The following is a 68,165-nucleotide window of genomic DNA, read 5'->3' on the forward strand; positions in this document are numbered from 1 at the left end:
GCTTGCTCAGGTCCGTCTTTCGGTCCATTGCTGCTGCTGCTGCTCCAAGATCCCAGAGGTAGTAGTGCCTACTACATCGATCGCAATTCGCAAACAATAGGTCGATGCATCGCTCTCTCAGTCTCTCTATCCATTTATCCATGACCGGCCGTTGGATCTTGGAACTAAAACTTTCTCGTCATATCGGATGCTTAGACACTTGTTAGAAGTATTAATTATTAAATATAGACTAGTTATAAAACTAATTGCATAAATAGAGGCCAATTCATGAGACTAATTAATTCATCGTTAGCATGTATTTAGTTATTTGTCAGAGCACAACATGGCCAATTCATGAAATAATTAGGTTTAATGAAGTAGTCTCGTGAATTAGCCTCCATTTATACAATTAGTTCTGTAATTAGTTTATATTTAATTCTTCTAATTGGTATTCAAATATTCAATGACGGGCTAAAGTTTTGATCATAGGGATTCAAACGGCCCCTAAAAAAACAGCTAAACCAAATGCCAAGTGTTGTGCTATCACACCGCACATGTTCATTTTTTTTTGTACGTCTCCCAACTACACATGCGTGTTCAACGGCAGCGGAGCAGGGGTTGAGAACGACGGTCGGTTCAGTGATAGATGCCAGCCACGTTCTGTTCCTTTCTATCTGTTTTTTTTCTTTGAAAAAGCCCTTTCTATCTGTCCGTTGTTTGCATCCCCAGCATCAGACAGCAGTACATGAGGTTTATCAATTGTACCACTAGTCTGCTACCGTCGCAGTAACTACCAACTAGTACACGCTACAGTTGTAACGAGCAGTTTTCAGGCTAGAGCCCAGCTGCCACGAGCCAGCCCACGAGCATTCAAGCAGCCAGCCAGCCACCGGCGTCCTTCTATTGGGCCCGCGTTCCAGAGACACCGAGTATCGTCGCAGCCACTGCCCAGTGGGCCCGGGGCACCCCTGCGCGCTCACGCTGCCCGGTGGGGCCAGGGGCAGATCCGTCACTTGCTTTTGTGCTCCCTCCAGGAGGACGAAGGAACCCGTCGCACCGGCACAAACAGACCGCTTCCCTTAAACGCACCACGCGGGCTTGCAGACGGGCGCGCGCACCCCGCACACGGCGCGCACTCCTCCCGCGGCTTCAGCATCACTGGCTGCCTGCGTCCGCTCGCAACTGCAACGAGAGAGGGAGAGGGCGGGCGGGGAGAAAGGGCCGCGACCCAGCTGCTGCCTCGCTCGCCGGCCGCGAGGGTGAGGCGGCGGAGGAGGAGGAGGACGGCGGCGGCGTCCGGTGGTCCGCCGCGGTGGAATGCCGGCAGTTCCCGCCGCGGATCGGGCTGTCTCCCTGGAGCTGTTCCTGGCGGCGGCTGGCCCTTGGGCGGTGACCGCAAGGCCCCGGTCCTGAGGCAGGGCGGCGACCCCGAGACGGCGCTTGGTTTTTCCGTTCTCGGTCGCTCTCTCTCCGTGACGCCGCGAAGGTCGGAATTCTCTCTCCCCCGGCGCCACCTGGGTCTTGGGTCCTGGGTCGCCGGCTCGCCGCCCCCGGGGAGGTGCGCGAACATGGAGCTCGGCCTCCGGCCGGGCTCCGGGGTTCCGACCCCGGGACGGGACGGCTTCTTGCGGCTTGCGACTTGCGAGGTACGGCGTAATAATTCAGAGTTCTTTCAGTACAGTTGTACCGCGTACTGCGCGAAAACGATGTGTAGGTGTAACGTAGTATTCCGTTCTTTGCACTCGGCTCACCAAGGCGACTGTTGCACGAAAGCAAATCGCGTCCCGCTCTTTTCTTGAAGCACATTTGTTTGGTCGATGCGTGCGTGCTTTTGGCTTTGTCTTTAGAAAAGGGGAAAGAGAATGCACTGGAATTGCGCTTTTGTTAGCAGCTTATACGGGAGTTGAGCACTTCGAGTCTCTACAGCCTTGCGTTTATTGGTGTGGTAGTGAAGCGATATTTATTTATTTTTAGACAAAAACAAAGTGGTACTGAACGAATGATTTATTTATTTATTTGCGTAAGAAACCTGCAACTGCTGAATAAACAAACAACAGCTTGAAAATCATGCAATGGAGCAGGTCAGGTATGCATTGCTGGACTGCAACTTGCAGCAACAGTAACATGGGGAATTCCCTACTCCCGAACTTGATGCACCAGGGGGGGAGTGGGTAGGAAAACATGGAAATGTGAAATCTCAATGACCTTTATTTAGGAGTTAACTCTTAGTAATCTTACTGGTACATCTACTGTTTCAGTTGTCCTATGGCGTGTTGAGATAGTGGGATAGTGATGCCTCTTGCCTTGCATTTGTCCTATGGTGTGGAGCCTGACATCAGATCCCTCGGCGCTGGCGCGCCGTGCTGCCCATGGTCACCCCCATCAATGAGCAGAGCCCCACGCTGCCTATCAAGCCCTCTTCCCTTTGGTTTCTTGCATCTGAGACTACCTGCTTTACATGCTGGACTTTTGGTTTCGTGCTCACGCCTTTTTTCCAAAGCATTCGGTCCATGAGAAAACAACGGCATTAGGTGTAGTAATTGGGTCTAGGTTAGGTGCTCTATAATGCTGCTTTTGTGCAAGTTACACATGTGCAAGGGAGTCCACCAACGTGCTGTGCCTCCTCTTTAGAAGTCCTACACAGGGGTAGTGTTTTGTCACCACCCTTTTGTCCGTTCTGGTTATGACCGGGCGCCATTGTTTAGGCGCGATGGCTATTTTGTTAACACAGTGGAGTTATCCTTTGCAGAAAAGGCTAAAGAGTAATGGCTACTTGCTAAAAGATATATTGGTTTCCTTTTATGTGGCACATGATCCTAGCTGTCCTTTCACAAGGCTTGAGATAAAACCAGAAGATTTGTTTAGGTCGGGCCTTTCGGTTGCTAAAGATAAGACAAGATGCGTCATTCTGTTTTCATTTCGTTTTGCTATTTTAGAGGGAGGGTTGCTGTGTGGAAGCTGAGGAATCTTATGGTCCCCTTGAAATATCAATGTGGACAGCACTCTGTCATTATCTCAGCAGAGAGCTCATACCAGCTTTCTGTGTCAGTGATGCAAATTAGCTATGGTGCAAAATATAGGTTCTTCATTATGATGTAAGACAGTGAGTGAGGGCAGTGGTAATTCCAAGAATGGTGATTTTTTATATCTTAGATTATGTAACCTGCTCATCCCGTGCCAACTGGAACACAAACACCATAAAATTGTAGGTCTAAAACCTATTAGTCCCACTAATCATGGTAGACGACATTCTGTTTATCATATTTACTATTATCCTTTAGCAGAACCAGAATCTGATATTTAATGATGGAAAAACATACCTGGTTTTGGCATTTAAAAACTAAAGCAGTGGGAATGCTTCTTGTAAGCTATTAACTGGTGAAAGGATATTTCTTGGATTATATTTGTTGGTTTATGTGCTTGCGTCATATATTGATCATTGATGAAAAGAGTTGCTCCTCCTTTTTTCTTCAAGATCTCTCAAAGCATATATTTTCAGTAGCTGCTCGCTTGGTTAAGACCATGCAAACGTCCCTATAAAAAAGGCATATAAGTGTCCTTTGGGAAAAATGCAATGTATTATTTTTTCTATACAGATTCCCTTGCCTTTCTACCTTTTTTTCTACTTGTAAACTGAATTTTTGTACTGTTCTCTTGATTCTAAAAATACGAATCGCTATTCATGTATTGTTGACTCTTGTCATCCTTTCATGTGGCAGGAGTGATGCACTGATGGAGACTCTTGGATTATAACTGCAGTTTCCCCTTATTTTTTTCAGCCATTCCTAGCAATGTGGCATCTGAGGCTTATAGCTATTCTTTCTGCTGTTCTTTTCTTTACGCACGTTCCTTGTGCCAGAGGTGCTGACCTGAACTCCGATAAGCAGGCCCTTCTTGCGTTTGCTGCATCACTGCCTCATGGCCGAAAGCTCAACTGGACCTCCACAACCCAATTATGCACATCCTGGGTTGGAATTACATGCACACCCAATGGTAAGCGTGTACGTGAAGTGCGGCTACCTGCAATAGGGCTATTTGGTCCTATCCCTGGGGGCACACTTGGCAAGCTTGATGCATTAGAGGTGTTGAGCCTTAGGTCAAATCGTCTCACTATTAATCTTCCTCCTGACGTCGCATCCATTCCTTCTCTGCACTCCCTTTATCTTCAGCACAATAACTTGTCCGGAATTATACCAAGCACACTGTCTTCCAGCCTAACATTCTTAGACCTGTCATATAATTCCTTCAATGGAGAAATCCCGTTGAAAGTGCAAGATATCACTGGACTGACTGCATTGCTTCTCCAAAACAACTCTCTTTCTGGACCCATCCCTGACCTTCACCTCCCCACATTGAGACATTTGGATTTGAGTAACAATAACCTCAGTGGACCTATACCACCTTCCCTGCAGAAGTTCCCAGCTAGTTCTTTCTTCGGAAATGTCTTTCTATGTGGATTTCCATTGGAACCATGTCCAGGAACCACACCTCCTCCAATATCACCATCACCCCAAAATGGCCAAAGAAGCATATGGAAAAGGCTCAGCCGTGGTGTCATTATTGCAATAGCTGCTGGAGTAGGGGCCATAGTACTGCTTTTGATTATCATCGTCTTGGTATGCATCTTTAAAAGAAAGAAAGACACAGAACCTGGTGCGGCATCATCTTCATCCAAAGGAAAGGCTAGTGCTGGCGGAAGGGCAGAAAAATCCAAGGCAGAATACAGCAGCGGTATTCAAGAAGCAGAGAGGAATAAATTGTTTTTCTTTGAAGGATGTTCATATAATTTTGACTTGGAGGATTTGTTGAGGGCCTCGGCTGAAGTCCTTGGGAAAGGAAGTTATGGGACTACCTATAAAGCTGTTCTTGAGGATGGCACGACAGTAGTGGTCAAGAGACTGAAGGAAGTGGTGGCAGGAAAGAAGGAGTTCGAACAGCAGATGGAGCTAATTGGCAAGGTTTGCCAGCATCAGAACACCATTCCATTGCGTGCTTACTATTACTCCAAGGATGAGAAGATCTTGGTGTATGACTACGTCCCATTGGGTAGCCTCTGTGCTGCTTTGCATGGTATGTCCTTCACTTTGAATATCTATTTGAACCATTTCACATTTTACTACCTGTCAGAATGATATTTTGAACCTTTTTTGTACTAATAAAAACTAAAGATATTAGCTTACTTCAACTTGAAAATGTTGATAGCTGAAACGGATGCTTGGTCAGGTCCGATGCTTGAGCAAAATATATTCTAGTTCATTCTGGTACTTTGATACTCGATAGTTTTATTGCAAGTGATGCGATACAAAACAAGAGGGTTGTAGCATAACCTTTTCTTTTATGCCGTTATCAGTAGAAGCTTAATTAGAACTACACTAGTCTATCAACCCGTGCTCCCGCACGGGCTAGTTAAAGATATCTAATAATGATCTATCTCACACTCTTTTTAACCCATTAAATATTTTAATACAGTGTAAAGATACATATTTATCATTATATAACTGTAAAAAACATGATAGGCTTAGTTACTAAATTTTTTTTCTCACTTTGTATCACACATCAGTATATGTTTGATATGTATTTAATTGAACATTTTGTTTGAGTTACGTGAACAACATGAAAATTTGTATTCTTATCTTTTGTCTTATACATGAATATATGATTATACACACATTATGGTTAGTATTTTTATATAAATAATAACATAAATAATATATTAATAATGATAGAAGTTAGAATTTTATATTGACGCGCTTTAAAATTTTATTATAATCATATAATTTTGATTCAGGTTTTGGATTTATTTTAAATTTTTATTGTGTTATCATTGGATAATATATATATAAATTTAGGGAGTTATTTGATACTATTTTATAATGGCATAAGTGGGTAATTTACATGAAGATTAGGGGGTTACTTTATATTATTTTTTATAATGGCAGAGGTGGGTAATTTAGATTCATGTTTAGGGGGTTACTTTAGTCTATTTTCATAATGGCAAAGGTGGGTAATTTATAAGAAAAATATAACAGATCCAATGGCTATTATGATTAAAGTTGCCGAATTGATGGCCGGATGTTTCTGAATTTTGTGAGAATTTATTGGATTTCTCTATTTTTTAGACTGTCCACCTAGGATTCTAGGTGGCTTCGTCTGGAGGCTTCAAAAGGAGCCTCCAATTAGTAATAGTAAGAAGGTAGAAACCTACATTTGAAGGCTCAAGTGGTGATTGCATTGTAGCATTGCGTGGTGCTTTATGTTAATTCTGTAGAACTCCGTAGATACTTAAATAGTGGAATCTCTGTAATTTGTAGCTTATGATAAGCTACTAAACTCAAAATGGTTGTTTTTCTGAATAAGATATAGATATTGACTCCCAATGTAATACTGCCTTTCGGCCCTTGGTTTTTTATCTTTCTGAAGATAAAACATATTGAAGTATTACAAATCAAGTCAAGTCAACATATACCTTCCTTACTAATTTGTTCATTGTTCTGGGGATTCCAACAATTGTTCTGGAAAGATCTACTCTTATAGCTAGAAATTTTAGGCTTTTGAGCTACACTACCTTTTTCTGGCCATTGCAATATGTGCAAAAGAATACTGGTGGTTACATAGTGCCTTGATTTTCCATTACCTGCTTTGAGGTATCACACCAGTACTGTCTGCCAGCACTTTCAGGGTAGCCTTTATTACACGGACTGGGTTTGCAAGTAGCTCTAGTAGTGAATCGCGATGACCTGCAAACTGTGTAGATTGAACATGACGGCTGTAGCATGGTTCAAACAGTAGCATTTCCACGGCTCTTTTTCATTTCAACCATTTTGCTAATTTATTGTCTGAAAGGCTGACTAACTTGCTCATTATTCACATTTGTATTGAGGCGAAATTATATGACAGCAGACTCACAGCTGATGACAATTACCCAGGGAATAAAGCTGCTGGAAGAAATCCACTGGACTGGAAGACGAGAGTGAAAATAGCTTTGGGCACTGCACGCGGGATGGCTTATCTTCACGAGGAGGGCGGCGGGAGGTTCGTCCACGGGAACATCAAGTCAAGCAACATCCTCATCACCCAGGAACTCAGCGCGTGCGTCACCGAGTTCGGCCTCGCCCAGCTCATGGCCCCGCCCCACGTCCACCCGCGGCTCGTCGGGTACCGCTCGCCTGAGGTCCTCGAGACCAAGAAGCCGACGCAGAAATCCGACGTCTACAGCTTCGGCGTCCTGCTCCTCGAGATGCTCACCGGCAAAGCCCCTCTGCGATCCCCCGGCCGCGAGGACTCCGTCGAGCACCTCCCCCGGTGGGTGCAGTCCGTGGTGCGAGAGGAGTGGACGTCGGAGGTCTTTGACGTCGACTTGCTGAGGCACCCGAACGTCGAGGACGAGATGGTCCAGATGCTCCAGGTCGCCATGGCATGCGTTGCTGTTGCCCCCGAGGAGCGGCCTCGGATGGAGGAGGTGGTCGGGAGGATTGAGGAGATCCGGAACTCATACTCGGAGACGAAGACCTCCCCGGAGGACAACCCGAGGGAGGGAGCCTTCTGAATCATTCATCCATAGCACAGCAATAACAGCATCTTAGAGGGGAAAATAGGTTTGACAGCTCTGCATCTAGTGTGTGTGTGTGTGTGTGTGTCCAGTGAAGCTTTGCAGTTGGTTCCTGATCATTCTTTGGTGACATTGTTTCCTGTTCTTTGGTTCCATGATGTTAGCGCTGGTGATTGTTTTATTTCTCTAGCTCTGCGCGCTGGTGATCATCGTAGGGTGTTAATTTGTCAACTGTGCTCCGACTCAGTTTGAGACAACTCTTTAAAATTTGTGTTTCTTTTTTTATGAAACTTTAAAATTTGTGTTGTCGAATGAGCATTCTTTCTGTTTTCCCCACATCAGTTGACTATTGAATCATGATCGTGCTAATCACTTTCTGGACACCCTTAATCTCTTGCAGATTGGTGCATGTATGATACCCATTTTATGTAAGCGACCCTGCCCCGGACGAATTGACTACTAACGGTGAAAAACAAATCCATATTGCCGCTTTTCAAGAGAAGGACATACCAAAGACAATTCAGTGATCAGAACGTTCGCGCCAGCCGCCCAGCCTTATCGGGCTTCTGGGAAGAACGGATCCTAATACGTACGGTCCACAATGTCGACATTTCAACCACATTATGAGGCCCACAACGCTTTAGGTACTTTGTCAGCAATGCCCAGCTCCATCCATAGTGCCTCTGAACCGTGAGGATAATGGTAATCCAGTTTTGCGTTTCCTTCGCAAGACCTGCGCTGGATCAGCGATGAGATTATTCCATTTTTCTTTGTGAGGCAAGCTTTGTACTTGTACCTTTCTCTTGACCACCCAAAAAAAAAGAAGAAAAGAAACGGTAAGAACTTGCCAAGTCAAATCAAAATGCGTATTGGCTAAACGGACTACGAGACGGTACCGTTCTTCTGATCTGATCCAAGGATGCCAACCTTTTACGACCGTATTTCAACACCCACGCTGCAATTTGCCATCTAATCTCGGAAATTGAAACATCAATAAAGGAATGAAGTTCAAACCTCTTGACTGCCGGATCATAATAGTTGGAGTGTTTAGATGCAAAGCTACTAAACGAGTAACAAATGCAGCGCACTGCAGAAGTGTAATAGCTCATGAAGTGTGCAGTTAAACATCCAAAAACTTCGGTTATCTTTCTCAAAAAAATCCAGCAAATCTTTCATGGTTTTTAGTATCGACCGCTTCCCGCAAATGCGATTCTAGCTGACAGATGTTTGCACCTCTTTGACGGTTTGACCAATAAATTAGATTAGGGCCCATTATCACACAGCAGTGGAAGGTGCAGGTTCTCTCTGGTTGTTGGAAAGGAATCTAAGGACTCATTTGGTTCTTTAAATTGCTGTCACAAATCGAATATTTGGATGTCAATTCGAATATTCATATGCCAATTTATGTAAAATTATTTGCATAAGTTGCAATTAGAACTTTAGACGAATCTATTAGTATAATTAATACACGATTAGTGGATGATACTATAGCAATTAGTGATCAAATTATGGACTAATTAGACTTAATAGATTCGTCTTGTGATTAAATCATGACTTATAAAATTAGTTTTGTAATAAATGTATATGTAGTACTTCTAATTGGTGTGTAAACAGCGATGTGACGAGACTTATGATTTAAATTGAAAAAAATTAAATGAGACCTAACTCTACTGGGTAAATGGAAACCTAAACCGAGTTGTTTACCTGATCTCATCACTGGATAGAGAGAATAATAAAGAAGACCCGGCGACGTACGACGAACGTTCCACTTCCACCCTTCTCTGCCCACCCCGCAGGCCAGGTGGGCAGACTATAAATGCCGGCCCGGACCCGCTTGGAAACCCGTCTCGCACGCACACCACAAGCGAGGGACCCGGGGCGGGGCAGGAGGAAAAAACAAGAGAGAGAAGGCGTCTCTCTCTCTCTCTCTCTCCCTCCTCCCTCGCCGTCCCCAGCCTCTCGTCTTCGCTGCCTGCGAAAGGTGGGAGCCTTTGCTTCTCCGCGTGAAATTTTTCGGTCGAATTTTTTTTCCGGCCTCCGCTCTGGTCAGATCGGCGCGGGTGAGCTCCGGCCCCTCCCGATCCGGATCCGTCCCGTCGACGCGCGTGTTTTTTCTTCTCGAGTTTTCTGCGTGGTTTTTTGCCCCCTCCTCTTCGCTTTGGTTGCTGCGGCTGGCTCGGGTAGATCTGCGGTTTGGTACGGTTTGGAGCGCGCCGAGGCGGTGTGGCGTGTGGTAGGCTTGTGGTTTCGTGGTGGGCGGCGTCGATCCGTGACGGATTCGGTTGCGGGGCTGCTTGAGACTTTGGGCGATCGGTGTTAGGATATGGGTGGGTTGTTCGATCTTACGCGCTCGTGGTCTGGATTTCACGGCTGCTGCGCGAGATTGGGGGGCCTTTTGGTTGTTTTGGATGGATGAAGCTGGCCGTCTGTTTGCTGTGTGGCGGCTTTCTGTAAGAATTTTAGGTGGGATCCTGCGCTCGTGCAGGCTGTGACCTGTGATGTGTTCCTCTGATGGTTCAGGCTGATCTCTGAGATGCCTGAAGCACTGTGCTGGTTTCACCTCGGTACCAGTTTTGCAGTGGTTTCACCTCGGTGCCGACTTTGAAGTTGGCTCAGCTTGTTTTGTTTTTACCGGTAGCTTAGATAGCTTAGCTTGACCCTGTGGGCGTTTAGACCGTGCATTTCTGAATATGTTCCAGACTCTAGTGTGGTTAGTTATGATGGTAAGCTTGACTTACAGGGTAGAATGCTTGTAGCTGATAATTTTGGAATTAGTAAGCTCATCATCATGGAATGTGGGTTGTATTATTCATCGTTACTAAACTGTCAGCTTTAGTCGTTCTGTTGGCTGTTTTAACTGACCTGGAGTCCTGGAGAGTTTACTTTGATATGCATGTTAGTGTTTAGAAGTGCTTACCATATTTGTTTTATCTTAAGGGTAAGACTATTTGCAAGGGTCTTGCAAGACTGACAACTCGTATATTGGTCTGTAGACTGTAGACCTTATAGAAAACTAATCCAGACTTCTGAAGCATTGTGGTATTCTTTTAAGAAAAAATAGTTTAACTGCTGGTTAAACTTGCTAGTATTTGCATGTTATCGAGTTGCTAAGTGGACTAAGAGTGATAATTGAGCCAAACCAACTTAATCATGGATTGCTGCCTAATGTTGATTGGACTTAATGTTGGACAATTTTGGCTTCCAAATGATATAATCTAGAAATCTAGCATGTAGAAAACCTAATGTTCCTGCTTAGGGGTCTAGCTGGGCAACCATCCAAGTATATGGGGTTAAGGTGACTTCTTTTGTATGTCTAGAATAGTTTGCATTTTTTCCGAAACAGAAAACTGAAGTTTGAATCAGCTGTATGGGGTTCACAATTGTTCAATATCAGGACTTTCATGTCACACTTTACTGAGTTTCCGGTTCGATATTTGTTGAGTTCTCTGCAACATTTTACTAACATAATTTAAACTCTGTTATATATCATTTGCATCTCTGCCTTTTTCAAGTACACAAATAGATATGATTGATTGCAATCTTTGTACTATGTGTTCATAACTTACCTTTTGCATAATGTATGAAAAAACAGGAGTTCGTCATGGCATCGAAGCGTATCCTGAAGGAGCTGAAGGACCTGCAGAAAGATCCCCCCACATCATGCAGTGCAGGTACGATTACAAGTAATTATTGGGACTGTGGAAGCGGATGACAAATCTTTCCAGACATTTACCGATTTACATAACCCATTGGGCACAGGCCATGCCATCTTGTCTATATCATATTGTCAGTCTTTGCATGCTCAGTTTCTTTTTCCTAATGCCTTTCCATTTCTCATGAACTACAAATTTCACTTGTACAATGTTCAGGCCCTGCTGGTGAGGACATGTTTCATTGGCAAGCAACAATTATGGGACCGCCTGACAGTCCCTATGCTGGTGGTGTGTTCTTAGTGAACATTCATTTCCCTCCAGACTACCCCTTCAAACCACCAAAGGTTAGAACTAGGGTTTATCTTATCTACAAATTCTTTTTTCTTATTAACTTCAGTTATAGTGTATTATGCTCTCTAGTAAGCTTTGCAGTCTTGGATAGACTGAATGTGGTTACCTTTAATAAGTATATGTTTCTTCTGGGTAAAAATTTGTGAACAAGAAAGCTCTCTGTTGTTCCTTTTTCTCCTGCTAATGTCATAATTCTGGGGGAGAGGCCACTCAACATTATCCCTATTGCTTTACCTTTCTGTTAGTACTTTTATTGATGGTCAACTAATAATAATATGTTTATAGTTATACTGACTACTGGCATACATCATTTCTTAGTTTTTGGTGGTAGTGCATCAACCTTGTTTTGAATGAAGTATCCCTGCCAATATCCTTTCAGAGTTATAGTTTAGAACTGCGTTAGTGATTTAGTACACCTGAGGAAGTCACAAATTCCTTTCAGCTTCTCTCAAACTAAACATTTCCGTGCTAAGAATTTCAAGAGAGATGGGCAAGTGGTGGTCCAGAAGGATATTTTTCGGTATTTAGAATCGGTGCTACAAAAGGATGGCGACATTGATGAAGATGTTATGCATATAATTTCAGCTGGCTGGTTGAAATGGCGGCAAGCTTCTGGCATCCTTTGTGACAAGAGGGTGCCACACAAGCTAAATGGCAAATTCTATAGGACAACAATTCGTCCGGCGATGTTATACGGTGCTGAATGTTGGCCTACAAAAAGGCGACATGTCCAGCAACTGAGTGTAGCAGAGATGCAGATGTTGCGGTGGTTTTGCGGGCACACAAGGAGGGATAGAGTCCGGAACGAAGTTATTCGGGATAGGGTCGGGGTGGCACCAATTGAGGAGAAACTTACCCAGCATCGGCTGAGATGGTTTGGACATGTCCAACGAAGGCCTCCTGAGGCGCCGGTGCGTAATGGGGTTCTTGAGCGGGTCGATAATGTAAAGAGGGGTAGAGGTAGACCTAAACTGACGTGGGATGAGTCGGTTAAGAGAGACCTTAAGGATTGGAATATCTCTAAAGAGATAGCTTTGGATAGGAGCGCTTGGAGACTAGCTATCAATGTGCCTGAACCTTGAACTTATTTCTTTCGGGTTTCATCTCTAGACTACCCCAACTTGCTTGGGAAAAAAAGCTATGTTGTTGTTGTTGTTGTTGTTGTTGTATGGTATCTTAATAGCATCATGGATTATTGTGGGTTTGACAATTGATATGCCTGTCAACATGCCTACAAACCATCTTTATTGGCAACCTCCTTTGATGGCTGAACTTCTTCATGAGCCATCCCAATCTGAAGGTTGCTTTATTTAGATTTTATTGTTTTAACTTTATACACGTTTATTAATCTTTGTTGACCTGTTCATTTTAGGTGTCTTTCAAGACAAAGGTCTTCCATCCAAATATCAACAGCAATGGGAGTATATGCCTTGACATTCTTAAAGAGCAGTGGAGCCCTGCTTTGACAATTTCTAAGGTCATCCTGAACACTGATCTCTTCTTCTATATGTGCATATACTTTTTTCTCATTTCTTTCTCTATGAATATAAAATGAGTAATCTAAATTTCTGATGATACAAGATTGTTCTATATGTGCCTATTCCTCTTGAAACCTGGAACATTCACTTCCTTGTCCTTGCTGTTCCTGTGCTAGTGTGCTGGTTTTGTCATCATCTGCATTGTCGAGGTTGCTATTGTGGATTTACTGTCGATGCAATGCCTCTATAGCAGATTCAATCGGAAATCTGATGTTGTTTTGCCTTTTTATTTGATTTACTTGATAAATATTTTGCTATTTCTTATATTGCATTGCACATGCTTTAACCAGGTATCTGTGAAATATAAGGGCCTTTGTCATTTGAGTGTATGCTTTTATGAATTATCTCCGCTTGGATAACTTCAGAATCTCGTTTGCTATTTTACTAACATATTTTCATTGCTTGGATCTTCTTGCATTGCATGATTCGCGTTGTTTGAATGGAGACTCGCAGTTCGTTTGTCAACCATACTTGTAGTATGGCACCTCTAGTAGTGAGCTATTGGGCTGGATATGATCATAGGAACTTCTTACCCCCTTTTTAATTTGTTCCATTCATTTAGCACCTTCCTGTTGTGCTGGCTGCTGGCTGTATGCCAACTGTTGACGCAAAAGTCGGATGATGATTTTTCACTTAATATTAATCTTTTCTGGATAATCCCATTCAGTTGCACAATTAGGTTATGTTGGTAATTAAGATGCTTTATTGTTGCTTTGTGCTCATTGTACCCCTGAAACAAAATTAAAATGCTATGACGATCTGGTCTGTTGCTTATTAGAGTGTTGCTATGTTCCAGGTCTTGCTCTCCATCTGCTCCCTGCTGACTGACCCCAACCCGGATGACCCTCTTGTCCCCGAGATTGCCCACATGTACAAGACGGACCGGTCGAAGTATGAGTCGACAGCCCGCAGCTGGACACAGAAGTACGCAATGGGCTGACAAAGCACCTCTGCAGCTCAATCGGCGACGGCTCTCGTGCCGTCTCAAGAAATTGTCCGTGGGCCATTATTTCCTTCGGTTTGTTGCTGGTTGTGTGTATCCCCGATCCATCTAGGATCGTATTGTAGTCGATGTCCACCTACCACCCTTGCCATCCATAGTGAGATGGTCGGACATGCTTTGGCTATGCACCTATGCTTGCTGGGAAACCTTCCTTCGGGTCGGTGCTATTCGGTAAATGTTAATCGAAGACATTTATTTCATTGCCTCTGGCTCTGTCAGGCATGTCCATTTTAACCATTTTGAATGTTGGCTGTTCCATGTCATGTTCTTATTGATATGCTCTCTCAGGCTTCTCGTTTCAAGCGCCTGTCCTCAGAAGTAGGTAGTGTATGCGGAAGGTTCAAGTCTGCTTGAAACTATGGGTAGTGTATTGAGCGCATGAACTGTGGAGCTTGAAATCATACGGTCTTAGATGCTGGGGCCATGCGAATTTCTGAGGCCTACCGTGTACTTTACCTTCGACCATGTTGCTCCACACGGTCGCTAGGCCCCAGCTACTGCCGTGCTACGTCAAGCGGGCCCTCCACAACTCGACACACCGTGCCAGCCGGCTGCTTGGAAGGAAGCCAGCGGCGGCCGGCCGATGCCTGGCTGCGCCGAAAGAGCGCGCCCGTCCTTTGGCTACCGCTATTTTGAGGCACTGGCACGGCACAGCCAATCCGATCCGACAAAGCTAATTTTGGCCGTACATGAGCAGGACGGTAGGGTCGGCGTTTTCTCGCACTGGCCTGGCCCCCCCTCAGTTGCTCAAGAAACCCGGTTCTGGGCCCCGACTATTTGAAGCGTCCTGGTGATCGCGCCGCCCCGCGCGCCCCTACTTCGACGGCTACTCCTAGACAACGTGCCGCCGCGGTTATCAGGGAGCTGCCCCCGGCAATGGCGGTGGCTCGTCCGCTCCCCTAGGCCCCGGCGCCCACCACCCGCCCCTCCCTCCTGGCCCCCGCCGGGGTGCCGTCCTCCGCTGCACCACCGCACGCCGCGCGAGCTCGCTTGCCGCGCTTGGGAAGAACGGGAATCGGCGCCCGCGTTCCTCGTTCCCTTGGCCTTTGGCAGAGGTAGGTGCCGGTTCCTCTCCCAACAATGCGTTGGTTGATGGTTTCTTCTTCTTCTTCTTCTCTCTCTTTTTCTGAAAAATACAATGCGTTGGTTTCACGCTATTCCACCATGTCACCAGAATCCATGCTTTTGTCTTGTTGAAAGCATCAAATGAGTTTCGACCTGGATTCATCATGGTCTTGTTTTATTTACGAATTCTCTGATTTTAAAAGTTTTCCTTTTCCGATTGGTACTGGAATTATATTCTCTGCATCCTACTTTGCTTTGGGATAATCAATTTGTGACCTTTTGTCTGGTGCTATCTGATCAGCCTATTTCCTTTGATGTACTTTGCTTTCCGATTTTAAATGTACTTGTTTGTCTCGTGCTATCTGATCAGCCTATTTCTTTTTTTTCTTGGGACATTGACACCATTTCTAATCTTCTATTTCCATCCAGGGGTCCGGATCAATATCCTGACGAATTGCCTCCAACCGATGGGGTGCTGTGGAAGTGTAAATTATCTCCTCCTACTCCATTACAGTTTTAGTTTGCTGGCGCATCATGCATTGCGGTTCCGCCTCGTTTGATATGCTTTGCAAATGCGTACATGACAGTACATGGTTTTGCTAAAAAAAACAATCATACGGAAGACCAACCATTTGCAGCCTTTTAGTAGGTTTCTGATTCAAGAAATTTGTATCATGGTTCTCTTTGCAGAGTGCTGTTGATGCTGAGGAACATCTGGACTACAGCGCCGGGAAAGTGACTATCATACCAGATCTGAAGTGTTGGGAACGGAAATTGGACGAAGCGAATGAACTTGGGCAAACGGTAAAGCACCCAAGATGAATAGTACTAGATACTCCTTCCTGCTTGTGACATCAGGGCACAATGAGTATGCCCTGATGGCACAATACGGGGTATTACGCTTGCAGGTAAACCATGTATGTTTGACATGTTCACGTGTGCACAGGTTGTGGTAAAATTCAGCGCGACTTGGTGCGGACCGTGCAGGAATGCTGCTCCATTATTCGCCGAGCTCTCTTTGAAGCATTCTGATCTTGTTTTCGTGTCCATTGATGTAGACGAACTGCCGGTACACAAAAATATTCGGAATTTCGCCCATTGATTTCTTTCTTCATTCTTTTTTTTAAATAATGCCACCTTAAAATTGTTCTCCAGGAACTGGTCACCCAATTTGACATACGCGCAACTCCAACGTTCATCTTCATGAGAGACAAGAAGGAGATCGACAAGCTGGTCGGGGGCAACCAGGAAGATCTCCAGAGGAAGTTCGATCCATACTGCCAGGAGAAATGACCGATGACCATTACGTCTGTCAGAATAGCATCAGAACGAGCATGGCCAGACACCCGATCGGCTGAAGCGGGAACAGCTCAGAAATTTGGCAACCAGTCGATGAGCTCTCTGGGATCTTCATAGTTTCGAGGAACTAACCAGCGGAAGTAGGATTTCTGACTAGTATAATGTAAAGTTAGCTAGTGTCTGAAACTCTGCACCACATTGTTCAAGCAATTCCATACAGAACAAAAAATTGTAACGCGACCAGATGCCTCTCCCTCTTGATTCCTCCCATGAGTGGTCATGCAGCAAAAAATGCCAATACAATGGCTGGTGGTCACTGTATGCCATCGCCAAGGACTCGACGACGCGCTGTGTCCAGCGATGAACCAACCAGAGGATTCCAATTACCCAATCTGTATAAAGCGAGCCTGCCCTGTACGTTCCCAGCCATGAGCCACGGATGGATGCTACTTGCTGAGCGAGAGCTTGGACAGCACGGCCGCGGCCTGATCTCCGCCCAGGAGAAAATATGGGTGCCTCAGCGCCGCGGCGGCGGAGAGCCTGCCCCCGCCGTTGGCGCCCCTCTGCGAGATGAGCTTGGTGGCGAGGTCCCAGCCTCGCCCGGCGTCCTGGTCCAGGATCCGCAGGTCGGGCCTCCGGCGCGTGCTCTGCCGCCACTTGTTGAGGTCGTAGCCGGCGGACCTGAGCTCGCTGTTGAAGTTCTTGAGCCCCGACTGTGTCCGCAGCGTCGGTATGGCCATCTGCATCAGCACTATCCCCGCTGAGTACATGTCGAACAGGTCCGGGCTGTTGAGCTGCAAGACACGCGGTGTATGTATCAATGTCTGATCAGAGCGAGGGGGAGAGGCGTCGGTGGCGGCGCCGGCGATCCACCCACCTGCCAGAGGATGGGGGAGAGGATGGCGGCGATGGGCTCCGGCGGGGGTTGGGGCGTCTCCTCGGGGAGGACGTAGAGCTCGGGCGGGCAGTAGTCCGGGTCGAGCAGGGCGCGGTCGGGGACGTAGTTCTTGCCGATGCGGAGGTCGGTGGCGGCGCCGAAGTCGATGAGCTTCACCTGCCCGCGCCGGGTGACGACGAGGTTGGAGGGCTTGATGTCGCGGTGCACGATGCCCGTGCCGTGGATGCGCTTCAGCGACGTCACCAGCTGCCGCATCACCTGCTTCACCACCAGGGCGTCGCGCTCCAGCGTGCCCAGCCCACGCAGCGCGCGCCCGAACATGAGCTGCTCCAGGTTGGACGGGAAACCCCGGTCGTTCAGGTAGTTGCCCAACGTCCGGTCCCCCTGGGCGTAATTAAAACAATAATAATGATTCTGTCAGTTAGTTAAGCAAAATGGCCTATTAGCTCAGTTGGTTAGAGCGTCGTGCTAATAACGCGAAGGTCGCAGGTTCGAGACCTGCATGGGCCAATGTCTTTTTTCTTTTCGCGTTTTGTTGTTCTCGGTTTCAAATTCTTTTGCGATCAGAAGTTCTGAACTCGCAGCAGGAAAATCTGAGAACTTTGAGAGAGAAAAACAATGGAGTTAATACTTAATAGCAACACCAATGGCTCAATTGCACACCTCAAACTTCCAGACGAGCCACTTGCCGCCCTTGACGAACTCCGACTTGGTCTTGTCGGCGACGAAGCTCCCGAGGAAGTCGGCGCACGTCTCCGGCGCCGCCCTGGCCACGCGGTAGTTGAACCACTCCTCGTAGTCGCCGCACTCCTTGGCGCCCACCGTGCCCACCTTGATCTGAACACGATCAGACATTCAGCCACACATCAGCTGACCAGCCAGCGTCGCCATTTCACCACAGCGATCGCAGCCGTGCCTGTCGCGCGCTGCTCTGCTTGGCTTACCTTCTTGAGGATGACCTTCTCCTTGTACCTGTCGTCGTTCTGGAGGCTTGTCCTGGCCCTGCCCGACCGCTCCTCCACGGCGGCGCCGTTCCTCGGCACGACGGCGCCGAAGAACACCACCCCGAAGGAGCCCTCCCCGATGCGCTCGCCGACCACGAAGTCGCTCATCTTGAGGCTCCGCCGGCCCAGCGCGCTGTCCAGCGCCAGCTGCAGCGGCGCCAGCACGTAGGCGTCCACCGCGCCGCTCAGCACCCCCGGCCGCGCCGTCAGGTACAGCCACGTCGCGCCCAGGAACCCCAGCAGCGCCCACCGCTGCGCGTCCGACAGCCCCGCCGTGAGCGCCTCCAGGCGGGACAGCGCGCCGCCCGCCGCGCGCGCCGCCGGGCTGGACGCGTCCAGGTGCAGCGCGCTCAGGAGCCCGTCCGGGATGGCGCCCGTGGCCGCGCCCGCGTTGCTGCTGGCTGCCGCGCCGGACGCGTCCGCGCCCAGGAGCTCGCTCGCCGCGCCGACGGCGGCATTGGTCGTGTCCCCGATGGTTGGGCCGGCGGCGGAGGGGTCCAGTGGCAGCGCGGTAACGAGGTCGTCCGGCGTGGCGGCGCCCGCGCCGGCGTCGCTGGCCACCGTGTCGGGCGGGCCCACCTGCAGCGAGCTCTTGAGCTCGTCCAGAAAGGACGCCCAGCTATCGTCCGCGCCGTCGGTGGTCGCGGCGCACCTGAAGATCAGCCTCTGGGCGTGGGGCTTGGCGCCGGACGGGTGGAGGAGGGTGGGGTACTTCTTGGCAAGGGTGGGCGGGGGCAGGAGGGAGGCGGCCATGGCGAGGAGGGAGCTCTCATCCCATGGGTTGCCGAAGGCAGCCGAGGACGCGGGGGAGAGAGCGGGCGGCGTGTGGAGTAGGGAGCACTGGAGGCTGGAGCAGAGGCTGCGAGGTGTGCTACGTGGCAGGCAGCGGCTTGTAACGTTTGTTATCCAGATGGGAGGAGATGGGCCGGCGAAAATAAAGATGGCGAACCCAGAGAACATAATGGGCCTGGACTGGAACAGCCAAGAAGACGGAACAAGCCAAGGGCGAAAGAAAAAGAGAGGACCTCTTGAGTGACTCAGAGAGAGAGAGGCTTCTTCTCTCCTCCGATCCGCCCGCCGCCACCGCTGCTGCTTCTGCTTCGATCTCACTCCAGGGCCCAGGCTGCGGGGAGGCGAGGTGAGCTGGTCACCGGCAAGCGGCCGAGCGCCGAGGTTTTCAAATCCTCATCCTATTATCTCCACCCTTTCCGTCGTTATCTGACCATATGGTTTGTCGTCCCGCCGCACAGACGCCCGCCGCCTGTTCGGCGGAATGCCTCCGGGGAGAAGAGGGAAAAGGGGCAAGAAAGCGCCGATGGAGAGCGCAGGAAGCAGCATAGACGCCTTGCCGGACGGCGTCCTCCAGCACATCCTGGGGTTTCTGCCGGCGTGGGACGCCGTGCGGACGTCCGTGCTCGCCCGGCGCTGGCGCGACCTCTGGATGTTCGCGACAGGCCTGCGCATCATCGGTAACGACGACGACGATCGAGAGGCGCTCCGGGAGTCTGTGGACCATCTTCTTCTCACCCGCGGAATCGCGCCTCTAGAAACATGCGAGCTCAGGTTCGACAGTATCGCCAATGAATTCTCTGGCGGCGACGTTATCCGTGTGAACCTCTGGTTCCGGCATGCTATTCGGTGCCAGGTTCGGGTGCTCCGGTTGGTTTTCACACAGCCAGGCCAACACTTTGATCTACAAGTCCTGCATCTCATCTCACGACACTTAATGGAGCTAGAGCTTGTTAGTGTTGAGGTGAAGGAAAGTTTCCTTAACTTATTAGGCTGTCCAGCACTGGAACAACTAGCGGCTGAAGATTGTGACTTGTCTCTTGTCAAGAGGATCTTATCTGTGTCTCTGAAACGCCTGAGCATCACCTCTTGTATATTCAGTGAAAGCTTTCGCACTCGTATTCACACCCCCTCTCTGGTTTCGCTGCTGTTAGATGACAATTGGTGTAACTCTCCAGTGCTTGAGAGCATGCAATCATTCGTGGATGCTTCTATCAGAGTTGTTAACGAGAGTGTGGACAGCTGTGAGCATTGTGACTCTGGAAATTGTAACAGCTGCAATGGCATCATACATGGTAACAGCAACTGCATTCTTCTGGAAGGTTTATCAAAAGCCAAGAACTTGGCATTGATAGCTGATTCCAAAACGGTATTGGATACTTTTGCCTTCAGCTTGTTCATAAGTCATAGACAGGTTTTCTTATGCTTCAGTACCGTTTGGAATTCTTAAATTAAACATTTGCGTTCTCATTAATAATTTTCAGATGATTTGCAGTGATAATTAGTTGTTGCTTGTATTTCATTCAGTTTATTTTCAGAATGGATTTGAAACGGTGTCCTACCTTTAGCAAATTGAAGACGTTGTTACTCAGTGATTATTGGTGTGTGGCTCTTGATTTGGATGCAATAACATGCATTCTCAAGAACTCACCATTTCTAGAGAAGCTTACTCTTGAACTTTGTTTCAAGGTATATATTTTAAAGGGCGTACCCAGTGCCGTAGGCTTCCCGCACTGTGCGGGGTCTGGGGAAGGGTTGTTTTTAAGCCCCAAGCCTTACCCACACAAATGTGCAGAGGCCGGGGCTCGAACCCGGGACCTTCCGGTTACAGACGGTAGGCTCTACCGCTGCACCAGGCCCGCCCTTCTTCAAGGTATATATTTTATGGATGGAAAATTGTTGCTTTGTTAAATTATTATAAATCATTCATCATTGATTGATTCTTGTTAACTGATTGTTTACTACAGGGATCTGATCATAAAATGGAAATGAAAGGAAGCTACATTCCAGAACAGGAAACAACTGCGATATCTGAACACCTTAAGATAATAGTGGTGAAATGTGACGTGGTTGATGAGAAAGTTTACAAAGTTTTAAAGCTCCTGTCTACATTCAACATTCGTAAGCTAACTAGCAACACTATCAAGTTTTTCAATATTTCTAAAGTTTCTCTCCACTTTCATAAGCATCTCGGGACAAGTTGACCGCTGATGTATTTTCCTCTTGAATTAAATTGCATGAAAAGTATGATTGGATGTTGACTTGTTTTGAATATTCTCTTTGTCTATTTGTTATAAGAGGTAGCGCACAAATGATTCAATAGACTAGTTACGAACAATAGTTCGCTCTTGCTGATTAGTTCTGTACAGCATCACATAGTTCTGTATTTAGCAATGGTACAGTATGGTTACATATTGTTGTGCTCTTGCCTCACCTTGTCTTTTGAAGGCTTTAGTGTGCGTGCCCAATTACCTGCTCTTATTGGCTGAGCTACGAATCGCTCAGTCTTCTTCATATAAGGTAATTGCATGTATTTGAATTGGCAGTGTGTTGACAGCCAATTCTGGCAGTTCAGAGGCCGACCGGTCTGACCGGTTGGGCCGATCGATCAGACCGGTCTGTCCAGTTGTAATCCGAGTAGGCTTTATTTTATTTTGGAAATTCTTGTATAAACCGACTTGAAGAGGGGTACGACTTCCCCGGCCTATAAATATAAAGGCTAAGGTCGATTGAGGTATTCCCAATCGAATCAATCAAAATATCGCATTACTTTTTATCTCTCAAACTCTAGTCTTTTCCAACCATAGATTGCTTTCTTCTTTCATCTCGACGACGTTTGAAGACGTTCTGAGTGGTCTGTCGACCTCAGAGCAACCCTAGCCGCGCAAGCTCCGACGAGGTCCCTCTCGAGCTCGCATTTCTAGGTCTTCGCGGTTCTCTGCTCCACACCGGTCAGACCGGTTTGCGGAACCGGTCAGACCGGTCCGTCAGGGCATCGCTGGTTCAGATCGTTTTGACGATCTCCTGCGTGTTCTAGCGCATTCGAGTGTGTTGGCGCGATTCTGTGTCAACACACTTTTTGGTGACTCCGTTGGAAAAAGATTAATCTGGTTTTAAAACCGATCTAATCTACTCCTTGAAGAAGATGGCCTCTTCAGAGATCGACAAGGAAAACATCATCACGGCTACAATGGAGGAGCTCATCGAAGAGGAGTGCAAGGCCTACCTTCTTGTGGAGGAGCACGTCAAGGCACAATTTTTGAAAGGCTTCAAGAAGGATCGTGGTGGCCTCGTCAAGAGGGTGGATGAGTTCGTACTGCCGTCTCTCAAGCTTAGCAAGGATAAGATTGAAGCGATCCCCAATGTAAGCCTCTCTCCCTTTGATATGTTTGATAGAATGTCATCCATAATGGATCAAAAGATTGTTGTTGCACAAGCTGCTGCGAGTGACATTTTGATTAAATTGAGTAGCGATGTTGATGCGCTTAAGGGTAAACAACCCATGTCAGATCCTAACTTGCTGGGGTCCGACTCCATCTCACCGGGCCAACGGTCCCGGACCCACTTCCCGCTCGGGGACGGGTCCGGTGTCACCACGTGTCCCAGAGGTAGAAATGCTCAGCACCTGTGGCCGCGGACCCGGACCCCTGCAGGTGGGTCCGGGACCTCCACGTGCCATTCGGACTCCCGCAGATGGGTCCGGGACCTCCACGTGCCTATCTGGACCCCCGTGAGCTCTCGGCTCAGCTAGCTGCTCGGGAGGGGTCCGGAGCCGCCACGTGTCACACAGACGCGGGTGCGGCCGCAAGCCTTCCGCTGGAAGCTCTCTCACCTACCCGCATTAAGTGCGAGTGGTTGAGGCGGGCTCTGCTGCCTCTGGGCACGGGGCAGCTTTTGTCAGTCCACACTGTGGATCGCCAGTTACCGAGGCGGCTTGTTAGTTACCAAGGCAAGCATTAAAGACTCAGCGCCGCGCGCATGGGCGACGAGTCATGATGACCAGCTATTGACTGGAGCAACAGTGCACGCTACTACAGTGGACTGAGTCAGTAGTTCGGCGCTTCATCATGACCTCGACGCGCGGCTGCAGAGGCTAGACTCTACTCCGACAGGACAGCTCAAGACCATCCCTGGTCAGAAGCTACGCACGAAAGCCGACGACAAGATCTCCAGATCTGAGGCATTGAAGGCCAAAATGTAGTTTATAATACATCGCCGGGCCCACCTGTTGGGCCCCCGCTCAGTGTACGTGCTCCCCTTGGACATATAAAAGGGAGAGCACGCCAGCTAGAACACAAGCTCATACACAGGCCAAGACTCATGCTGGACTCAGTACTAGACATCCCTGTTCTCAACTTCTTGAGAGCACAAGCAATACAACACACAATGGACGTAAGGTATTACACTCCGGCGGCCCGAACCACTTTAAACCCTCTGTGTTCATCGTGTTCTTCCACCGAGATTGGGCTAATCCTAGCTAACCCCCGAGTACTCACCCTCTGGGCTTAGGCGGGTGCATTCCGCCACCCGGCTGTGGTTTGCCACACCATGACATAACTCATTAGATCCGAGTTCGGCTACCCCTGAGTTCACATCTGAACCACTATATGGTATGCCGCCGAACTCGTTCCCAAGGCAAACCCCATCACCGTCGACCGTGCGCACTGCGCCTGCCGAACCGGTCCCACAGACCGGTCAGATCGGTTACTCAGTACTGTCGCCAACGCCTCTCGAGACAATTTCAGGTTCGGTTGCCCCTAGCCGAACTAATGAATTGTCACTGTATACACCACCTCGCACTACTACTGTAGCGGGAGGGCCACGAGGATCTGGACCTAACCAAGGACCGATCCCGACTTCTTTACAGACGATGGCGCATGGAAATTCTAATGCACATTATTTTTCTGAGTTTTATACCAGCCAACACTATCAGGCCGATCTCCTTAAGTTCAAAGAGGATCTGGCAAATGCGATTAAAAGTAAGCTTGGGGTGGATATGTGTACTACATGTTTATATCAAAAACCTTATCCCGCTGAGTTTGATTTTACTCCTTTTCCTGCTGGTTGGCGTATTCCTGAGTTTACTAAATTTAATAGTTATAATTCTCGTACGACTTGGGAGCACGTTAGTCAATATGTCTTGCAGTTGGGAGAAGCCGGTTTCAATGACGCTTTGCGTGTGCGTTTATTTTCTTTTATCTTTGACTGGAACGGCTTTCTCTTGGTTTTCCTCGCTTGCTCCTAATTCTATTCGTAATTGGGCTCAGTTGGAGCATAAGTTTCATGATCACTTCTTTAGCGGGGAGACCGAAGCGAAATTGTTAGACTTAACATCGATTAAGCAAGGACGTGATGAATCTTCTTCAGATTATTTCAAAATATTTAAAGAAATTAAAAATTGGTGTTTTAGTTTGACGATTTCTGAAAAAGATTTGGCGGATTTGGCGTTTAAGGGCTTTGAATATCATACTATGAATTTCTTGCAAGTCAAAGTCATGGGTTTAGAGTTTAAACTTAAAAATGCCAACACACATATTCTTGATCATGATTCGGATAGTTCAGACGATGATAGCAAGGAGGTATACGCTGCTGAATTTGTTTGGCCATCAAAGGCCAAACCCGGTTCAGTTCCGTCTCTCAAGCCGATTCAAAAGAATCGGCTAGTGGAGCTGAAATTTACTTTTGATGTTTCTAAATGTGATCGGATTTTTGATGAATTACTTAAAAACAGTAACATCCGATTGTCACATGCTATTCCATCTCCCGATGAGCTCAAACGACATGCATATTGTAAGTGGCATAACTCTACATCTCATGCTACTAATGATTGTAATGTTTTCCGTCGACAGTTACAATCGGCCATTAATGAAGGATGATTGGTACTTTCTGAGATGCAAATTGACAAAGCTCCTTTCCCTGTTCATACGCTGGAATTGAACAATCCAAAGGTGCTCATTCGGCTGAAACAAGCCGAAGGAGCTAAGGGGAAACATGTTGTTATCGGTGATCCAAGACCGATGAATATAAGTGACAAGATCCTTGCCCGGGAAGTTATCAAAGAGAAGACTGATGATGGCAAGGATACTCTGAAGATCATTGTCAGAAATCCCAGACTCGGGGGGCAAGAAAGCTCTCCACCAGAAAATCGGTCTGCTGATCAGGCACGACCGGTCAGACCGGTGCCTCCGACCGATCAGACCGGTTCCTCCAACCGGTCAGACCGCTCTGGTGACCATCCCCGGACTTTCAAGCCAAAGCGTCCGGAAGTTGGTACTTGGAAGACCAACGAGGTGAAGGTGCAGGGAAGAACTGCTGATCAGAAGGCCACCTTCAACCAGTTGTTGAACAAGTACACAAAGGCTGTTCAAAACGATCGGCCGCTAAAAAAAAGACCGCGATCACCACCGCGTCGAGACCATCCAATGTCCCCAAGGAGGGAATCTAGTAGGCGCAAAGGTGATGTTGTCACATTGTATCCTCCCTAGAAGATGTATGCTACCATGCCATGGGTGCCACCGACGTCAAGTGCAACAAATCCGGCATGGCAGCATGAAGGGATATGGATGCAGTGTTTTCCAATGCCTTATCCTCCACATTATCAAGGGGAAAGCTCCAGGGTGCCCGTGCACGGCCGATTGGGATCACGCCAATCTGGTTCAGTGCAGCGGGCTGCACCGGTCAGACCAGTCACCTCTGACCGGTCCGACCGGTCTCACCAGAGGCCGGGCCAGGTTCCTGCTCCAAGATTCGAGTATCGCATCAAGGAAAAGAAAAAGGAGCAGAAGCCTGTTGCTGATCCAGAGAAACCTAAAGCCGATGTTATTCAAATTGGTAAAATCAAAGTGCCCATAAAAGACACGGGCAAAAAGCCGATAGATATTGAAGAATCGGCTGATGTTCCTTCACAAAAGCCGGTCATAGCCAATGATCATGAGGCTGGTAGCAGCAAGAGCGCAGCGGACAAGTACTATCAGCCTAGGTGGTGCCCTTCAGGTGTAACTCATACACAGAAGAGGAAATTGCAGCGCCTTCGTAACAAAGAAAAGAAGGAGCAGGAGAAAGAGAAGATGAGGGATGAAGACTTCAACAGATACAGGCCCATGTTCCCTCAGAAGGTTTGGAAGGTCAAGACAGCCAGACCGGTTGGACCGCCGCAGCCGACCGGTCAGACCGGTCAGATAGACCAGTCAGACCGCTCTAATCAACCGGTCAGACCGGTAGAGCCTACTGCAGAACCAGCAGCCGAATCGGCACCGCCCGTTTCGGTTACTTCTGTAGACGAAGCCCCGGCAGTTCCTCTGACAGCAGAAGATGAGGAATTGATGGATTATGAAGCGTCTCCGGAGCGCACCAATTTGGAGATTAATGTGGTGCACTTGTCTTCGGATTACTTCGTGGTTCCGGAAGAGGATTTGGCTCATGTTCAGTTTGGGCCCCGTGAAGCTGTGTTCCAGAATCCAAGCGAGAAGGACAACCATCTGAAGGCTCTTTACCTGAGGGGACACATTAACGGGAAGCCGGTGACTCGCATGCTAGTAGATGGTGGGGCCATTGTAAATCTTATGCCCTACTCGCTGTACAAGAAGTTCTGTAGCCAAGACGAGGACTTGATCAAGACAAACATGACGGTCAGTGTTGTTGGAGGGAGCAAGCCCCTTAGTGAAAGCATCTAGGCCCCTAATTCGAGTTTTGGTAATTAATGACAACGATTTGTGGATTAACAATTTCATTTGAGATAATGAGTATAGGTTGATCCACGGATGAAAGAGATTTGGTTGTGAACGTATGGAGTTTTGGAAATGATGAGCAAAGCTCGGGCTCAAGGCAAAGGTAAAATAGGGCTTTTGCATTTTACCGGTCACAAGGCGTTTAGTGGATGAAAAATGACCGGATTTGTTGGATAGATAGCCGTACTATCAAGAGGGGTTGTGTACTCATGCTTGACGGGTCTTTAGTGCCATTTTGCTCAAAATGTCTAGTTGCATGCATAAGGGCTAACAGTGTTTTGAAAAGATTTGAAAAAGACTAAGTTTGAGCGCTGACTGAGTAACGGCGGACAGTCCGCACCAAAGTGGCGGACAGTCCGCACCCGTTCCAGAGAGCTTGCAGAGGCTCTGGTGGGCTGGCGGACAGTCCGGCCCAGGTGGGCGGACAGTCCGCCACTGTATTTCAATTTAGTACCAGAAAGGGTGTCTCTCTGGTGTGGGCTTCAAAGTTGAACGGCGGACAGTCCGGCCATGGGGCGCGGACGGTCCGCCGGCTAATCTCAGTTTTGTACCAGAGAGGTTGTTTCTTTTGATTCAAGCCGGCTCAAGATCAAGAGGTTCTTGATAGAGGAGCGGTTGATTCTTGGAATCCACCTCAACGTGGATTAGGGGTGACCGGCAAGTCATCGACACCACGGGATAATTTCTTGTGTCAAGCTTGGTTACTTCTCTTGCTCACTTTAATACTTGCTTTTACTTTGAGCATTTTACTTTACTGGAGCTTGATTTGTATCTTGTCACCCTAGGTTGCAAACCCATCTAGAGATAGTAATAGCTTGACATAGGGCTTTCCTTTGTTACTAATTAAATTTCTCTAGTGTTGTTGACTTTAGATTTTAAACCGCCTATTCACCCCCCTCTAGTCGGTGTTCTTGATCTTACACTTAGCGCCAAGGGAGTTGCTTCCATGGAGCTCACCATTGGGAGCAAGACGCTTGCTACAGCTTTCTTCGTCTCGGAAGTGCAAGGTAACTACAATTTGATTCTTGGGAGGCATTGGATTCATGCAAATCAGTGCGTTCCTTCTATCTTGCATCAGTTTATTGTTCAGTGGATCGGTGATGAGGTTGAGATTGTCCATGGGGACACTTCATCCTTTGTTGCTTTAGCCGATTCGGATTCTATTAGTGCACACGACAACGTCAAGTGTTTATCGGGCGTGGATCTGTCCGATTATAATTTGATTAGTTGCACTAAGGATGGTTTTGTTTCTGCTGTACTAAAGCCGATGGATAATCGGCTAAATCATTTAATGTAAATAAGATGAATACAACAGAAGCTCCAGAAGCGACCGGTCAGACCGGTCCAGTCCCATTCGACGCACAGAGCCGACCGGTCAGACCGGACACCCCGACCGGTCAGACCGGTCCAACACAGAGTGGTTACAGCAGAGGCTAGATCAGTATCGGGCGCATACGAACGATTCAATAGAATGATGAGCAATAAGAACTTTGGCAAGATAGGTCAATCATCAAGAAAGAATCCTTTTGTGGATAAGACTTGCTTCAATTGTGGTGTAGTAGGTCATATCATTGTCAATTGTCCAAACAAGAAAAAGGATAAGAAAAATGATGAAAAGAAGAAGAAGTTCATCAAGAAGAAGAAAAATGGCCTAGTTTATTTTTTGAATGGGATTCTGATGCAAACTCCGATGATGATGATGATGACAAGCCATCCAAGGGAGTTGCCGGAATCGCCATCAAGGAGGCTCCATCACTCTTCTCTACACCACATTGTCTTATGGCAAAGGGTGGTGCAAAGGTACAACAAGATGGTGAACTTGATGAACTTTCATATGATGATCTTGTTGAAATGCTTAATGATGTCGATGAATTCATGACAAAGGAAAATGCTAAGTTGAAGGACTTGAAGTTGAAGTTTACTTCTCTTCAAAATTCCTATGAGGAGCTAAAGACTTCTCATGAGAATCTCAAAGAAACTCATGAGAAGCTTGAGGAAGCTCACAATACCTTGCTTAATCATGAAAGAAAAGCAACATTGAGCATTGGTGTTAGTTGTGATTTAATTGATGATAAATCTTGTGGCTCTAGCTCTACTAGTACTTATTGCACCAAAATTGATAACTCATCTTGCAATGAATCTCTCATTATGAAAAATGATTTGTTAAAAAAAGAGATTACTTGCTTGACTAATGATTTGAGAAAGTGCTATGATAGTAGAGCCAAGTTTAATCATTGTTGGGCAAGTCAAAAGGTCACCTTGAACAAGTAAGGGTTTGGATACATTCCTAAGAAAGGGAAGAAGATTTTTGTGCAAACCAAAACTACTTTTGTGAAGAGTAGTGGTAAGCCATATTGTGAAAAATGCAAGAAAGTTGGTCATGTTGAGAAGAATTGCACCAACAAGAAAGTCGTATCCTTTGATTCAAGTTACATTCTTATGAAAAATTCAAATGGCAATGTTAGTGCAAAATTTGTTGGGATACCTATTAATGGTGCTAAAAAGAATGCCGTTTGGGTGCCAAAAGTCTTGGTTACTAATGTGGTCACTAACTTTCAAGGACCCAAGAAAGTTTGGGTATCTAAAAGAGTTACTTCCTCTTTGTAGGTGAATTACAAGTCCGGAGGAAGACATTGGGTGCTTGATAGTGGATGCACTCAACACATGACCGGAGATCCAATGATGTTCTCATCTCTAGATGAGAAGATGGTAACGCAGGTTACAATCAAATATTCATGGTCGAAGAAGATATATCTAAAACGGCATTTAGATGTCCAGGATTTGTCGGCTTGTTTGAGTGGGTTGTTATGACTTTTGGTTTGAAAAATGCGGGTGCTACTTATCAAAGAGCTATGAATTTAATCTTCCATGATTTGTTTGGTGTCATCTTGGAGGTGTACATTGATGATATTGTCATTAAATCGGCCGGTTTGGATCATCATTTAGCCGATTTGAGACTTGCTCTTGAGAGGATGCGCCGGTATGGTTTGAAGATGAATCCACTTAAATGTGCTTTTGGTGTATCGGCTGGAAAGTTTCTTGGCTTCATTATTCATGAGAAGGGAATAGAGGTTGATGCTAAAAGAATTGAAGCCATGAGGAAGGTTGAAGCCCCTACATGCAAGAAGGATTTACAGAAGTTCTTGGGTAAGGTAAATTTCTTGATAAGGTTTATATCTAACTTGTCCGGGAAGATCGATACTTTTACTCCTATTCTTCGGTTAAAAGATGAAACCGAATTTACTTGGGGGGCAAAACAGCAAGAAGCATTTGAGAAGATCAAGATTTATTTGTCTTCGCCACCCGTACTCAAAGCACCTAGGAGAGGAGTACCTTTCAGACTTTATGTGGCTGCTGAAGACAAGGTTATTGGGGCTGTTTTGACCCAAGAAACCGAAGGGAAGGAGTATATCATTACATATTTAAGTCGACGACTTATTGATGCGGAGACGAGGTATACATTTATTGAGAAGTTGTGTTTGTCTCTTTATTATGCTTGTACCAAATTAAGGCATTATCTACTATCTAGTACTTGTATAGTAGTATGTCAAACCGATGTGATTAAACATATGTTACAAAAACCGATTTTGAGTGGTAGAATCGGCAAGTGGGCTTATGCTTTGGTTGAATATGATTTGGCTTGTGAACCTTTAAAACCTATGAGAGACCAAATTGTAGCGGATTTTATTGTTGAGCATCGGATTAATGACAAGCATGATCTAGAAGTCGGCTATATTACTTGCACACCATAGAAGTTTTACTTTGATAGATCGGTTTGTGATGATGGTCAAGGGATTGGTGCTGTTCTTATTTCTCCGAATGGTGCTGTTTTTAAATTTTCAAACCGATTGGAAGAAGAGTGCACAAATAACCAAGTTGAATATGAGGCTCTTCTATTTGGCTTGGAATTCTTGCAATCCATGGGTGTGAAGCATGTTAAAGCCTTTGGAGATTCTCTTCTGGTGGTGCAGCAAGTATCTAAGGTATGCCAGTGCTATAATGGTTCTCTAAATGCATATCTTGATAAATGCCTCGATATTATTTCTTCCTTCGATGAATTTATTATCAAACATATTCCGACGGAGGAGAATAGAAAGGCAAATACTCTGGCTCAGCAAGCATCTGGCTATAATGTTACGAAAAAATATTTCAACATTCGCAAGCCGATGCAAACGAAAGCCGAGTGTCTGGTTCTGGACGCACCGGTCCGACCGGTCTGACCGCCCAGACTGGTCTGACTGGTATAGAGACCGGTCTGACTGCCTAGACCGGTCTGACCGGTCCAGAGACCGGTCTGACCGGTGATGCAACTGCTGGTTCTGATTCGGCCAAAAAAGATGATGCAATTGTCTCGGCCGAAACCCAGGATTGGAGGGTTCCTCTTATATTGTATTGGAGAGATCCTGGTCGTAGTGCAGACAGAAATATTCGGCGTTTGGCTTTCAAGTACGTTTTAATTGACGACAAACTTTATCGTCGAACTGCCGAAGATTTGCTTCTCAAGTGTTTAGACTCGGATCCGGCCCGGGTTGCTATGGGTGAGGTTCATGAAGGCATTTGTGGTACTCATCAATCGGCTCCCAAGATGAAGTGGTTACTTAGAAGAGCCGGTTTCTATTGGCCCACCATGCTATCCGATTGTTTCAAGTACTATAAGGGATGTGAGGAATGTCAGCGATTTGGTGATTTACAATTAGTGCCTGCTGCGTTGATGCATCCTATTATTAAACCATGGCCGTTCCGAGGTTGGGGGTTGGATTTCATTGGACAAATTAATCATCCATCTTCAAAGGGGGCATCGCTTCGTGTTGGTTGCTACGGATTATTTCACTAAATTGACCGAAGCGGTTCCTTTGAAGAATATGACGCATAAGGAGGTAATTGAGTTTATTACTGAGCATATTATTCATAGATTCGGCATTCCACAAACTTTGACAACGGATCAATATTCTTTATTTATATCAAAAGAGGTGTGTGTCTTTGCCGAATCTTACAAGATGAAGTTGCTCAATTCATCTCCATATTATGCTCAGGCCAATGGGCTGGCCGAATCTAGTAATAAGATTTTGATCAAACTTATCAAGAAGAAGATAGAAGAAAATCCTAAGAGGTGGCATGAAGCGTTATCCGAAGCATTGTGGGCTTATCGTATATCTAGACACGGTGCTACTAAGGTTACTCCTTTTGAGCTTGTGTATGGTCAAGAGGTCGTTTTACCCGTTGAGGTAAATTTGGATGCATATAGATTGGCAAAGCAAAATGACCTCTCTGCTGTTGATTATCATGATTTGATGATGGATAATGTTGATGAGGTGACCGACAAGCGTTTGAAGGCTTTGAAGGAGATTGAGAAAGATAAGTTTCGGGTGGCCAGAGCTTACAACAAAAAGGTAAAACTTAAATCTTTTCAGGTTGGGGATCTGGTTTGAAAGACAATTTTGCCTCTTGGGATGAAAAGCAACAAGTTTGGCAAATGGTCGCCAAGTTAGGAAGGTCCATACAAGATTATCAAAGTTATCTCCGGTAATTCATATATGGTGGAGACGGTGCAAGGTGAGCGTCTACCAAGGGCTATCAATGGGAGGTACATGAAGAAGTTCTATCCTAGCGTATGGCAAAGTGCATGAGAACGAAGATGGCCGGTATTAGGTATCGCCCTTAGTTTTATTTTTTAGACTTGTATACTCTGTGTAAAATATGTACATCAGGATAGTTTTTGCTTTTTGGCTTGTGAAACTTACCAAAAAGCAGGGGGTATATGTTGACAGCCAATTCTGGCAGTTCAGAGGCCGACCGGTCTGACCGGTCGGGCCGACCGGTCAGACCGGTCTGTCCAGTTGTAATCTGAGTAGGCTTCGTTTTATTTTGGAAATTCTTGTATAAACCGACTTGGAGAGGGGTACGACTTTCCCGGCCTATAAATATAAAGGCTAAGGCCGATTGAGGTATTCCCAATCGAATCAATCAAAATATCGCATTACTTTTTATCTCTCAAACCCTAGTCTTTTTCAACCCTAGATTGCTTTCTTCTTTCGTCTCGACGACGTTTGAAGACGTTCTGAGTGGCCTGCCGACCTCAGAGCAACCCTAGCCGCGCAAGCTCCGACGGGGTCCCTCCCGAGGTCGCGTTTCTAGGTCTTCGCGGTTCTCTGCTCCACACCGGTCAGATCGGTCTGCGGAACTGGTCAGACCGGTCCGTCAGGGCATAGTTGGTTCAGATCGTTTTGACGATTTCTTGCGCGTTCTAGCGCATTCGAGTGTGTTGGCGCGATTCTATGTCAACACAGTGAAGCAATGCTTCTCTATATATATTTGTTCACTATCAGGACTATGCCACTCTCAAGTAGTGAATCCATGAATGCCACTCTTATCTCTATGATATATGGGCCCTGACACATGAGTGTCACCTCTTGGATTGCCGACCTTTACGTGTGTCGTTTGTGCATTTAGTTACTCCCTTCAATTATATATCTAGTTATTTGAAGTTATAAACGTTAGCATGGTATCTTTACAAACCTTCCGTGCCAATCATAATTTATTATCATTTTGTACTATGAATTTTTCGTTACCTATTGTTGTCACAGCTTCAAAGGTTTAGAAACATGTACTCTGACAAGCTAAATAGTTTGACTTCCTTTGTCAAGAAAATTAAAACTTTTTTTTTAAAAAAAATCTGCACTCAACTTATTGCCCCTGTCCAATTTTCACAGGTTTCAGTTTCGAGTAGGGCGGGAAAGCAACTGGTGCTGCTTGATCTACTATCTGTAGATTGCTCGGAAAACGTATGGCTCCAAGTATGGTTTTGTCTACTTTTTTGAGTACCTTTTATTGAGTTCCAGCCAAAGGTACTGTGTAGAATTGGCAATATCACTTTTTTTTAGAACTTGAGATCGTCTAGTCGGGCATGGAGCTTCAGATCACACCGTCGGACCTGGTTTATCATGCCGCGGGATTTCTGCTGCGATTTTGGTTCCCGCTGATCTACGCACTCAGCAGTCTGGACTGACTAACGTGCTCCCTAGCGTAGTGCGCTTGCCGCAGAGAGCTGCTACTGTGTCTCGGTTTGTTGTAATTAGAACTCTCACCCACTGGCTACTGCCTACTACTAGTAGTAAGTTTGACTACTGCACTGACCGCTTGATGCCCTCCTGATCGTGATGGGTGAATGGAATGGAACGTGATCTTGATCGAGCGAGTACGTTCACACAGACGTAGCTAGCGTTGCGCGTACAGCGAGATCAAGCACGCAGCCACTCTAGGAAATGCTGGTATCAAGAGCTAGTAGCCAGGTTTGTACCTGCACTACACGTCGTCTGAACTCACCCCTGCTGCTGCGCTTCGAGCGCCGGTGCACAGCAGGATACCGTGCTGGAGAACGCCGTGTCCGTAGCGGAAAGCGGCCAGGGCGGCGGGGGCGCGTCGTGGCGTCAAGGAGCAGAGCTGCAGCAGAACCATGACTGGTGACTTCATGAGGGCGACGTCCGCGCCACAATTCATCGACCCATCACCTAAAAGGATTCATTCGTACCGAACCGGTGTGACCCAATAAAATTTTCTTAATCCACGAGAGCGCGCACCACCATGCATACAGTCGGAAAAAGAAGTGGGCGTACATGAGCAACAACATAAGATGGCCTGATGGGCACCAACATGCATGGTGTGTTTATTTTTTTTGGGACACACATGCACAACAACAATTGATGGTGTGAGTATTGTTTGTTTTTTGGACGCACATGCACCCAAACACATGATGGCCTCTATATGCATGCACTATCCCAAACTGGAATTGCCTTGGCGGCTAAATACCGCCAAGAAAAATACCAAAACCGCTAAGGAAATGATGCTTGGCGGCCGGCCGGCTGGCCGCCAAGCAAAATCCGCCAAGAGTAGAGCGCCAAGAAAATTCCATTAACTTGGCGGCCAGCCGCCAAGAAAAGTAGAGCACCACTAAAATTGCCAAAGCGTCAAGAAAATATACCACCCGTCAAGAATATAACTTTACTTGGCGGTTGATGCCCGCCAAGAAAATGTATTAACTTGGCAGCCTTCAACCGCCAAGAAAAAGCATTAACTTGGCAGTTGATGGCCGCCAAGGAAGGGTCGGTGGGAAGAGGAGGCGCAGCCGCAGGGTGGGTGGGGGAGGGAGCAGATGGATGCTGTGGACTGTGGTGCGGAGTGACGGGTTAGGGTTTCTTGGGGATTTTTATTCCAGACAGGGTGCATCTCCACCGTGCGTTCCGATCTAACGGTGTAGGATAATGCGGGAGCTTGTTTGGGCTGAGATGGGCCGAATAACAAGGTGGGCATTTGTAGGCTAAATATTAGAAGATGGGAAAATACATACATTTCTGTTTATTTATCACAACAAAATATTTTTCACCAAATTATGACATGGAAACAATATGAACTAAATAAAAATGACATATATGTGCAAGTGCACTTTTTTTTTGCGACTATATGTTCAAGTGCACTTAAGAAGTACGTCATATATGTTTTACATGAACTTGACAACACCTAGTTTGGTCCTGCAAAATTTCAATATTCCTTTATTGAAAACATAGATTCTAAAGTATCAAAATATTTGAGTGTCATATATATATATATATATATATATATATATATATATATATATATATATATAAGCGAACTTCATAAGAATGTCGTACTTTTAAGTATCACATGTGTCTATGTGAGACTAAGTTCAAGTGCCATGTATATTTAAGTGAACTTTATCGAATTCATCTGTTATATATGTTTTGGTGAACAAGTTTAAATGACACATAGGTTTAAATGAACTTAATAAATTCAAGCATATGTCTAAGTGAACCTTACAAGATACAAAAAGGGAAACACATGTATGCCATTTATGTTTAAGTGAAAATAAGTATGTCATATGTGTTTAACTGTGGCACATGTCAAGTGACGTGACAAGTGTAAGTGGCATGTGTTAGTTAACTCACCAATAATCACTTTGCTTGAACAAGATAAAAAATTTATATATATATATATATAATTGTTATATATATATATATATGTTATAGAACTTTACGGGAATCAAATCATGTCATATTATATACATAACATGCATTTTCTTGGCAGTTTTGCAATTTTCTTGGCTGTCAACTGCCAAGAAAATGTGCTATTTTCTTGGTGGTTTAGCAAAACAGCCAAGGAAAAAACTCATTTCCTTGGCGATCCATTGAAACCGCCAAGCAAATACGCAATTTACTTGGCGGTTATAATATCTAGCCAAGAAATAACATTTTTTGGATGTTTATTTGCACCGCCAAGTAAAATATAGTTTCCTTGGCGGTTGTATTTTGGCCACCAAGGAAACATCTGGCCGCCAAGGTAATTCCAGTTTCTGGTAGTGATGGTATGTTGTTTATTTTTTATTTTATTTTCGTTGTTTATTTTCCTTGCTGAGGCCGCAAATGAGAAAGGATTTTTCTGCTTTGTATTTATTTTTATCCTTTTCAGTTCTTATCATCTTTCTATTTTTTTCTTCCAACTTTTTATTTTCCTTTTTCCTATTCTTATCCTTTTCTATTTTTTCTTCCAACATTTTCTTATAATCCTTTGGTGTATATTATTTATTTGTGTTTCTATTTCTTTTCTTTCTCATTCTAAATCTCATGTGAATACTAATTTGTTCGCATTCTAAGCTGATTAGCTAGTGTGTGAAATAACTTATTTACTTTATATAAATTATACTAACTTATTCATCACGTGTGCATATTCTGATTCTTTTAAAAAAATAGTTTGCTTGCAATGTGGATGTGTTTGTTCTTTGTGTAAACTTAATTGTCTGCGCTTAACTAATTTGTTTGTAATTTCAAATTACTTTTTCATATTTATAGACTAATTTGTTCGATGATGGTGACTCATTTGTTTGTGATATTCAATTTTTATTGTTTATCTTGTACAATCACATGTTTGTGGTGTTTATTTTGTTTGTTTGTGATACACAATTATTTGTGCTCTAATTTTAATTGTTTTTTCATGAAAAATTATTATTTGTTCACCACATTCAAGTATTTGTCCTAGTAGGTGAAATTATTTATTCTATATTTAAAAATATGTTTACGAAAATTCACGCAAACAAATGCAAGTGTGGTCTTATTTTGAAGATTCAGTTTAAGAAACACAACAATCCATTCCAAATTTATTTCAGATACATAGTTTAAGAATTATAAGGTTTTTTAGTTGAGAACTTCATTTTATGATGTCATCAATTTGTCTCCATTTGCACGCATGCATTTCGTAACTACTTTAGCTAGTTAAGTCTGTATGGCTGGTTAATTAAATAGACTGAGCTTCTAGTTTGTTACATTGTGGCCTATTTAATCGTGTACGAAAAAATACTCTTCAAATGACGGTTGTTGGTTTTGTCGCCACTAGTGATATATAACTGCACCCGTCGGTGTCGCCATCTCAGTTGCCCAAAATGGCAAAGGCCATGCCTTCACCACACCCATTTCGAGCTCCCATCAGCATCATCCCCGTGTAGCGTGGGGGCCGTGGCGAAGTTAGAGAAGATTAGAGGGGTTTGTATCTTTATTGTGGATGTATGAGGTTAAGTTGTCGAGAGTGCATATATTGCGAAAAATAATTTACATCACTGAATTTTTATTTTCTTGTGGGTGCATATGCCCCCCTTGGTAGCTCTTATCAGTATCATCCCTGTGTAGCGTAGGGCCGTGGCAGAGTTAGAGCAAATTAGACGGAGTTACATATTTATTGTGGGCAATTCTATGACCGTTTCTTGTATTTGTGCAGGACTATCCTGGTGACCTTCGGTGTGAAGTGCTGAGCTACTTATTATTTCATAAGTGCAATAGTGTGAAGCTGCCGCCTTGCCCCGTAGAAAGTGTCCTTCAACTCTTATGATGATCACGTAACCTTGTAGAAAATGTCCTTGAACTCTTTTGTTGTTCCAATGATGGCATTCGTGTGTATTAAAGTAGTATGCAAAGCTTTTGCATGACATATTTTGCTTGGCGTCCGGTTATATTATCTTGAATTATTATATATGACTTTGTACTCTGCGTGTAAACCGCCACCGCATACCAATTTATAAGACGTGGTGACAAAGGTTAGTGACAAAGATCTGTGTGACAAAGGTCCGCCACCACATACCAATTTGGATGTGGTGACAAAGGTTATAGGACGTATGAGTTCATATATATATATATATATATATATATATATATATATATATATATATATATATATATATATATATATATATATATATATATATATATATATATATATATATATATATATGACGAGTTTTTTCTACACTTGCGTGTAGCTACTCTCATTATCAGTATACCATCATGTGTATGTCCGCATACTCATTTATCACTTTGAGTATGTTCATATACTTATTCTAAGATACTTCAAAGGTATATACATGAAAATTTTTAAAAGCAACTCTATTTTTTAAATATACTATGATTATAACTTAATATTAGTATATAAAATAAGTATGTCCATATACTATATGTATGGTCACATACCCAACATATATATCATCATATATATTCTAGTATGAACACATACTTCACATACATACTCTTCATTGGATCAGATACGTCCTATATCATGAGATACACATGTGGGAGTAGCTACAAGTAAGTGTAGAAAGGAATTTTCCTACACACACACCATGCGGTAACAACACAAAACGTATAAGGTCATATAAACTACAACGATAATCAAGGGGCATAGAACGAGCGTTTCTCTTCATACGGTCATATAAACTCCAACGATAATCAAGGGGCATAGAAGGAGTGTTTCGCTTAGTAGAAACCTTGGTTCACGATTTTTTTATTGCAAAGCAACCACTTTCATGTTGCACGAAAATCTAATTTACTAGTGGAGTGCCCGGGCGGCAAAATATTTTTAAAATATTGTTTGTTATTACATAATACCGATCAATATACATCAACACATCATCTTATAACGCCTCAACCATCAAACTCCATAAACAGTAATGGTACGTTTTGAGTCACTGAAGGTAACATACATTAAGTTTTACATAACCCATCAATGCAAGATCAAACAAAAGTACAACAAAATATATAAACCACAAATTATATTGTGCGAAGTGCTGTGTATCGTATTTATTTTCTGCTTTGTATTTATTTTTATCCTTTTCGATTCTTACCATCTCTATTTTTCTTCCAACTTTTTATTTTCCTTTTTCCTATTCTTATCCTTTTCTATTTTTTCTTCCAACATTTTCTTGTAATCCTTTGGTGTATATTATTTATTTATGTTTCCATTTCTTTTCTTTCTCATTCTAAATCTCATGTGAATGCTAATTTGTTCTCATTCTAAGCTGATTAGTTAGTGTGTAAAATAACTTATTTACTTTATATAAATTATACTAACTTATTCATCACGTGTGTATATTCTGTTTCTTTAAAATAAATAGTTTGCTTGCCATGTGGATGTGTTTGTTCTTTGTGTAAACTTAATTGTCTGTGCTTAACTAATTTGTTTGTAATTTCAAATTACTTGTTCATATTTAATTGTCTACGCTTAACTAGTTAGTGTGAGAGGGCGAAGTCCGGGGCGCCGTAGTGTACGCCGACGAACGCGCCTCCTTGGCCGACGAGGACGGCTCCCCGCTCCGGTTGGGCGCCGGCGACACGCGCTCGTACTCAGAGAGCTTGGAGCATAGGCTCGCCGATCTGGCCAAGGCCTTGCCCAGCCCAAGCGGCGACCTCTGTGTGAGTGTCCTCGACGTGCCGGCCTCTTCTTCCGCAAAGATTGGACGAATTTCTAGTTGCGGCACTATCTTTTTCGCTTGAATGTCTCAAATGATCTGCCATAGGAGGGGGGGGGGGGGGGGGGGGTTCGTTGTTGAACCCCTGGTAAGCTTGATTCCTAGGTAGGACGCCCTAAATAAAAAGAAAGCTAACAGCTTCGACTCTGCACATCAGCCAAGCACAGCTCCGTGTCACCGCGTGTCCATTTCCTTCCACCTTGGCATGTGGTTGGCTGATGTTTTGTGCTGCGTGCCCACACATTGCACTCTCACAGACGAAAATTTGAGGTCAAGTTTCTCACAGACCTTTTTTTAAGCATATACTAGGCTTTTTTTTTAAGCATGAAGCTGTTATCCATTTCCAACTTCCTAATCATGGCCTCTTCTTCTCACGCCCCCTACTATAATATTTGGTGATTTCGTCCAGATTGCTGTGTCTTTGCTGGCTCAAAAACGTGGAGACTGCTTCGTTCCTCCTCCGAGATCTTCCTTTGGCTTAAAGGTTCAGAAACTTTCTCATAGCAAACCAACTTCTTGCTCTAGGCAATTCGTGTCGTCGCTGCCAAGTTGACAGTTAGGTGAAAAATTTGGAGGTCTCTTGAAGGTTCTGACAGCCAGGTGCGTACGCGTTGGTTTGTTCATTCTTCTTGTCGTCTGATTTGTGCATCGGCCATTTTCTTTTGTTTTTTTGGGGGCGAGGATACGAATTTCCGTCGTGCCACTTCTGCAGTCTCTGTTGTAGCCAGAATCATGGCGCATGTCATAATTTTGATCGATCAAGCGGCAGTTGTGGAAAATGCCTAAGAACTCTGATGAACCACCCTGCATTCTGAAAGCATCTGATGTCTGAAGCCAAGGACAAGCAACCCCTGCCCCTTGACCAAACTCTGTGCCTTTGGTAGGAAAACCAGGGCGATCATGGAGTCGAGTGAGATCAGGAAGCGGTTCGGCCGGTGCCCTTACTGCCGCGCCATGATCTACCCGGACCCCGAGGCGGTCATCTACTACTGCAGCAGATGCCGCACGCCCATCAGAGGTGCTGCTGCTGCTTTGTGTTTGGTTGAGGCGGTAAAAAATTTCGCTAAAACTTTTTTTGGACTTTGATCACTAATTTAGAGTATTAAACGAAGTCTAATTATAAAATCACCTTCACAACCCTCCGTGTAAATCGTGAGATGAATTTAATGAGGCCTTTGACCGCGTGATTAGAGGATGGTTACTGTAGCATCAATGTAGCAAATCATCAATTAATTACCGTTATTAGATTCATCTCAAAAAATTACATCCGTCCCTGAAAAGGTTTTGCAAATAGACTACATTTAGTACTCCATGCGGAAGTTCGTCTGTTTGTGAAATCTTGATTTGACCCTTTACCAAACACGGCCAAAGGTTTTGCACTGCTCATGCGCCTGATGCGTGTGTTTCTTTTCTGCATCTGCACGGCACGGCAGGCAAGAATCCGGAGCCGACGGAACAAACCGGCGACGCGCTGAGCAGGCTGGAGATCCTCTCGGCCGACACCGCGTCGGTGTTCACCGACGAGCTCGACGCCTGTCGGGCTCAGGCTCCGGTTCTCGACGTCCACGGCGACCAGGACCAGCCTCCGTTGTTCAGCCGCGGCGATGCCCGTGTCTGCTACTCGAACGGGCAGGACGAGCGCCGGGCGTCTTTGTCTCGGCGGACGAGGCGCACGGCGTGCTCTGACTCGTTCGTTCTCCGTTACGGCGTGTTCATGTCAGCGCAGTCGGAGACGGAGGAGGGGTTCCCTTCGCCAAGAAACGCGTGCGGCCGGCAGCGCCGGCGATCTCTCGTGGGCTTACAGGAGCTCGAGACTTCTATCAGCTGGTCCAGACAGCAGGTGCCGCCGTCGCGTGTGGCGCCGTCGCCGCTGGCGGACCTGGCGTTCCAAAGGGATCTGCTCGGCACGCTCGACAGCCTCCGCGGCCTGATCGCCGCCATCGAGCCGGCGTCGTCGACCGGCGCGAGAGCGGCGGCGGCGCGCCGCGGCGCCCGCTTCTTCCGCCGGCTGGAGTCGCGTCTCGCGCGGGCGATGCCTGCCCCGGAGCACGCCCCGCGCCGGAACGCGGGCTGCAGCACCGGCTTGTCGCGGTCGTCGCCGGCATCGGCATCGTCCGCCGGCGCGCGCAGCTGGCGGCGGAAGCAGCACCACTGCCGCCCGGTCATGGGCGGCGCGCCGTTCCTTGTCTGCGGCAGCTGCTCCGAGCTGCTGCAGGTGCCGGCGACGACGATGCTGCTGCTGCTGCCGCCACGGAGCAGGGCCGTCCCGACACAAACCGGGGCCCTGTACGAAAATATAAGTAGGGCCTACGTACTGGACTAGCAAATCCATATACTATTTATTAGGCCCTGTTTAGTTGGTGAAAAATTGTTAGTTTTGGTATTGTAGCATATTTTGTTGTTACTTGATAAATAATGTTTAATTATAGACTAATTAGACTTAAAAAATTCATCACATGCTAATCAGTTAGACTGTGTAATTAATTATTTTTTTAATTGCATTTAATGCTTCATGTATGTGTCCGAACATTCGATGTGATGGATACTGTAATTTTTTTTTGCCTTAGCATCAATATCAGATTTTTCGATCTCTCATAAGAACTGCCTTGATCAATTGATGCATGCATATAAAAATAATCAATTCATCATCGATTAAATGAATAAAATACGACTGTCGCAGATGGCACATCGACGCCTTGTGCCTCTGTCCTATTAAGTCGCGTGATCGTGCCAGTCGAGAAGACCACACATCGTTGCTGCCGCGGAAAAAAGGCGACGGAATAACCAGCTCTCGTAATGCAATAGGCAACTAGTTGGAGCCAATGACACAGACCAAAATATTAATAGACCTAATAGGCTGCTGATCTTGTATTTTTGTATTTGGGGCCCTCCAAATTGGGGGCCCTGTTCCGCTGAACCGGTTGCACGCCCATCGGGACGGGCCTGCCACGGAGAAAGGTCGCCAGGCTCAGGCTGCGGTGCGGCGGCTGCGAGGAGGTTCTTGAGCTGGCGGCGGCCGCGGGAGTTGCTGGGTCGGCACCGCACAGGAGGACTCCGATGTCGTCCGCGCTGCCAGAGTCCGGTAGCGTGTGGGCTGGTGGTGCGCAGCCGCTGCACCGCGCGTTGGGGTACAGTTCGCCGAGCCCGCTTCTGCAGAGCCGGCGCTATTGAGCGGTGTGCACGGTTCTTCCCTTTCCCAACATCGATGGCTGGGTACTCCAAAAAAAAACATCGATGGCTGGGCTGAAAGTTTCTTCACAACCCAAACTGGACGTTCTACTGTTCTCCTGAAAAAAAAAACTCCGACATTTTTGCGTTCTTGATCGGAGAATTTAGGACCCTGATGAACTCAGTTTGCTGGATTTTTCTAAGAGGTACTGCATTTCTGTATTGTTTTAACTTAAAAAAAAAGAGTATGCTACTATCTAGCATATCTGTAGAAGCCCAGTGGACTAATAGGGAAAGTTGGGCTGGCCCAGTCCATCTTGTCCTTTTCAGCGTGGCCCAGGAACTATGACTATACTTGCCCTAGCTAGCCCAGCTCTATATAAGGACCGATGTGCTCGTCTCCTACAATCTAGCCACCAGCATCTCTCCGCCGCCGCCAGCTGCTCGCAGGAAGGGCGAGGAGCGCTGCAGCTGAGCACTGATCTCCTCCTAGCTTCCTCGTCTAAGCATCGCTATCCTTACTGTTTCCGTTCTTGATTCGTGATGCGTGTCCACTCTGCTCTCTCAAATCGCCGCGCCCTGCCTCTGCAATTTTTTTTTGTTTCTATATTCTTTTTTTTTCTTCTCGAATTGGTTATGGATTTGGAAAGCCAGGTGTGCCGTGTGATACTTGTCTGACGTTGTGATCGCACGGCGCGACACCGCTGCTGTTTTGCTCTTTCCTACAGTGAAGAAAGCGCAGGATTTAATGCTGGCTGGCTGTTGCTAATGGCCCTCCAGTTTGGCTTTTCTGTGACATTCTTTTTTTTTTAAAAAACAAGTGTTAATTTTCGAACGAGCTGTGAAGAATCTTCAACTCCCAATCTCTTGACGAATTGTTATAACAAAAAAAAAATCTCTCGACGAAAGCAACTAAGCCAGCACTGTGCGAATCTACGAGCTGCTTAATTAACACGAACTAATAAATATTAAATAATTCGCTTTATTGCCTGAGTCCGGACTGAACCTCTCGGCTCTCGCCACCGCCCACCGGACTACCGGAGCCACTGCCGATTTGACACTCAAACCGTTGAGATTGCCTGGACACGCCTTGATGGATGATGAGGCCCGACACTAGATCTTGCCACAGAGAAATGCGTGTGAAGTTGACAATGGGTATCCACTACCTTTATCTAAATCCATACCGGTATGGGTTATCCATCTCTTATCTAAATCCATACCGGTATTGGTTATCCATCTCAACTTTAATATGAATATGATATATATGAATAATATCTGTTTTACTCACGTGCTCATTGGTTCTTTTCTATTTTCTTATGTTCCTTACCGAATCATCTTCAACAAATTTTAGTCAATTTTGATAAAATTTTATAGTGTGAGCGCGAGTTTTAATTTTCAGGATCCGGTTTTTGAAGTGGGACCCATGTGTAGGTCTAGCAACACTGCTCTGCACAAAATAGCTGTCGGTTGTCGGGTGCCACAATTAGGGACACCCTAATTGGGGTACTAAGACCGCTTTTTAAAACACAAACACCTGATAAGACGGCTAAGCCCACGAAGGCCCACGGCCTGCTTCTCATTCAGAGGAAAGGGAAGGACTCGAAGAAGCCCAGCATGCGGCCCATTCGCATCCCCCTCGAACCCGCGGAACGATCTCCGCCTCGCTCGAGGGCACCTCTCAGGCCCGCTGGGCAATCTCCGCCTCGCTCGAGGGTAGCGGATCTGCTCTCGAGCAGGTGACTCATCTCCGCCTCGCTCCAGGCCACCCCTCGGCACAAGGGACAAACAGTCCCGCCGCCCAAACCGCTCGCCGTACGAAGGCATTAAAAGCCAGCCACTCCACCACGGCTCAAAGGACGGGCGGCGTCAGGCCGCCACTCCCACAGTAGATGTGACCGGGGTCCCATCCGCTGACTCTGGTCACCACTCCGCCATCCCGGACGCGGTAGTAGAGCCTTGGGACCTGCGACGCGGGACAAGACAGGCTCGATACTGCTCCCGCCGACCTTTCGGACCCGCCTCCCACTGAGGAAGGGGTCCGGCGACGTCACGTGTCCCCCGGACCTTCTAGTGTGCACACCCGCACTCCGATCAGGGGATCCGGGGCCGACTCGCACCATTACTACTGCCGGGGCACTGTAGGACGACCGGCGCCATCCCCGCGGGACCAAGGACGAAATCCAGGACAACAGCGACGCGCGTCGCCTTCCCACAGTTTACTTCCTACAGTGTCCGACCACCGTACCCCCGCGATTTAGGGGAAAACGACGACTTCCATGCCCCCACTCATGTACGCCGCCCTTCCTTATGACTATAAAAGGAGGAGGTGGGCTGGCCGAACGGGGGATCTCGGCTTTTTGGGCTGGCTGGTCTCTCTGGTCTCGCTGCTCTCCCTCACTCTCTGGCTCCTTTCTTCCAAGAGGACGTTCAGGGGTCACTGAGCACTCACCCCAACCGACTCCCCTTCTAGTAGAGACTTGAGAGCTTTCCTCCCTCTCTCGCCTCGCTTGTAACCCCTACTACAAGCACTCCGGGTGCAAGATAATACAGTGCCCTCGCACACCCCCTTTGCTGGACGTACGGCCCCACGGCCGGAACCAGGATAAACCGTGCGTTACTGTGTTGCCTCTTGCATCATCATCTGGGACGAGGAAACACGCAGCATTTACTAGTTGGGATCCGGACCCCCGGGTCAGGACACCGACAGTTGGCGCGCCAGGTAGGGGAAGCTGCGTGACATTTTCTCTTTCTTTCCCATTTGATCTCCAGGGATGGCGGGCAGATCCAACCCATACCCCATGGGTGTTTCGGATCCATTTCCAGCAGGACGCGTGATCTCGTTCGGGAGTCTCAAGTTTAGAGCAACCGGCAACGGTTACCTCATGCAGCTCCTCCCGCCCGGACGCAACCCCGTCACCCCGACTTCACCAGCCCGGCGCAACGGGCGCTCGGGCCAACGTTCGCGACAGGCACGGGCGGAGCGGCGTCGCGCGGCACGCCACAACTCCCCCACGTGGGTCGAGGCTGGCATGTCACAACTCAGCATCACGGCCAACGGGGCCACCGCTTCGTTGTCACGTGCCTCGGCGTCGTCTGCGCCGACATCGTCACCTGCTGCGGCACTAGTGCCTCCCAGAGGGGGCCCCACTTCGGCGTCGCCCTTCCCATTCGGTATGCGCAACGCTGCCGCCCACGCCTCGTCAACCGGCGCTAACTTCATCGAGTATGAGGATCTGTCGGGTCACCATTTTCTGTCAATCCGCAGCCTCATCGCGCCGTCTTCTGGCGAATCCTACCCCGAGATGGCGACCTCGATCGCCGACGACGTCAACTTCTTCATGAACAACTTCGCGGCCGAGGAGACCGAGGACTATTCCGGGGTTCGCAACCTCGACGCTCTTCGCTCGTTCCAGCTGGCGACGACCTACTGCCTCACCTGCTCCGAGGACTCCAGCGAGGGGGATTTCGATCCCCCCCGGGAGTGCTTCATGGCGGACCTTGCGGACGAGCAGAACGACAACGCCCCAAGCAATGACGGGGATGGTGGTGCGCACGCGCGGGCAAAGCAACTGGTGGACCCGCCTGCAGCCCCTTCCGCATCAAGCTAGGCGGCGCGACAAGCTCAGCTGGCGCAGCTCAACGAGCTTCAAGTCAAGCTCGACGAGCAGCGTCGACAAACCCAGGAACTGCGCGCCACACTCGAGCAGCATCGTACCGCGCGTGGTGCACACGCACAGGCGGCGGGACGTGTTGCCCGGGAGCGCATCCTGGCCGACGACCACGTCGACAAATCTCCGGAACTGCAAACAGCCGGCGAGAAACTCGTCGCTGCGGCCTATCTACTTCAAGCTATGCCTGAGCCATCGACACCTTCGGGCCGCAACCTGCGCCGTGAGGCACAGGAGCTCATCGAGCAAGCTGCCGTGCAGCAGGCCGAGAGTTCTGCGTCTTGTATGCGCTCGAGGGCCCCGGAGCAGCCTGGAGGGACTGCACACCAGGACCGCGAGGTTTCTGTGCACACACCACCAGCAGGGAAGGGCAAAGCAGCCGTAGTGCCCGGTGCGAGGGCACCCTCGGTGCACGAGCGCATCGGGAGAGTTTCCCGTAAGGGAGCGAATCCGTGACACTCGCGGGCACGCTGGCGACGGCGACGCCCGCAACGTCATCGACGGCAGGAGGTACACCCCTCGACGGGGTGGACGCTTCGACCCCGAGCATGACAGGGGTGAGTCACCGGAGCCTCCGGGCACCCGGGTGTTCAGCCGGGAGATTCGAACCGCGCCTTTTCCCCCGCGCTTCTGACAACCCAACACACTCGTCAAATACTCGGGCGAGACTGATCCTGCAGTCTGGCTCAACGACTACCGCCTAGCGTGCCAGCTAGGTGGCGCGACGGAGGACGCGGTCATCATCTGCAACCTTCCTCTTCATCTTGCTGACGCCACACGAACGTGGCTCGAGCACCTGCCTGCGGATCAGATCCACAACTGGGCCGACTTGGTCCACATCTTCGTGGGCAACTTCTAGGGCACGTACGTGCGCCCTGGGAATTCCTGGGACCTCAAGGGGTGTCGCCAGAAGCCCCGCGAGTCCCTGCGTGACTACGTGTGACGCTTCTCCAAGCAGTGCACCGAGCTCCCCAGCATCACGCACGTCGAGGTCATTAACGCTTTCCTCGAGGGTACGACGTGCAGGAATCTGGTGCATGATCTCGCGAGAAGCCGACCCGTTAACACCAACGAGTTGTTCGACGCTGCCACCAACTTCACCGCCGGCGAAGAAGCGGTTGGTGCCATCTTCGACGACAAGCCGAGCAAGCGCAAGGACGATGCGCCCGCGGAGGGCAGCAATGTCAAGCCCAACGCCCCCGCCAAGAAACAGAAGCTGGGGAGGAAGGGAAAGAAGCCGGTCCCACCGAACAAGCGCGGGTCGGGGCAGGCAGAGGACTCCGAGGAGGCCTTCGCAGCCGCCCTAGACCGCAAGGGACCTCGAGGCCCCCCTCGAGGCGGTGGTGGCCAGTTCGACGGCATGCTTAAGAAGCCGTGCCCTTACCACAAGGGCCCGGTCAATCATACCCTCGAGCAGTGCGAGATGCTCAAGAAGTACTACAACCGCGTTGCGCATCACGACAAAGACAAGAAGAAGGATGCGGGCGACAAAGGTGGAGATGACGAGTTCCCCCCGGTGGAGAACGCCTTCTTCATCTTTGGAGGAGCAACGACGAATATGACTCCTCGGCAGCGCAAGCGTGAGCGCCGCAAAGTCTTTTCCGTCACCAAAGCCACGCCATCCTACCTCGACTGGTCGAAGGATACCATCGCCTTTGGCCGCGAGGACCACCCCGACTACGTCCCGCATCCGGGACGGTATCCGCTCGTTGTCGACCCCATCATCGGCAACACCCGCTTCTCCAAGGTGCTCATGGACGGAGGCAGTAGCCTCAACATCATGTACGCCCCCTCCTTGGAGCTCATGGGAATCGGACTGGACAAGCTTCGCCCCAGCGAGTCGCCATTCCATGGCGTTGCGCCGGGGAAGCGAGTCCAACCCCTCGGCCAGATCGATCTGCCCGTCTGCTTCGGCACGGCAGCTAACTTCCGCAAGGAGGTACTCACTTTTGAGGTGGTGGGGTTTCGAGGATCCTACCATGCCATCCCTGGTCATCCTCGCTACGCCAAGTTCATGGCCGTCCCCAACTACACCTACCTCAAGCTCAAGATGCCAGGTCCGAAAGGCGTCATCACCATCGGCTCTTCGTTCGAGCACGCCTACGAGTGCGACGTCGAGTGCATTGAGCGCGCGGAAGCTCAAGCGGAAGACGAGGCCCTCGCAGCCACCCTCGGCAAAATGGCGAGCGAGGCCTTGGATTCCACGCACCGACATGCCGGGAGCTTCGAACTCGCCGAGGGTATCAAGAAGGTACCCCTCGACCCGAGCCACTCCGACGACAAGGCGTTGCAGATCAGCGCCACCCTCGACGACAAATAGGAAGTGGTGCTCGTCGATTTCCTCCGCGCCAACGCAGATATCTTTGTGTGGAGCCCCTTGGACATGCCTGGCATACCGAGGGAGGTCGCCGAGCACTCTCTTGATGTCCGACCCAACTCCAAGCCGGTGAAGCAACGCCTGCGACGCTTCGACGAGCTCAAGCGCCAGGCGATCGGCGAGGAGTTGCAGAAACTTCTGGCAGCCGGATTCATCAAAGAGGTATTCCATCCCGAGTGGCTAGCTAATCCAGTATTAGTAAAGAAAAAGAGTGGAAACTGGAGGATGTGCGTGGATTACACTAGTCTAAATAAGACATGTCCGAAGGTTCCCTTTCCTTTGCCACGAATTGATCAGATTGTAGATACTACTGCGGGATGTGAGCTCTTATCCTTTCTTGATGCTTACTCCGGTTACCACCAAATCAAGATGAAAGAGTCCGACCAGCTCGCGACTTCTTTTATCACACCTTTCGGCATGTACTGCTACGTTACGATGCCCTTTGGCCTCAGAAACGCCGGAGCTACCTATCAACGGTGTATGCTCCACGTTTTCGGAGACCATCTCGGGTAGAGCGTAGAGGCATATGTCGATGATATCGTTGTAAAATCCAGGAAGGCGGACGACCTAGTTGCCGATCTCAGGATCACATTCGATTGCTTACGGGCCAAAGGGGTAAAACTTAACCCCGAGAAGTGCGTATTCGGGGTGCCTCGAGGCATGCTCTTGGGTTTCATTGTCTCCCAGCGGGGCATCGAACCCAACCCTGACAAAGTCTCTGCCATCACTCGGATGGGACCGATCCGAGACCTAAAGGGGGTACAGAGGGTCATGGGATGCCTAGTGTCCCTTAGCCGTTTTATCTCGCGTCTCGGCGAGAAAGGCTTACCCCTGTATCGACTCTTGAGGAAAACCGAGCGCTTCACGTGGACCCCCGAAGCTCAAGAAGCCCTCGAAAGGCTGAAGGCATCGCTCACTCGTGCTCCCATTCTTACACCACCTATGGACGGCAAGCCCCTCTATCTGTACGTAGCTGCGACGACCCAAGTGGTCAGCGCGATGATCGTGGTTGAAAGACAAGAGGAGGGTCAGGCTCTGCCCGTCCAGCGGCCGGTGTACTATATCAGCGAGGTGTTGTCTGAAACCAAAACACGCTATCCGTAGATTCAGAAGCTGCTCTACGCAGTAGTGTTGGCTCGACGCAAGCTGCGCCACTACTTCGAGGCCCACCCCGTCACCGTGGTCTCGTCTTTCCCTTTGGGAGAGATAGCCCGCAGCCGGGAAGCCGAGGGTAGAATTGTCAAATGGTCTATGGAGCTGATGGGAGAGACTCTCACCTACGCCCCCCGCAGAGCGATCAAGTCCCAAATCTTGGCTGACTTCATGGCTGAGTGGACGGACACTCAGCTACCCCCATCACAAATCCAGGGCGAATGCTGGACTATGTACTTCGACGGGTCGGTGATGAAAACTGGCGCCGGTGCCGGCCTCCTCTTCATCTCACCCCTCGGAGAACACATGCGGTACGTGATCTGCTTGCATTTCCCTGCTTCGAACAATATGGCGGAGTATGAGGCCCTCCTCGGTGGCCTCCGCATCGCCATCGAGCTCGGCGTCAAACGCCTCGACGCGCGCGGTGACTCTCAGCTCGTCGTCGACCAAGTAATGAATGAGTCTAGCTGTCGACCAAGTAATGAAGGAGTACACCGCCTCGAAGACAAACTCGACGGCCTCGAGCTCAATCATGTCCCGCGCAAGTACAACGAGGACGCCGACGAACTGGCCAAGATAGCCTCGGGGCGGACCACCGTCCCCCCGAATATCTTCGCCCGCGACATCATCAAGCCCTCCGCCAAATTCAAGGACCCGTCGGAGCCGGGCCCCTCGTCCACCGGGTCCCCCGGCGGGAACCCCCCGGTGGACGGGGTCGAGCCCATGGACATTGACTTTGGGACCACCTCCGCGGACGAGGCCGAAGCAATGGAAGTCGACGAGGCCTCCACTTCGCGAGACTGGCACGTCCAGTACCTTGACTGGATGATTCGAGGGATCTTACCCTCGAACCGTGCTCAGGCGCGGCGCCTCGCCAGGAGGGCCAAGTCCTTCGCTCTAATCGACAACGAGTTACACAAGCGCAGTCCCTCGGGTATCCTGCAGCGATGCATCCCCATCCCCGAGGGCAAGGAGCTGATCCGCGACATCCATGCTGGCGTCTGCGGCCATCACGCTGCGCCACGCACCCTCGTGGGTAACGCGTTCCGGCAAGGCTTTTACTGGCCCACCGCGGTCGCCGACGCCACCGACGTTGTGCGGACATGTGAGGGTTGCCAGTTCTATGCTCGAAAAACACACCTCCCGGCCCATGCTCTGCAGACCATCCCCATCACATGGCCGTTTGCCGTGTGGGGACTAGACCTCGTTGGTCCGCTAAAGAAGGCGCCCGGGGGCTTCACCCACTTGCTCGTGGCGGTCGACAAATTCTCCAAGTGGATCGAGGCTCGACCCATCGGCAAGATCAAATCCGAGCAAGCAGTTCTATTCTTCAACGACATCGTCTTCAGGTTCGGGGTCCCGAACTCGATCATCACCGACAACGGCACCCAGTTCACAGGCAAGAAATTCTTGGCGTTTTGCAACATCTTCCACATACGTGTGGACTGGTCGGCTGTGGCACACCCACAGACGAACGAGCAAGTGGAGTGTGCCAATGGCATGATCCTCCAAGGACTAAAGCCGAGAATCTTCAACAAGCTGAACAAATTCGGCCGGAGGTGGCTCACAGAGCTACCCTCGGTCATCTGGAGCCTGAGGACGACCCCAAGCAGAGCCACGGGTTTTTCTCCGTTCTTCCTCGTCTACGGTGCCGAGGCTATCCTCCCCACTGACTTGGAGTATGGATCGCCGAGGCTTAAGGCATATCAAGAGCAACGAAACCAGCGAGCTCGCGAAGACTCGCTGGGCCAAGTGGACGAGGCTCGAGACATGGCGCTCCTCCACTCTGCGCGCTACCAGCAGTCCTTGCGAAGGTATCAGGCGCAGAGGGTCCGGCGCCGAGACCTCAACGAAGGGGACTTGGTGCTAAGGCTTCGACAGGACAACAGGGGCCGCCACAAGCTCTCACCTCCATGGGAAGGACCGTACATAATCGCCGAGGTGCTCAAACCCGGCACGTACAAGCTGGCCAACAAAAAAGGCGAAGTCCTCACCAACGCTTGGAATATACAACAGCTACGTCGTTTCTATCCCTAGAATTTCAAGTTTTTTGTGCATTTGCTCGTACTCGCATCTTCAATTTCCCGAAATAATAAAGTACGCTTTACTGGTTTATTTTTGGGAACCATCTGGGCCCTCGAAGGCTAGGATGCGCGCTAACACTGAGGTACGCCCGGCTTTACCCTCGGCAAAGCCGAGCCTCCTTCGGGGGCTACTACGGGGGGAACCCCCGAACGTCCCCAAAAAGTCGCCAATGTTTTTCGAAATATTTCCGTCTCGATCCTAAGCTTCTCGTATCCTTGGAAAAACGGGCGCGAGGCGTAAGCAGCTACGGTACGGGGCCGGCCGAGTCGTGGGGCCGCCTACGCCTCCGGGATACGGCACCCCCCTCACCACCCTACGCATACGTTGCTTACGAACGCGAACCCCCTCGCAGACGTTCGTCCAAGTCGCATACAAGAACACGAAAATAAAGTAAAGAAACACAGGCTCGAACACACAAGGCCTCGACAGGCCACACATTCAAATTACGAAATAAAATCTCTTATATTCACAGGATGCGATTACAAAGCGCGACTATGATATAAACACTAATCTATTTACATGGGCTTCGAGGCCCAGTTTTCCTACAGGCTACCATCCCCCCTTGCGGGCCCTCAGGGGCGTCGAACTCGGCAATGGGAGGGATGTCCGCTTCGAGCTTCTCGGCGAGGACGGTGGCGAACTCCTCCGCAGCTGCGTCGGCTTCATCCATGATGGCCGATGCGGCGTGCGCGTCAGCATCATCAGGAACGACGTACCCCGTCGACACCCTCTGGAGATCCATGAGGTAATGCGTCGAGGCTACGGCGAGAGCCCGCAGGACACCAAGGCGGAAGGTGCTCTTGGAGTGCTCAGCAACCCGACCGCCTAGCGCGCGCAGGCGGCTGATCACCGAACTGCCCGAAACGGCACCCTCCCCCTCGAGTTCTTGACACACGCTCACGGCTGTCTGCTCCAGCTCAGCAAACTCCGTCTGCGCCGCCGTGAGCGTGGTATGGACCGCTTCCTTCGCCGCGGTCTCGTCCGCCACCTTCTGCCTCAGCTCTGAGCAAAGGAAATCAACATCAGCTACGAAAAGAAACAAATCAACGAAAAATCAAATGTACTCACCCGTGATGTTCTTCTGCGCTTCCCCCCTCTGGGTCCGGGCGGTCTCTTCGAGCGAGGACAGGGAGGCTTCCTTCTCTCTAAGGGTGGCCCCCATGTTCTGGAGGGCCACCTCCGTCCCCTCGAGGGCCTCGCCCTTTTCCCGGAGGGTCCCGGTGAGCGCAACCATGGCCAGCTCTTTATGGAGGAGCTCGGCCTTCTGCTGCTCAAGCATCGTGCTGAGGCACTGCAGCTCAGCGCTCTGCACCTTCGCCTCGCGAGCTCTCTCCTCGAGCGCCGTCTGAAGGCGCTGCAGCTCGGCAGCTTGCGCCTTGGTCTCCCGGGCCTTCTGCTCCGCTGCCGCCCTCTGGACCTCCCGCTTACCAGCAACCCGCGCCAGCTCCTCCTCCAGCGCCTGCTGACGCGCCCCCAGATCGGCCATTTTTGTGTTGGCATAGATATTTTTGAGCACCAGCTCGGCGTTGTGCTGCCCGAGCTGGCTCATCTGGGAGTACAGCTGGTTCATCTCGGCGCTCTTTTCGCGCGAGATTTCCCTCAGCTACTGCAAAAGGGGAGGACGTGGGTGAAGATGCATAAAAACTATAACTGAATCTGAGCAATTTTGGGGGGGGGCAGTACTTACCTGGCTGACCTGGTAATCCGCATTTTGGTGGAGCTGGAAGGCGCGGTCGAGGGCTTGCAAAATCTCCCAACCCACGCCCATCTGTTTGTTCCAGGCCTCCTCTTCCTCTTGCTCCTTGCGGAGGAACTCCGAGGGGACCCCGGACGGGACAATCGCCCCGAGGTGGCCCCCCTCGGACATCCCCGCCTCGAGCATGCCCGCGCCGGCCGACGTGAATTCGGCGATATGTGCGGCAGCGCTTGCCACAGCAGCGGGGTCGATGTCCATCGAGTTCCCGTATTCCTCGCTGCTGTCTGACAGCTCCACCACCGCCGTCCGCCCTCCTGCGCCGTTGGCACGGGTACTACCGCAACGGTACCCTCATCCCGGGCCTCGGCGGTCTCAGAGATGGGAGCTCCTCCCACCCCTGGCGCCTCTCGCGCCGTCTCTTCCTCTGCGACACCCTCGCCCTCGGCCCTCGAGGGCTCGAAGACAAGGGTCTCCTCCTCTGCTTGACCGGCAGGGCGCTCTCGCGCGTCCCCGCCAGTTTCTCCTTCCATATCCGGTCGGGCGGCACTGGCCGCGTCGCCCTGACCGGCCTCAACTTCAATGGCCGCCTGGCCGGCGCCACCAGCACCGCCTCGGCCGGTCTCCTTGGTGTCGTCAGCCCGAGTGGCCGCTTCTGCACCGCTCTGGCCGGCGTCGCCCTCCTCCTGTGCCCGCGCCTGCTGCGCCGCCTGGGCCCCCCAGGCCAGGGCCTCCCGTAGCCTCGCAGCCGCCGCCTCGAGATCCACAACAGGTTGGGGCTGCGGCGCCGTGTGCGGCGTGCCGCGTGTCCCGGTCTTGAGAGCCTTGGCCGGGGCAAGCTGCACCACATCTTTGGGAACGGCCCCGGGACTGGAAATCAAGAGACATGAGTTGAGAACAACAGGACTGAGAGGCCCACCAAACACGTAGCAAAAACAAAATTCAGAATACTTATCCAGATCGAGCACTCATGCTCCGCTTCCTCGAGGCGCTTCTACGAGCCCGAGCCACCGTGCCGCCCCTCGAAGACTGCCTCGAGGGCACCCCCCTCGTGTCGTCCTGGTGGCTCGAAGCTGCCAGCACGGACGACTCCTCGACCGCCGCAGCCTCATCGCTGCGAATCAGCACCTGGGGCGCGGGCGTCTCCTCGCCGGCCGCAGGCGGGGATGACTCCCGCTCCGCCCCCTCGAGGGATTGGCGCGCCGAGGCCGCGGCCCTTGTCTCTTCCGCCACCGCCGGCTCCCCCTCGTCCTCGTCCCACAGGTAGAACGGTGGGGGGGCTCGCGCGCGCACCTTCCCCGTCGCCTCTCAGAGCGTGGTCCTCGGCATCCGAGGCCTCCTCCTCGTCCTCTTCCGAGGACTCGGGCGTGGCGGGCTGCGGCTTCCCCTCCGCGCGAGCAAGCTTGCGCGCTTTGTCATGCTCCGCCTTCCTCTTCCTCTTCCTCTTCCTCTCGGCCTTGGCCTCCGCCGCGTCCTTCCGCCTTTTCATCTTCTCCGCGTGAAGGCGATTAACTAGGCGTTGTTCCGGGACCGGGGGCCTCGAGATGCCGCTTCTCAACACCTGCAAAGCATGTTCGAGAGGGAGTCAGGAGAAGAGAACTACACAACACACGCCGGATTCGTAGTCAAAACTTACCAGAGAAATGTACCCCGGCTCGGGGCGCATCTTGATTCTCCAGAGATCCTCGGGGTTTTGAGGGAACTCCGCCACCGCATACCTCGCCCTCCGGGCAGCGGTGGTACGGGAGAGCAACTTGTTCGACGTCCGCGAGCCCTCCACCTGGCTCCCGGGGGTGAGCTGGTAAATCGGCAGGGCCCTCTCCACGAGAGGGATCACCCTCTGCCGGTGGAAGTTCGCGATGATAGCCGCCGCTATCAACCCCTTCCTCGCCAAATGCGCCAGCGTGTCGGTGAGGCCCTCGAGCTTTCCTTGTTGCGCCGGGGGCGACACCCCCCAGTCCCACTTCGGCGGTTGCTCCCGAAGAACTTTGTTAGTAAACGCCGGGAGCGCGCCACTGAAGTTTCGAAGGTAGAACCACCCTCGACTCCACCCGGCATTGTTCGTCGTCATCTTGCTTGAGATGTAAAAGTTCTTCCGGGTCGGGCGGACATGGAGTGTCAGGCCACCGGCGCGCGCGAACCGCCTCGGCTGGTTCCGCGCGTTCTCGATGAAAAGCTCGCCGCGGAACAGATGGATCCAGAGGTCCCAGTGGACGTCGATGCCGAGGTACCCCTCGCAGACGGCGACGAAGACCGCCGCCTGCGAGATGGAGTTGGGGCTGAAATTGTGCAGCTCCACTCCATAGTACTCGCACAGGGCCCTCATGAACTTGCTGACAGGGACGCCGAAGCCTCGTTCGTGGAGGCGCACGAAGCTTACGACATAGCCCTGCGGGGGCTTCGGCTCGGTCTCGTCCGGGTGCGGGGAAATCCACGCCGGCGCCCCCATGTCGGAGTTCCGCGGCAGCAGCCGGTTGGCGACCAGTTGCTCCAGAACCGCGATGGTGGCGGAGGACTTCCCCCACGGCAAGGGCTCCTGGATGTCCGACATGTCTTCGACTCAAGGAAGGATGTGGGAGCAAAGGCTCGGGGATGGCTAAGGTGCTCTAGTTTTCTCTCTCTCTTCTCTTCCTCCTTTCGCCCTTGGCTGCGGGCTCAGGATGCAGGGGAGGCAAAGAAGACGAAGCAGGAAGGAGGCAAATGGCCAGGTGAACCCAAAAACACTCTTTCTCTCTGTCTTTATTTACCACGGTGGGCGCACCTGCAGCCACGGCCCAAATCTACCGCATTGAATGCGGTAGATTTTGCTATCGCTGACGGGCGGGCCCCACGACCGCGGAGTCTCCCACGCGCGCACGCGGTAATGAATACGGCACGGTAACCGGCGGGCACAGCGCGACTGTTGCGTTATCCCATCCGTCAGCCGCCGCCCACGCCGCTTCGTCTGCCCGAGGCTGTTGCCTGAAAAGGTGCGCCCACGCCGCACCGCACGGATCTGGCCACGTCGCCCACCACCAGCGGAAGACCCGCGCGCGTGACTCGCGACTCTGTGTCATTTCAAATCAAGATGGAATATTCCTTCAGGGGTCCCTTTACCCTCCAAGGAATCGTATTCCTAGGCCTTACTGATCAGGGGTTCGAAGCCTGGCCCTTCAGGGGGTTCGACAGGCGCCTCAGATCGCCAGTCAGGAACTGCAGAGACGTGCCGTACAAGCTACCCTCGAACGCGAAGTTCGAGACATCCTACGCAGTGTTCAAGGCCGGTCGAGGGTGCCTAGAAGGGGGATCCCATTGAGGGAGAGCATCGAGCCCTCGAACCCTACCGAATGGGTTCGAACCCCGCCTAGCGAACCCTCGCGAGCGCTTTATGAGACGTGTCTATGGACCACGAGCCGACCCCTATCGAACGGGGCACGGACGTCCGCTTGAACAATCCGCTAATAGCTCACTGAAGCAGCCATAGCTCGCGGCCCGGGCATGGGCAGCATGGTGCGCTTCTCCCCTCCTCCCTGTGGAAGGGCGACGAGGGTCGTAGTCAAAGTCGAGGGTTCCCCTAAACGCCTTCATCGGGCCTGGGCTCGGGGGCTCCTCGCACACCACGGTTCAAACCGCACCCTCGAATAAGCCGACAACCGTCAATTGTGAAGCTCCATGTGTCTAACCAAACCCTCCGCTATTGACGTGCGCTCTCCTGATGGTTATGCGGAACGCCGGACTGCTGTACCAGCACTAAAAAATGCCGATGCCGGCTGAAAAAGTGCCGATGCCGGCTGAACAAGGTGCTGGGCAGCCGCCCCAGCGAAGCTACCCAGCGGGACAACGTTTATAGCCCTTGGACGAGCACAAACTCTCCTCCAAGGCCTCGGGGGCTACACCCGCGGGTGCGCTGGCGCGCCCCCACGAAGGTGACTTCACACGTATTCGAGGGTTGTAACTTTATGTACACCCCTATACCCTCGGTAATCCTCCCCGTAGAGGAGGATGGGGACTTTATTGCTCAAATACAAATAAAGATTACAAACGGTTACCGGCGCGAAGCCATCAAAAGATACAAACACATTGCCACTTACGTGGCAATTTTCCCTGTCTTGGGGAGGAGCTAGCGGCGATGAAAAGCACCGAGCCCCTAGCTGACGCAACAGCGAGGCTGCTAGGGATGCGAGGAGCAGCCCCCAGACCACACGAGTCCCGCGGGATGCTTTCCTCGCAAGCCTTCTTCTAGCGTCTTCTCCACCGAAGACCACGCGGGGGGTCGAGCTGGCGGACAGCGCCCTCCGCACCATCTCCCCGAGAGCAACCTTGTCGCCGGAGGGGATGATACGAAAAATGGCTGCCGGACCTGGCGCCAGCGCCACGGTCAGGCGCCTCCACCCCCTTCAGGCTAGGGGACATCGCAGGAGCAGGACCCCGCGGGCCCAATGCTCTTCTGCTGATCCCACTTAACCTGAGGAATGGAGCGCACGCCCACTCCGGTCTTCCCCTACCGCTCGCAAGCATTCTTCTAGCGCCAAAAGCCTAAAAAAGCCAGGCCACCCCATCTGGGGGCTGGCCACAAAAAAGCAAAGAAAACATTCCAAGAGCTGGGCAATGCTGGAAGAAAGAGCTTGGAGTTTGGAGAGGAAAGGGAAACTCACGACCTCTATTTATAGCTGTGCCAGGCGCCGAGCTTCAAGCTTGTCGGAGAGCGGAGGCTTGTATCGCTCATGATGACGCGGCACTCCACGAGCAAAAGATAGTCTCGGTTACCACGCCGAGACGCGACCGAACGAAATAAAGCAAAGCGGAGCCCCTGGACGCTAAGCAGCGCAGCATCGGCTCAGGCCGGCCGCCCTCGAACGGCGCGCCACAAAGCACCAGCTGCCGAGCAGCAGGCGCCATCGTCGCCCTGGCCCCCCTCAGCGCGCAGACACGTCTTGTCCTTTAAACAAACAAACAAAGAGGCGTGCGCCTCGAAGTACTCCCCCCACGGGCCTACTATCCCGACCGGCGTGTTGTCACACCCGCCGGGCCCGCGCTCAGGCGCGCCCAACAGGTGCACGACTTTGACTAAACACGTCAAGGGAGAAATCGCCGAATTACCCTTTGGCCGAATCCCATGACTCAACCAAAGCCTCGGGGGCTACTGTCGGGTGCCACAATTAGGGACACCCTAATTGGGGTACTAAGACCGCTTTTTAAAACACAAACACCTGATAAGACGGCTAAGCACACGAAGGCCCACGGCCTGCTTCTCATTCAGAGGAAAGGGAAGGACTCGAAGAAGCCCAGCATGCGGCCCATTCGCATCCCCCTCGAACCCGCAGAACGATCTCCGCCTCGCTCGAGGGTACCTCTCAGGGCCACTGGGCAATCTCCGCCTCGCTCGAGGGTAGCGGTCTGCCCTCGAGCAGGTGACCGATCTCCGCCTCGCTCGAAGGTAGCGGATCTACCCTCGAGCAGGTGACCGATCTCCGCCTCGCTCGAGGGTAGCGGATCTACCCTCGAGCAGGTGACTCATCTCCGCCTCGCTCGAGGCCACCCCTCGGCACAAGGGACAAACAGCCCCGCCGCCCAAACCGCTCTCCGTACGAAGGCATTAAAAGCCAGCCACTCCACCACGGCTCAAAGGACGGGCGGCGTCAGGCCGCCACTCCCACAGTAGATGTGACCGGGGTCCCATCCGCTGACTCTGGTCACCACTCCGCCATCCCGGACGCTGTAGCAGCGCCTTGGGACCTGCGACGCGGGACAAGACAGGCTCGGTACTGCTCCCGCCGACCTTCCGGACCCGCCTCCCACTGAGGAAGGGGTCCGGCGACGTCACGTGTCCCCCGGACCTTCTAGTGTGCACACCCGCACTCCGACCAGGGGGTCCGGGGCCGACTCGCGCCATTACTACCGCTGGGGCACTGCAGGACGACCGGCGCCATCCCCGCGGGACCAAGGATGAAATCCAGGACAATAGCGACGTGCGCCGCCTTCCCATAGTGTACTTCCTACAGTGTCCAACCACCGTACCCCCGCGATTTAGGGGAAAACGACGACTTCCATGCCCCCACTCATGTACGCCGCCCTTCCTTATGACTATAAAAGGAGGAGGTGGGCTGGTCGAATGGGGGATCTCAGCTTTTTGGGCTGGCTGGTCTCTCTGGTCTCGCTGCTCTCCTTCACTCTCTGGCTCCTTTCTTCCAAGTGGACGTTCAGGGGTCACTGAGCACTCACCCCAACCGACTCCCCTTCTAGTAGAGACTTGGGAGTTTTTCTCCCTCTCTCGCCTCGCTTGTAACCCCTACTTTAAGCACTCCGGGTGCAAGATAATACAGTGCCCTCGCACACCCCCTTTGCTGGACGTACGGCCCCGCGGCCGGGACCAGGATAAACCGTGCGTTACTGTGTTGCCTCTTGCATCATCATCTGGGACAAGAAAACACGCAGCATTTACTAGTTGGGATCCGGACCCCCGGGTCAGGACACCGACACCGGTCATATTGAGTCATCTCCAATAAATTTCAGTCAGTTTTGATAAAATTTTATAGTGTGAACGCGAGCTTTTATTTCCAGAGTCCGACTCTTGACTTGTGGTCTATATGTAGGTCTAGCCACACTGCTTTGTATAGAGTAGCTGCCGGTCATATTGAGTCATCTCAAAAAAAATTTAAGTCAATTTCGATAAAATTTTATAGTGTGAACACGAGGTTTTATTTATAGAATTCGGCTCTTGCTGTGGGATCCATTTCAACTCATTCCATTTGGAGGCATATTGCCTATCTATTAGATTATTTATACCCGTTGAGCAATTATTCACTCATTTGAGTATGGATTAATTAGAGATGGATATTTTACGGGCATGGGCGTGAATAACCCGTTGCTTCCCCAACGGCAACGGCAGAACTAGCCCAGGTCTACTTAGCAAGTCTTCACCGGCACATTTCGTTCGCGAAAAAGTTTGGGTTTTCGTACTGTACCATATTTCGTTGTTATTTGACAAATATTATTCAATTATAAACTAATTAGGCTTAAAAATTTTATCTCGTGCTAATTATTTATACTATGTCATTAGATATTTTTTCAACTACATTTAATGCTCCATGTATGTGTAAAAAATTCGATGTGATGGATACTGTAGTAAATTTTTTGAGAACTAAACGGGGCCTACTGTGCTGTGTTTCTTTGTGACATGTCAAATCTGCCGTCACCAGGGCATTCAACTTACGAAAGGACAACTAGTGAACTTTAAACCAACTGGTTCTTTTTTTAAGGGCGAAACCAACAGGATCATTCATGAGCTTCGTATATATCGACCTTCAGTTAAATAATCGCAACCTCTTAAATCACATGAGGTCAACCTGAATATAAAAATTGCAAGATCTATTGTAAGATCTGTTTTTCCTAATATGTTAGTTTTGCTTCTTTTTTTAAGGAAATAGGATGTTAATATATACCTAACCATTGTGGCTGCAGGTGACAACCACGCAAACCTGTATTACAAGCTGCTGACCCAGCTATGCTTACGCAAGGTTCTGATGTCTCGGCTACATGGGCAGCCAGTTGACTTTTACTTTTTTTAAATATACTTTGTTAAAATAGAAATTTTGTTTTAAAGAGATATTTTTAGCATTCATGTGCAGCCTTATTTTACATGACAAAGCTTGATGTTGCTATACCATCGTTCTTTGTCAGTGACCCGCAAAAAAAAAAATCGTTCTTTGTCAGTGAACTTAAAATTACAAGTTCAAACTTGTGTTACTACTGAAAAACAGATAGTGGTGAAACAAGTGCACTAAGTTATGGTTTTTGGAAATACAAAAGAAACTCAAATTTTTGTGTCAGATACCATACTAGAGTTTGGAATATATCCATGTACGTGTAGTCATCATCTATTCTCTGAAGTGCACACTTCATATTTTTAGTGCACACGCCATGAGCTCTTTCATTCTCTGAAGTCACACTTCATATTTTTAGTGGAAAGAAAAACAAGCTCGCGTCACATGTATTCAATGGATTGGCTAGGGGAAACCGATAGAGATTCCTTCAAATAATAATGATAGGGGCTAACCAGTTCTCACGCAGCTGGTCAGTTGACATCGATCAGACCAAATGCATGTGCACACACCAGCCAGGGTTCACACCTGCAATCTGGACTGCACGTATAGTATTCCAGGCCAACTCCACGCGAGGCTGAATTCTCAAATCTGCACTCAGAGAAGGGTCAATTTTAGGCCACTCTATCTCTGGATCAGGATTTGAGTCACCATCAGCTACCTACCATCAGCTACAGCTTCCATTTCGCTGGGTCAGCAGCCCACCCCGCCCTCTGTTTGGTCCATCAGGGGAAAGCTGACCCCCCTTGCAGTTGCAAGTGGCAATTTTGTGGCTGGTCATTCTGATCCCACGCTTCTCTGTTAGCTACTAAAACAATGCGACCAAGTCGCGCGGCACATGAGCTCCAGCGAACACGACGCCAGCGTGCATGCTTAATATGTCGTCTACCCTGCCCGATTCCACGACGCTGCTTCCCCCATTCGTAAGCTGAAACAGTGTAGACAACTACCCGATTAATCAGTCAGTAATACTATACTAATCTCACAGGACGGCAAGCTCAGCTCGTAGCTCTATAAATGGGGCACCCTGCCGGCTCATTTCCCCAGAGCTCCACGCCCCGAAATCGGCACAAGACAAAAAGAAGAAAGAGAGATCGGTCTGATCAGATCAGATCAGATCGGGTCAGAGAGCAAGGGCGCAGAAGGATGGCAGCAATGGCGGCGCCCGCTACTGCGGCATCTGAGCTCGTCGCCAGGGGGAGGAAATCGGCTGCCTCTCTGCGGGCCATGCTCGGCCAGCAGCAGCCGGAGGGTGGCGGCGCAGGCGCAACGCCCCGCGGCCTTCAGGTTCAGGATCTGGTCGAGCAGATCCTCCGCTGCTTCGACCGAGCTCTCGCGGCGCTGCGCGCTGCCACGGACACGGAGGATGCTGCGGCTGCCAGCAGCGCCAGGAAGCGCCGCAAGCCGGAGCAGGGCGCGGTTGATCCCACTCCGGCGACGAGTTCCAACTCCAAGAGGATGAGGAGGTATCCAATAGTTCAGTCCAGCTCATGACTTCATGAGTGATGCAGGTCTGGTTCTAGAACGTTGACATACTGATGATCTCCAGGCTGAGCGGTGGCGAGAGGGCGACACGAGCTGAGAAGAGGCCGACAATGGAGGACGGCTTCGTCTGGAGGAAGTACGGGCAAAAGGACATCCGCGGCAGCAAGTTCTCGAGGTGGACACATGTTCTGAACTTCTGATTACAAGATTATCTGAACACCTCATCAGATTAAACCCTTCTGACCGGCAATCGTGCACGCAACTCGCAAGAGGTCATCAATCACTGATCTTCTTCCATCTACACTCGTTTGCATGTGCAGGCTCTACTTCCGCTGCAGCTACAAGGACGACCACGGCTGCATGGCCAGGCGGCAGGTGCAGCGGTCGGAGTCGGACCCCTCCGTCTTCCTCGTCACCTACTTCGGTGAGCACACCTGCTGCCGCGGCGACGACGTCGGGCAGTCGCCGGCGCCGTTCGTCATCAACTTCGGCGGTAGCACGAGGGACGGACAACAACTTACACGCGGTTCGCCCTGGTCGTCTTCCTGTGACGGCGACGGCGGCCTGGTGGTCAGCGAGACATCAGATTTGTGCCACTCGCCGGAGGAGAAAGCAGAGCTGCGAGCGGGCACGGGCAACGTGGCTGAATCAAGCAGCGAGCAGTCAACGCCGCCGCCACCGCCGGTGCCGGAGCTGACGAGTATGAGCTCGCCGGAGGAGGAGTGGGATCCTTTGGACGGTTGCTTGGTGTGGGACGACATGGGCCTCGGCGAGAGCTTGTTTGACGACATTGTTGACGAATTCGCCCCTCTCGATTACGCTGGATTGTTTCAATAGGAGCTTAATTTGATCTGTGCAGTCCTGTCTGTACTACTAGTGTGTACGGCAGGTGAAATCATCTGTTAGTTGCTTTGTCACTAGTCTCATCAGGCTTCTTAAATTCAAAGAGCCAAATTATGGCGTGAGATAACGAGAGGGGTAATAAACATTGTTGGTCCGCGGCTTCGCGTATATGGATCTCTATCGACGACCAACACGGAAATGAATAGATTCTTATCGAGAATATCATGGTTGGAAATAGCCCGCTATAGCCTCGCTATAGCCCGCTAATAGCTTTTTAGGAAATCTACCGCTACGCTATACAACATTTGTCCGCTATATCCGCTAAAGGAGGTTTTATGAGATTTAGCCATACTAAATGTCCGCTAAATAGGTTTTTGTGAGACTTAGCAGCGCTAAATGTCAATTGGGTACTATTGGGTAGTTAAGAGACGTGTTAGACTCAAATTTTAGGTGTTAGACCAACGATACTTATAATTTGTATGAGATTATTTATTATTTTATCATTCCGCTAAATGATTTAGCTTTCGCTATAGCCCGCTATAGCTTCGCTATAGCCCGCTATAGCTTCGCTATAGCTATTTTATAGCTTTTAGAGAAGGTTACCGCTCAACTTCATAGCCCGCTATTTCCAACCTTGGAGAATATACTTTCTTTCTCTTGATCTATCTCTTCCAAGCCTCCAAGGTGGGAAAGACATCCATGCAGGTCCTGTTTGGAACTTTGGAATTGAATTCCGTTATAATAATCATAATTTAGAAATAAAATCTATTAAGCTGATATGATTATATGCTGAATACTATTGTTGGCCATCTGACTATATGAGGGAGATACTTATGTGCTATGTTTCTATTATAGATGAGTGAGCTAAAGAGCATGCTACAAGTTATGGAATAGAAACATAGCTTTGGTGGTGTATGGAATAAATTTTCATGTTCCATACTATAAATTTAGGATAGCCTTATATCTAAACTTTTGGAAAGTGGCTGTTAAATTCTAAGCTAAATAGCATAGTTTATTAAGTAGATTTTAATTCCTCAAAAATGAGAGGATCAAATGGCCCTAAGTGTTTCATGATTTAATTTATTGGGTGAGGACATATAACGGGCTGGGACGCTGGGTGAGCCCTGCTTTGTTCTGTAACCACAACTGAAAGTCTGAAACCCAGAGAGCAAGTATCAGCATGTTGCTATTAGATTTCTGCAATCTATCGGTCGACAACTATAGATTCCGGCAAATAGCTAGAATAGCAGTGGCGGAGCCAGACCAAAGAGTCAGGGGCCAGTCTTTGGTAATTGAGGTGCTAAATCAATAAACAATGTCAAAAATACTATTCATCTAATTGAAACTTTTGCATGACTAAGGGGGGCCATTGCCCACTTATTTGGCCGACACCTAGCTCCGCCATTGTAGTATAGTGTGCTAGCTGTCACGGTTTAGTGGGATGGCGGAGTGGCGATGGTTATGGTTGACACTGTTACAGTAGATTTGCAATGATCAGTTGATCTCAAGTTTAACTTTGCTTATTTAAAAATTATAATTTGTTTAACTTTTTGATCTCAAGTTTGATCACTCGTCTTATTCAAAAATTTGTACAAATATCACTTCTTTGTTGTGGCTTTGCTTTATCAATAAAAGTTCTTTAAGAATAAATTAAATTTGATTTTTTTTTGTAAATTGTAGTCAAATGAATTATAAGGAGTAGTTGGTGGCTGTCGGACCTGGGACAGCAGGACTGTCAACGGGCACGGAATATTCTAGAAGTAGGGAATACGGCATGGATACACCCTACATCTCTTGTATCTACCCGAATAGGAGTAGAACCAGTCGACATACTCGGGAACCAGCCGAACTCCTCGGCCTGCAATCCTAACAGAACTCGACTAGGATTTTCCATGTAACTCTGTCCCCCCAAGATATATAAGGGCGGACATGGACCCCTCCAAAAAGATCGAACAATACCAAAGGGAATACAAACCACCACACAGGACGTAGGGTATTACGCTCCGGCGGCCCGAACCTGTCTAAATCCTTGTGTTCCTTGCACCATCGCGTTCTGATCTCGGCGAGTCCCTACTCATAACCACTCTCCTCGGGATACCCCTCGGAGAACCCGACGGTCAAACACCGACAGCTGGCGCCCACCGTGGGGCATCTCGCCAACGATCGTCAGAAGAACCCGATGGCTTCCCTTGACGACAACTCGGTGCTCGAAAAAGGCACCTCCCTTTGCGTCGGCTCTTGGATCTTCATCGCTGACGGATTATGCGGTTTCGAAAGCCGCTCAATCAATCAGAATCCTCTAGAAATTTCAGAAGCTGCAAAGCACCTTGAATTCGACGAATTTATCAATCAACTCGAAGAAATTGGATTTCCAGACCTCAGCAATGAAGCCCGAATTCAACCCGAATTCGACGCAATCAGAACCAAAACACTCTCCGAGTTAGAGTAGGATTTGGAAAAATTATTGGAAGATTCCAAGCCAAAAACTCCACTTCTCATTTGCACCCACGTTGCTGAACCAAGTTTTCGAAAGAAAAAGTCAAAGGATAGCTTCAAGAAAACTACTCGAAAAAAGAAGCAGTCGAAAAACACTTTTTCAAACATCGATGATATCGATGAAAAAACCGAGCACTGCCTCCAGAAAGCTGAAGACATGTTCAACATCAATACTTCTCTCGAAGAATTCTCCACCCAGTGGACTCTCAACCCTGCAGAGTTGGAACAAGATCAAGCTTTCATCAAATATCTTGAAGAACAGGACGAACCAATTCCTGAAGATGAACAGGTTGATTGGTCACATGACATCGACCTATTCATGTAAGGATTAAGCAATCCCTACAAGCTTGACGCTCTCTGGAAACAGTCCAAAGCAAAGGGCCTGTGGTATAACTCGCTCAGACCACTGGATCAACATCTATCACAAAATCACCCCGCAGAAGACTCTCTTTCAATCGAAATTACATGAGTCGCTGGTGCAACGATATTCAGGCTCCGAACTCCCCTACCCCACAAAAAGATCACCGTATGCCGCGGATATCTTCCTCAAAAAAGTGGGACAATCTGGACAAATACAACAAATTTATAAACAAACTCTCAGTTCGAACCGAAGGCGGATGGCCCCCAGCAGACCACATCCCATACGACAAAGAACTTCTACGACACACTTCCGGATTCTCTCCCCGAATCAAGGAAGACAAGAAAGTCTACCCGGTTTCGGACGTCAAAAGAAACCGATTCGCGCCACAACCCGATTCGGACAAGGGGACCGAATCCGGTAAGAAGTCGACTTCTACAGTCACTATAAAAGGAGAACGGCAGCCCGTAAATCAAAAAAAGAGGCAGCAATTCTCAGAAGACGAAGAATTACCGTTCCAGCAAGGTCTCCCACTTAAGGAAGACAACATTAATTCGAAAACTCGCGGCCTTAATCGCGAGGTTTTCATGGTTTTTTTTCGGATGCTACAAACCGAAAAAGCGATTCCACACCACTGGAAGACTTGGACTACGACGAATTCCTCTCTGAACCGGAGATAACTGAAGCTGCAACAGCTAACTACGAAAATCCCTCACTTGGAATCACAGTCACCGTCCTCCTGGACAACAACCCGAAGATGATCCTCAAAACAGAGCATCATCAACAACTCGGCGACTCGTTCGACTGCTCCAACAGTGACGTACACAATGTTATCAACATTGGCCGCAATGCAAAGACAGTTATCATCAACAAAGGAGAAGACCATGAGGAAGTCGAAGACTACAGTCCGACGTCTAATTACCGGATACCTGATATCTATGGATACAATTCGCGAAAACGGCGTCGCGAAAAGGCAGCACCTCCTTCTCAACCAAAGCAGACGACGACTGACTCTACTGATCAGAAAATCCATTCAAAATGCTTCCTGCACCCCAAAGGAAAGCAGTCGAGCTTCCAATGCAACACTCTTCGCAAAGCACTCGGAGCACCTCCAACTTCTGCCAACAAAGACAACAAAGAGAAAGTCAACACAAGCAATATACCCTCCCAATGAAGAATTAAGCATGCCAGCTAACTAAGAGAGTCATCTATTGGGCTTACCCCCGGCTTTACACCCAATAAAGGTTAGGATGGGTTCGCCCGAGCTCTGACTCGAGTCATCTATTGGGCTTACCCCCGGTCTTATACCCAATAAAGGCTAGGATGGGTTCGCCCGAGCTCTGACTCAACCCCAAAATTACTCGCACTAGCATTCGAGTCATCTATTGGGCTTACCCCTGGTCTTACACCCAATAAAATATTGGATGGGTTCGCCCGAGCTCTGACTCAGTTCACCACTCGTGTTGACAGAAAGCATAGATCAAAGAGAGTCATCTATTGGGCATACCCCCGGTCTTACACCCAATAAAGGCTAGGATGGGTTCACCCGAGCTCTGACTCGAGTCATCTACTGGGCTTACCCCCGGTCTTACACCTAATAAAGGCT

General features: G+C 49.2%; 7 protein-coding genes and 1 non-coding gene across 16 annotated transcripts; 7 read left to right on the forward strand and 1 right to left on the reverse strand.

The window, feature by feature from the left end:
• Nucleotides 1–1,069: 1,069 nt before the first annotated feature.
• On the forward strand, nucleotides 1,070–7,843 carry LOC120698341 (probable inactive receptor kinase At5g58300). The gene is made up of 3 exons (XM_039981897.1): nucleotides 1,070–1,625; nucleotides 3,699–5,049; nucleotides 6,906–7,843. The coding sequence occupies exons 2-3, from the start codon at nucleotides 3,771–3,773 to the stop codon at nucleotides 7,523–7,525; spliced, it is 1,899 nt and encodes a 632-aa protein (XP_039837831.1). The 5' UTR covers nucleotides 1,070–1,625; nucleotides 3,699–3,770; the 3' UTR covers nucleotides 7,526–7,843.
• A 1,515-nt stretch (nucleotides 7,844–9,358) lies between these two features.
• On the forward strand, nucleotides 9,359–14,310 carry LOC120698342 (ubiquitin-conjugating enzyme E2 11). 2 transcript variants are annotated; one of them, XM_039981899.1, is made up of 5 exons: nucleotides 9,359–9,509; nucleotides 11,121–11,199; nucleotides 11,398–11,525; nucleotides 12,905–13,009; nucleotides 13,867–14,310. In XM_039981899.1, exons 2-5 carry the CDS (start codon nucleotides 11,130–11,132, stop codon nucleotides 14,008–14,010), a joined length of 447 nt encoding a protein of 148 aa, XP_039837833.1. In that variant the 5' UTR covers nucleotides 9,359–9,509; nucleotides 11,121–11,129; the 3' UTR covers nucleotides 14,011–14,310. The 2 variants fall into 2 exon arrangements, with proteins under 2 accessions (XP_039837833.1, XP_039837834.1); XM_039981900.1 differs by having other exon boundaries at nucleotides 9,386–9,588.
• Nucleotides 14,311–15,558: 1,248 nt separating this feature from the next.
• LOC120698345 (thioredoxin H5-like) lies at nucleotides 15,559–16,680 on the forward strand. The gene is made up of 4 exons (XM_039981911.1): nucleotides 15,559–15,623; nucleotides 15,829–15,942; nucleotides 16,085–16,207; nucleotides 16,294–16,680. Exons 1-4 carry the CDS (start codon nucleotides 15,606–15,608, stop codon nucleotides 16,429–16,431), a joined length of 393 nt encoding a protein of 130 aa, XP_039837845.1. The 5' UTR covers nucleotides 15,559–15,605; the 3' UTR covers nucleotides 16,432–16,680.
• On the reverse strand, nucleotides 16,566–19,213 carry LOC120698343 (serine/threonine-protein kinase STN8, chloroplastic-like). 3 transcript variants are annotated; one of them, XM_039981902.1, is made up of 5 exons: nucleotides 18,280–19,213; nucleotides 18,025–18,172; nucleotides 17,834–17,928; nucleotides 17,315–17,719; nucleotides 16,566–17,231 (listed from the first exon to the last, which is right to left on the reverse strand). In XM_039981902.1, exons 1-5 carry the CDS (start codon nucleotides 19,090–19,092, stop codon nucleotides 16,884–16,886), a joined length of 1,809 nt encoding a protein of 602 aa, XP_039837836.1. In that variant the 5' UTR covers nucleotides 19,093–19,213; the 3' UTR covers nucleotides 16,566–16,883. The 3 variants fall into 3 exon arrangements, with proteins under 3 accessions (XP_039837836.1, XP_039837835.1, XP_039837837.1); XM_039981901.1 differs by having other exon boundaries at nucleotides 17,834–17,935; nucleotides 17,999–18,172; XM_039981903.1 differs by lacking the exon at nucleotides 17,834–17,928 and having other exon boundaries at nucleotides 17,999–18,172; nucleotides 18,280–19,211.
• Nucleotides 17,772–17,845, forward strand: TRNAI-AAU. The gene has a single exon. It is a non-coding gene; the product is annotated as a tRNA-Ile (tRNA).
• A 101-nt stretch (nucleotides 19,214–19,314) lies between the features above and the next one.
• Nucleotides 19,315–33,994, forward strand: LOC120698344 (F-box/FBD/LRR-repeat protein At4g00160-like). Of its 6 annotated transcripts, none has more exons than XM_039981909.1 (5): nucleotides 19,315–19,477; nucleotides 19,590–20,497; nucleotides 20,656–20,817; nucleotides 21,096–21,249; nucleotides 33,566–33,994. In XM_039981909.1, exons 2-5 carry the CDS (start codon nucleotides 19,613–19,615, stop codon nucleotides 33,580–33,582), a joined length of 1,218 nt encoding a protein of 405 aa, XP_039837843.1. In that variant the 5' UTR covers nucleotides 19,315–19,477; nucleotides 19,590–19,612; the 3' UTR covers nucleotides 33,583–33,994. The 6 variants fall into 6 exon arrangements, with proteins under 6 accessions (XP_039837843.1, XP_039837842.1, XP_039837840.1 ...); XM_039981908.1 differs by lacking the exon at nucleotides 33,566–33,994 and adding an exon at nucleotides 29,463–29,696; XM_039981906.1 differs by lacking the exon at nucleotides 33,566–33,994 and having other exon boundaries at nucleotides 20,656–21,001; nucleotides 21,096–21,555.
• Nucleotides 33,995–39,990: 5,996 nt separating this feature from the next.
• On the forward strand, nucleotides 39,991–42,119 carry LOC120701321. Its single transcript, XM_039985425.1, has 2 exons — nucleotides 39,991–40,672; nucleotides 41,088–42,119. Exons 1-2 carry the CDS (start codon nucleotides 40,555–40,557, stop codon nucleotides 41,975–41,977), a joined length of 1,008 nt encoding a protein of 335 aa, XP_039841359.1. The 5' UTR covers nucleotides 39,991–40,554; the 3' UTR covers nucleotides 41,978–42,119.
• Nucleotides 42,120–62,441: 20,322 nt separating this feature from the next.
• On the forward strand, nucleotides 62,442–63,871 carry LOC120701322 (probable WRKY transcription factor 38). The gene is made up of 3 exons (XM_039985426.1): nucleotides 62,442–62,843; nucleotides 62,927–63,037; nucleotides 63,183–63,871. Exons 1-3 carry the CDS (start codon nucleotides 62,524–62,526, stop codon nucleotides 63,697–63,699), a joined length of 948 nt encoding a protein of 315 aa, XP_039841360.1. The 5' UTR covers nucleotides 62,442–62,523; the 3' UTR covers nucleotides 63,700–63,871.
• The last annotated feature ends 4,294 nt before the right edge of the window (nucleotides 63,872–68,165 follow it).

The sequence above is a fragment of the Panicum virgatum genome, chromosome 3K, assembly GCF_016808335.1.
Source record: "Panicum virgatum strain AP13 chromosome 3K, P.virgatum_v5, whole genome shotgun sequence".
Lineage (NCBI taxonomy): Eukaryota > Viridiplantae > Streptophyta > Magnoliopsida > Poales > Poaceae > Panicum > Panicum virgatum.

Excerpts from the sequence above, each read along its gene's own strand:
- LOC120698341 (XM_039981897.1), top strand. The coding sequence starts at position 3,771 with ATGTGGCATCTGAGGCTTATAGCTATTCTTTCTGCTGTTCTTTTCTTT. Across the intron at positions 5,050-6,905 it reads CCTCTGTGCTGCTTTGCATG|GGAATAAAGCTGCTGGAAGA; the intron begins GTATGTCCTTCA and ends ACAATTACCCAG.
- LOC120698342 (XM_039981899.1), top strand. The coding sequence starts at position 11,130 with ATGGCATCGAAGCGTATCCTGAAGGAGCTGAAGGACCTGCAGAAAGAT. Across the intron at positions 11,200-11,397 it reads CCCCACATCATGCAGTGCAG|GCCCTGCTGGTGAGGACATG; the intron begins GTACGATTACAA and ends TACAATGTTCAG. Across the intron at positions 13,010-13,866 it reads CTGCTTTGACAATTTCTAAG|GTCTTGCTCTCCATCTGCTC; the intron begins GTCATCCTGAAC and ends GCTATGTTCCAG.
- LOC120698345 (XM_039981911.1), top strand. Across the intron at positions 15,943-16,084 it reads CGAATGAACTTGGGCAAACG|GTTGTGGTAAAATTCAGCGC; the intron begins GTAAAGCACCCA and ends ACGTGTGCACAG. Across the intron at positions 16,208-16,293 it reads TTGATGTAGACGAACTGCCG|GAACTGGTCACCCAATTTGA; the intron begins GTACACAAAAAT and ends ATTGTTCTCCAG.
- LOC120698343 (XM_039981901.1), bottom strand. The coding sequence starts at position 19,092 with ATGGCCGCCTCCCTCCTGCCCCCGCCCACCCTTGCCAAGAAGTACCCC. Across the intron at positions 17,720-17,833 it reads AAAGACATTGGCCCATGCAG|GGGGACCGGACGTTGGGCAA; the intron begins GTCTCGAACCTG and ends AATTACGCCCAG. Across the intron at positions 17,232-17,314 it reads TCTCCCCCATCCTCTGGCAG|CTCAACAGCCCGGACCTGTT; the intron begins GTGGGTGGATCG and ends CGTGTCTTGCAG.
- LOC120698344 (XM_039981904.1), top strand. The coding sequence starts at position 19,613 with ATGCCTCCGGGGAGAAGAGGGAAAAGGGGCAAGAAAGCGCCGATGGAG. Across the intron at positions 20,498-20,655 it reads TGATAGCTGATTCCAAAACG|TTTATTTTCAGAATGGATTT; the intron begins GTATTGGATACT and ends TATTTCATTCAG. Across the intron at positions 20,818-21,095 it reads CTCTTGAACTTTGTTTCAAG|GGATCTGATCATAAAATGGA; the intron begins GTATATATTTTA and ends TGTTTACTACAG.
- LOC120701321 (XM_039985425.1), top strand. The coding sequence starts at position 40,555 with ATGGAGTCGAGTGAGATCAGGAAGCGGTTCGGCCGGTGCCCTTACTGC. Across the intron at positions 40,673-41,087 it reads ATGCCGCACGCCCATCAGAG|GCAAGAATCCGGAGCCGACG; the intron begins GTGCTGCTGCTG and ends ACGGCACGGCAG.
- LOC120701322 (XM_039985426.1), top strand. The coding sequence starts at position 62,524 with ATGGCAGCAATGGCGGCGCCCGCTACTGCGGCATCTGAGCTCGTCGCC. Across the intron at positions 62,844-62,926 it reads AACTCCAAGAGGATGAGGAG|GCTGAGCGGTGGCGAGAGGG; the intron begins GTATCCAATAGT and ends GATGATCTCCAG. Across the intron at positions 63,038-63,182 it reads CGCGGCAGCAAGTTCTCGAG|GCTCTACTTCCGCTGCAGCT; the intron begins GTGGACACATGT and ends TTGCATGTGCAG.